Below are 71,805 nucleotides of genomic sequence, written 5' to 3'. Positions count from 1 at the left end.
TTTTAAAAAAAGAATTTTTTGAGGAGGTATCAAGGAAGTTAGGCAAAGGAGAACCAGTGGACGTGATCTATTCGGATTTCCAGAAGGCCTTTGACAAGGTGCCATACAGGAGGCTGTTAAATAAGTTAAGAGCCCATGGTGTCAAGGGTAAGATACCGGCATAGGTAGAGGATTGGTTGACTAACAGAAGGTAGAGAGTGGGAATAAAGATGTCTTTTTCAGGATGGCAGCCGGTGACTGGTGGTGTGCCTCAGGGGTTAGTGTTGGGACCACAACTTTTCAGAATATAATAATAATAATAGCTTATTGTCACAAGCAGGCTTCAATGAAGTTACTGTGAAAAGCCCCTAGTCTCCACATTCTTCCACCTGTTCAGAGAGGATGGTATGGGAATTGAACCCGAGCTGCTGCCTTGTTCTGCATTACAAGCCAGCTATTTAGCCCATTGTGCTAAACCAGCCCCTAACATTAATAATCTGGAAGAAGGAATTGAGGGCACTTTTGCTAAGTTTGAAGATGATACAAGGATCAGTAGAGGGACAGGTAGTATTGAGGAAGCATGGGGCTGCAGAAGACTTGGACAGGTTACGAGAGTGGACAAAGAAGTGGCAGATGGAATACAATGTGGAAAAGTTTGAGGTTATGCACTTTGGTATGAAGAATGGAGGCATAGACTATTTTCTAAATGGAGAAATGCTTATGAAATCAGAAGCCAAAGGGACTTGGGAGTCCTTGCTCATGATTCTCTTAAGGTTAACGTGCAAGTTCAGTCAGCAGTTAGGAAAGCAAATGTAATATTAGCATTCAAGTCAGGAGAACTAGAATACAAGACCAGGGATGTACTTCTGAGGCTGTATAAGGCTCTGGTCAGACCCCATTTGGAGTATTGTGAGCAGTTTTAGGCCCCGTATCTAAGGAAGGATGTGCTGGCCTTGGAAAGGGAACAGAGGAGGTTCAAGAATGATCCCTGGTTGAAGAGCTTGTCATATGAAGAACGGTTGAGGATTCTGGGTCTGTATTATTGGACTTTAGAAGGATGAGGGGGGATCTTATTGAAACTTACAGGATACTGCGAGGCCTGGATTGAGTGGACGTGGAGAGGATATTTCCATTAGTAAGAAAAACTAGAACACTAGTGCACAGCCTCAGACTGAAGGGATGATCCTTTAAAACAGAGATGAGGAGGAATTTCTTCAGCCAGAGAGTGGTGAATCTGTGGAACTCTTTGCTGCAGAGCGCTGGAGGCCAAATCACTGAGTGTCTTTAAGACAGAGGTAGGCAGGTTCTTGATTAATAAGGGGATCAGGGGTTACGGGGAGAAGGCAGGAGAATGGGGATGAGAAAAATATCAGCCATGATTGAATGGCGGAGCAGACTCGATGGGCCAAGCAGCCTAATTCTGCTCCAATGTCTTATGGTCTTATGATGTGGAGATGCTGGCGTTGGACTGGGGTGAGCACAGTAAGATGTCTTACAACACCAGGTTAAAGTCCAACAGGTTTGTTTCAAATCACTAGCTTTCGGAGTACTGCTCCTTCCTCAAGTGAATGCCTGAGGTAGGAGCAGTGCTCCGAAAGCTAGTGATTTGAAACAAACCTATTGGACTTTAACCTGGTGTTGTAAGACTACTTATTATGGTCTTATGGTTATAAATGTGGGTTATTGTAGTTATGCATAATATCTCTTTAAGAACCAAGTCACGTGACATGCGTGACGTCTTCAGCTAATTTGCGGGCTTTTGCTCTTAGCCTTTGTATAGTGAAGACCTATTTAATAAACCTCTGTTTAATGTTGCCTTCAACCCACGTGCACAGCAATCGATACAACAGCTCAAGACACATGTTGTGCTGGGCAGCATGGTGGTGCAGTGGTTAGCACTGCTGCCTCACAGCGCTGAGGACTTGGATTCGATCGTGGCCCCGAGTCACTGTCTGTGTGGAGTTTGCACATTCTCCGCATGTCTGCGTGGGTCTCACCCCCCACAACCCAAAGATGTGTAGGGTAGGTGGATTGGCGACGCTAAATTGTCCCTTAATTGGAAAAAAAGACACCATGTTGTGTCCTGAGATTTCTGCATGAACCGGAAATTGCAAACAACAGGTTTGTGTTGCAGAGTGCAGCAAAGGACAGAAGTATTTTATTTTAATCAGAGAATTACTTAAGAGGCATTTATTTGTTCGAGGGATTACTGAAAAGCTAATTTGTCACAGAGGCACCTTAATTTATACTTAATAAAGAAGGAAGTTAGTGCCCAACATAATATACTAGTCATTTCTGATAATAAGTAGATTTGCTGGGCAGACATTTCCAATTATCTTTTGAATGAGGTATTGAAACAGATCAGAATGATTCTACATGGAAAACAATTCCAGTTATGATTATGTGTTTATACTTGTTGCCATTTACAGATCTGCGTGATAAGTTGCACTGCACTATCTCAAAAGGAGAATCTACTCCAATGCTGGGCACTGAGGACTTGAACAATTTCAGTGAGCTTTAGAACCATAAAGGAAATCATGCGATAAATTAAACTTATCAATGCTTAAATCACAGATCTGTGGTTGTGATAGGTTGTCCTTTGCCTTTACTCATGCTTAATTCACAGATGCGTGTTTGAGGTAAGTTACCGTTTGCATCTTCTGCACCTCAAACCCAAGTAAAATGTTCATCTGTCAGACAACATTTCTAACCGACCTTCAGTGCAGCTTTACTTTTATATTGTATATGTAAAGTCCTGGAGTTTGCACATTCTCCCCGTGTCTGCATGGGACACCTCCCAACAAACTAAAGATGTGCAGGATAGGTAGATCGGCCACTCTAAAATGCCCCTTAATTGCAAAAAAGAATTGGGTGCTTGAAATTTATTTTTAAAAAAGTATATGTAAAGTCTCAGGCAAGCGACCACACGGAAGCGATGACCAATTTATTATACCTAGTATATTACATCTCCTCGTCCCCAAAGGGTCTCCCGTACCCGGCTCACACTTGGGCTGGGGTTTTTATGTCCCAGAGGGCCCTGGCTTAACAGGGTGGCTCCGCCCCCTTCATCTGGACTCTGAGGTTGCAGATCCCTGGGTCTCCTGTCGGGTTGTAACAGTGTAGTAGCAGAAATCACAAAACGCACACTCACAAAATATTTTTAACTCTTTAATCCTTTTCTAAAAATGTATTCATTCTCAGGGTATCCCAGGATGATGACTGTCGGACACCTTGATTTGTGTGTCCTGAGGGTTAATCCTAGAGCCACGGGTCCTTGAGCAGGGAGGTCAAGAGCTGCCTTGAGGGATGGAGGTTCTTGAGACAGGGTTCTGCTCTCGCTCCTTCAGCAACACAATCGAAGATTAACTGCATAAACTCTGCCCTTGAAAAGCAAAGAAAGCTCACCATGCATAAACAATATGACATAGAATTTGCACATCAGCCTGCAAATGGAAGTTTATCTTCCATTAAACATAGCTGTGGTGGCTCGTGACAATGCACTGGAGACTTCCAGTAACAGCAAAGGGGTTTTATTATCGTTAGCCAAACGTAAGTATATACAGGCTCAGAATATTACATTTTAGGTCCTGACTCTCCGGCTCCTACTCTGCTCAGGCCGCTGCTCCCAGTGCCCCGCGTTTACTTGCTATTGGTCGGGGTCCATGTGCTCCCATGTGATTACCCCCAAGCTGGTCACATGGGCTGCCAGGGCCACCCCTTAAAGGGGCCATGCTACCATAACAGCCTCACATATATATTCAATGCAAAATGATTGTAAATGCGTTGAAATGAAATATAGTCTTAGGTAGTTAGGAGGGGACCTGAATGTAATTGATTGGAAGATACAGGATACACCTATCTTAATGATTAATTCCTGTTATTAGATGTGAGTGGCATAGTGGCACAATGGTTAGCACAGCTGCCTCACAGCGCTAGGGACCCGGGTTTGATTCCAACCTCAGGTGACTGAGTGGAGTTTGAACATTCTTCCCGTGTCTGCGTTGGTTTCCTTCAGGTGCTCCAGTTTCTTCTCACAGTCCAAAGATGTGCAGGTTAGGTGGTTTGGCCACTCCAAAAATCCCCCTAAGTGGGGTTACGGACATAGGGTGCGGGAATGGCCTAGTTAGGGTGCTCTTTCAGAGGGTCGGTGCAGACCTGATGGGGTGAATGGCCTCCTTCTGCACTGTAGGGATTCTATGAATACAGTACCAGTTAGCAGTAGAATTTCATGTATCCACACATCTACCTATTCCCTTCACTGTATTGTTCTATAGGAACAATATTTGCCACACTATCACACCTTCTTAAACCACAAATCTTTCATTCTGCACTCATTTGCATGTTATTAATACTCACATTTTTTGTCTTACATTAACCATCGAATGATACAGCACTGAAGGGGACCATTCAATCCATCGTACACATGCTGGCCCTTGGGTTGAACTGCCCAATTCATTCATGAGGACTTTGCAAAAAATTTTAAACTCAACTTAATTTTTCTAGTTTCTTATCTCGGATTGTGATCCTTACCTGAAGATGTTTGCTCTATTGATCTTAGATCCCTCAAATCCTGCCACTTAATTTTGATGTGGGTGAGGGTCTCTCCAGCTGTCAGATTGACTGGCCTGCAGTTGGCTGAGTTATTTCTCACTCTTTGTAAAATAAGGGGGCAAGGTTTGCAACCCTCCAGTCCTCTGGCATCACTGTCATATCCAAGGAAGATTGAAAGATTGTGGCCAAAGTCTCCCGTATTTCCACCCGCATTTCGAAGGATGCAAAGCTACTACTGGACAAAATGTTAGTCAGCCTTGCCCATGTGCAGTTTTGGACAGGGTGTAGCAGAGGTACTAATATAAGGGGATTGAAAAAAATGAGGGTAGGCTCAAAGGTCGAAGATTTCTCAATGGAAAGGAGAAGACGGAAGGACATATACTTTATATCAATTAAGTTAGGGCTACTTGAGTTGGGATGATGCAGTAGAATGTAAAGCATGAAATTTGATCAGAGACGTGTTAGATTCAGCCAGGATAGAAGGAAACAAAAATACCTTGTGGTTTCCATAGCTCTTTTAATTTTTTATAAATTTAATTGTTCATGAGTTGTGAGCATCACTGGCTGGACCAGCGTTTATTATTTTTAAATTTAAAAAAAAAATACCCAATTATTTTTTACCAATTAAGGGGCAATTTAGCATGGCCAATCCACTTACCCTGCTATCCTTTTTGGGTTGTGCAGGTGGGACCCACGAAGACACGGGGAGGATATGCAAACTCCACACGGACAGTGTGGAATTGGGATTGGTTCTGGGAGAGGTGGGACCTGTACAAACTGGACGGGTTAGACCTGGGCAGGACTGGAACTGATGTCCTAGGGGGGCTATTTGCTAGAGTGGTTGGGGAGGGTTTAAACTAATATGCCAGGGGGATGGGAACCTACACAAGGAGTCAGAGAAAGAGGGAGCAAGGACAAAAGCAAAAGGTCGAAAAGTGAATTAGAAAAGTGAAGAGAAATAAAGGACAAAATTCAAACAGGGCAGTGGAGAAAAATATTGGGAGCAAGACAAGCTTTCTGAAAAAGACAAACTTAAAGTCTCTGTGCCTTAATGCATTTGCAATAAAGTGGATGATAGATATAAATGGGTATGACATAAATGGGATTACGGAGATATGGTTGCAGGGTGAACAGGGATGGGAACTGAATGTCCCAGGGTTTTCAGTATTTAGAAAGGACAGGCATAAAAGAAAAAGTGGTGGTGTGGCACTGCTGGTTAAAGAGGAAATTAACACAATAGCGAGAAAGGATATTAGCTCTGACAATGTGGAATCTGTATAGATAGAGTTGAGAAATACCAAGGGACAAAAAACATTACTGGGTGTCATATACAGACCTCCAAACTGCACTGGTGTGATTGGGAATGGCATTAAACATGAAATTAGAGATGCATGTAACAAGGGGATATAGGTGATCATGGGTGATTTTAATCTTCACATAGATTGGGCAATCAAATTAGCCACAATGCTGTAGAGGACAAATTCCTGGAGTGTATACGGGATGGTTTTCTTGACCAATATGTGGAGGAACCAACCAGAGAGAAGGCCATCTTAGACTGGGTACTGTGTAATGAGAAGGGAATTATTGCCAATCTGGGTGTACGAGACCCGTTGGGGATGAGCGACCATAACATGAGTTTTTTTCAAGTGGAAAGTGAAGTAGTTAATTCGGAGACTAGGGTGTTGAATCTTAATAAAGGGAACTATGAGACATGAATTGGCCTTCATAGATTGGGGAGAGTTACTTAAAGGGATGACAGTGGATAGACAATGGCAAACATTCAAGGAATGCTGGAGGAACTACAAAAGCAAAGGGGGTAAGAGGGCCAATCCATGGCTTACGAAGGAAATTAGAAATAGTATCCGATACAAGGAAGAAACATACAGATTGACCAAGAAAAATAATAGGTCTGAGGATTGGGAGAAGTTTAGAATGCAGCAAAGAAGAACAAAGGGATTGGTTAAGAAGGGGAAAGTACAGTACGAAAGGAAGCTTGCAGGGAACATAAAGACCGATACTAAGAGTTTCTACAGAAATATGAAGAGAGAGATTGGTAAAGAGAAATGTCGGCCCACTGCAAACAGAAACAGGGGAATGCATAATAAGGGGCAAAGAAATGGCTGAGCAATTGAATACATACTTTGGTTCTGTCTTCACAAATGAGGACACAAATCAGATCCCAGAAATGTTAGAGAATGAAAGGTTTAGTGAGAGGGAAGAACTGAGGGAGATCAACATTAGTAGAGAAATGGTTCTGGGAAAACTGATGGGATTGAAGGCGGATAAATCCCCAGGCCTGAGAATCTGCATCCCAGAGTGCTTAAGGAGGTGGCTCTGGAAATAGTGGATGCATTGGTGTTCATCTTCCGGGATTCTATAGACTCTGGAACCGTCTCTGCAGATTGGAGGGTAGCTCACGTCACTCCGATATTCAAAAAGGGAGGTAGAGAGAAAGCAGAGAATTATAAATCAGTAAACCTAACATTGGTAGTGGGCAAGATGCTTGAATCCATTATCAAGGACTTTATAGCGGAACATTTAGAAAGCAGTGGCAGGATCAGTCGGAGTCAGCATGGATTTATGAAGGGAAAATCATGCTTGACAAATCTGTTGGAATTCTTTGAAGATGTAACTAGCACAGTTGACAAGGGGCAGCCAGTCGCTGTGGTATATTTGGACTTTCAGAAGGCGTTTGACAAAGTCCCGCATAAGAGATTATTATGCAAAATTAAAGCGCATGGGATTGGGGGAAATGTATTGAGGTGGATAGAAAACTGGTTGGTGGAGAGGAAACAGGGAGTAGGGATTAATGGGTCCTTGTCAAATTGGCAGGCAGTAACCAGTGGGGTACCACAGGGATTGGTGGTGGGACCCCAGCTATTCATGATATATATTAATGATTTGGATGAGGGAATAAAATGTAACATCTCAAAGTTTGCAGATGATACCAAATTAGGTGGGAGGATGAATTGTGACGAGGGTGCAGGGATCCTACAGCGTGATCCGGACAGGTTGGGCGAGTGGGCAAATCAATGGCAGGTGCAGTATAATTTGGATAAGGGTAAGGTTATTTATTTTGGAAGCAAAAATAGGAAGGCAGATTACTAGCTGAATGGGTGTAAATTGGGAGAGGAGAGTGTGCAGTGGGACCTGGGTGTCCTTGTGCACCAGTCGCTGAAAGTAAGCATGCAGGTGCAGCAGGCGGGAAAAGAGGCTAATGGTATGTTGGCCTTCATTGCGCGAGGTTCTGAGTATAGAAGCAGGGATGTGTTGCTGCAATTGTACAGGGCCTTGGTGAGGCCACACTTCGAGTATTGTGCGCAATTATGGTCTCCTTCTCTGAGGAAGGATATTTTTGCTCTCGAGGGAGTGCAGCGAAGGTTTACCAGTGTGGTGAAGTATTACGGCACTGCCCGTATATTAGAGGTACGTTGGTAAATCCCTGTCTTGAGGGGATTTAATTGACGGTAATTGATGGTGATTGATGGTGCATCAATTTATTGAACGGGATTTTTAAAACGATGGATCTCCGCATCAACCCTGATCGCCTGCAGCTGAGCCCTCAAGCAGCCACCGCTACATCCACCTTCGACCACTGGCTAGCCTGCTTTTAAGGCTACCTCAGAGCAGTCATTGAAGAACCCTCGGACTCGCAGAAGCTCCAAGTCCTCTATTCACGGGTGAGCCCTGACATATTTCCCCTCATCCGGGATAGGCCCACCTACTCCGAAGCAATGGCGTTCCTGAAGGGACATTACGTTCGACCGGTGAATCAAGTCTACGCTAGGCACCTCCTAGCCACGAGACAGCAACACCCCGGGGAGACACTGGACGATTTCTGGCCTGCCCTGCACATCGTATGTAGGAACTGTGACTGCCAGGCAGTTTGGGCAGTCCAGCACACCAAACTTTTAAATAGAGATGCTTACGTCACGGGCATGAAGTCTGCGTATGTCCGCCAGCGGCTACTGGAAGGGGATACGCTCGATCTTGTGGGAACTAGGCAGCTCGCTAATTCATTAGAAGTGGCCTCCCGTAATGTTCAGTCCTACGCCCCATCAGCTGACGACTTCAGCCAGCCAACTCTGGGGGGTCCAAGTGTTATTTGTGCGGACAAAACAAATACCCAAGGCAGCGGCACGGAGCGCAACCTGCAACGGGTGTGGGAAGAAAGGACACTTTGTTTCTGTTTGCCAGGCCCGGTTGGTCGCTGCTGTTTCTAGATCCGGCATTTCTACACCCCCCATTACCCAGGGGCGCGCCATCTTCCTCACCGTGAACCATGTGCGGTCCGTGGGTGCCGCCATCTTTGATGTCATCCGCCATGTGTGCCCCGTGGGCGCCGCCATGTTCGGCTCCATTTTGGACCTCGCCTCAGGACCCCTGCTCGTCTGGCCGTTCATTGCCTGCCGCTACCTCCGCCACCGCTGACCAGCCTGGGACCCCCCAACATCTTCCTCAGCTCGATTCTATCACCCTGGATCAGTCCCTGCCCTGCAACCTCGCAACCGCGACGATGAAGATCAATGGGCACGAGACGACTTACCTCTTTGACTCCGGGGGCACAGGGAGCTTCATCCACCCCACTATGGAAGTCCACCTCCGGGGTCTCGCTCCCAACATGGCTGACAGTTCCTGGACCCGTCCTCCTCCAGAAGCATGTGCGGACCCATAAGTTGGACCACTTGGTCGAAAAAGTGCACCTCTTACATGCCAACTCGCAGTACGCCTATATGGCACACCCCGAGGGGTGCCAGGACACATTCTCCCTCCGGGACCTGCCACCCGCTGGATCCCCACCCACAACCCCCGATCTGACCCCCCCCCTCCCGGGTTGCCTCATTCACCCCTGCGCCATCCCCCTCCCTCCAGCAAACCTCACCGAAGCCCCCACCCCAGCAGGATCTGTCCCCCCACTGGCTCCACTCAGGGTGACGAAGACGAGGACAACGCGCTCCCAGAGTCGCAGGTGACCAAGTCGGCGCCCATATCACCACCAGGACTGAGGCGATCGTGGAGGAGGGTCAAGGCGATCGCGGAGGAGGGTCAAGGTGATCGCGGAGGAGGGTCAAGGCCCCCAACAGACTTATTTTGTAATGTTTCCACCACCCCGCCGGACTCTTTTTAACAGGGGGTAAATGTGGTGAACACCACTAGTGGTACATTATATGTATTACGGCACTGCTCGTATATTAGAGGTACGTTGGTAAATCCCCACCTGCTGGCTCCGCCCAGTAGGCGGCGTATAAATGTGTGTGCTCTCATGCTGCAGCCATTCTGGTTCCAGCTACAGGAGGCACAACATCTTGCTCAATAAAGCCTCGATTATTCCACTATTCTCGTCTTTGTGGTAATTAATGGTGCATCAACCAGACTGATTCCAGGGATGGCGGGACTGTCATATGAGGAGAGATTGACAAGGTTGGGATTGTTCTCGCTGGAGTTCAGAAGAATGAGGGTGGATCTCATAGAGACTTATAAAATTCTAACAGGACTAGACAGGGTAGATGCAGGGAAGATATTACTAATGATAGGTGTGTCCAGAACCAGGGGTCACAGCCTGAGGGTTCAGGGTAAACCATGTCGGACAGAGATAAGGAATCATTTCTTCACACAAAAAGTGGTGAGCCAGTGGAATTCATTACCACAGGAAGTAGCCATGATGTAAGGAGCAGTGCTCCGAAAGCTCGTGTTTGAAACAAACCTGTTGGACTTTAATCTGGTGTTGTAAGACTTCTTACTGTGGAAGTAGTTGATGTGAAAACTTTGAATATATTCAAGAGGCGGTTCGATAGAGCTCTTGGGGAGAATGGGATCAAAGGCTATGGGGAGAAAGTAGGATTAGGCTATTGAGTTGGATGATCAGCGATGATCGTGGTGAATGGCGGAGCAGGCTCGAAGGGCCAAAAGGCCTCCTCCTGCTCCTATCTTCTAAATATCTATGTGACCGTGGGCCGGGGTCGAACCTGGGTTCTCGGCGCTGTGAGACAGCAGTGCTAACCACTGCGCCACCATGCCCCCTTGGCCAGCATTTATTACCAGTCCCTGAGGGCCTTTAAACATCAATCACATTACTGCGGATCTGGAATCACATAGGGGGGGGGGGAGTAAACCAATGCAGTAAACACGGCGCCAAGATTTGGGTGGAAGAGCATGGTTGACCTAATTTTGACCGAAGAGGAAGTGAACTGCAAAAAATTAGATCAACCAAGGTTAAGGAAGTGAACCCCCACCGTTATATCATACTCTAGAAATACAAAGAAAACTCAACACGGATTGTTGAATCACGTTCATTATCAAGGAAATCTATTGAGCCTCGATATAATTTTTTACTGATGGAGCTTTCAGCTCACCATTAGATTCTGGTTGATATATTATGGATATCTGCTTCAGAATCTGCAAAATGAGGTTTAGTCACTGTTATATTCAATCATTGATAATTGTGACAGGGAGAATAAAGTGCCAGAAAGATTGAGTGGGATTCTCCGTCGTCCAATGGCAAAATCAGTAAAGGCGACTGGGCGGAGAAATGGTTCTGCTGCCAATATCGTGGTGGGTGCCAGGTTCGCGCCAGATTGCAATTCTCCGATGCGAAGTATTCTCCGGGGCCTCCGCGGTTCTCCGTCTCCACTTGGGGGAATTCCTGACGACGTGTTTCACTTGTGCTTTTAAAAATTGGGAAACCCGTGGCTGATGAAGGAGAGAGAGGAGGTAGGACACGTAAAGCCCCAATTGTGGGGCCCCAGCAGCCCCCAGGGTGCCGTGCACCGAAGGGCCAGGGGTACGGGGATGGGGAGGGGAAGGTGCGGGGACGGAGCCCACAGTGCCAACCGGGGCCACCATGTAGCCCGGTGGACCTGGTTGGGCATGGGGGTACTCACCATGCTAACATGTTGGCCTTTCACTCCCTGCAGTTAATGGATATTGGAATTCAACCAGCAATGGTGGCCTTCTTCCTCGCCACCGCAACCCTGGGGGATGCCCTGCGGCTGTATGAGCTGGAGCTGCTCGAGGAGGTAGAAGGTGCAGCAGCAGAGCCTGGCCCAGGAGGCAGCCATTGAGGATGGAGGACCAGACATCCAACAGGCCGAGGGGGAGTTGCAAATGAGGAGCCACATGGGGCCTCACGTGTACCGGCTGGTTTCTCATTCGAGGGCCTGCTGGATTGGGCATGCTGTCGAAGACTTCGGCTGAGCAGGGAGACAGTGCGACATATCTGTCAGATCATGGCACTGCAGGGGTATGGGGGAGGATACCAGCTCCCAGTAGCCGTCATGGTGATGGTTGTCCTGAACCTTTACACCACAGAGTCCTTCCAGGTGCCGAGTGGGGACCTGTCCGGGATCTCACAGATCTCGGTGCACAGGTGCATCCACACCGTTACGGAGGCCCTACATGCCCAGGCGGATCAGTGCATCCATTTCAACTTGGACCAAGCCCACCAGGCTGCCCGGGCAGCGGGGTTCGCCACCATCGCCAGAATGCCCCAGGTCCAAGGAGTGATCGATGGGTTGCATGTTGCCCTACGAGCACCTGCAGATGACAGGCCGCTCTACACAAATCGCAAGGGGTTCCACTCGATGAACGTGCAGCTGATATGTGACCATCAGTTGCGCATCATGCATGTATGTGCCCAATACCTGGGTAGTGTGCATGATGCCTTCATCCTGGCACATTTGATGGTTCCTCGCCTCTTCATGGTGTACACCTGGTTGTTGGTTGGCTCCTGAGTGAGAGGGGCTATCCGCTGTGGTCATGGCTGAAGACACCGCTCTGGAGGCCACAGACCTACACGGAGACCCGCTATAATGACGCCCATGCAGCAACCAGGAGAGAGATCGAGCGGTGCTTCGGCCTCCTGAAGATGCGGTTCAGGTGCCTGGTCAGATGTTATGATGTTGAGAGAGTCGCCCGCATTGTGAACACTGCTGCATCATCCACAACATCGCACAGCAGAGGAGTGACGTGCTGGAGGAGGAGGATGAACGCCAGGCCTAGTCCAACGAACAGGATCGGGGCAGGGCAAGGATGGGCAGGACATGGGGCACAGGAGGCCGCACAATGGGTGTGCCAGAGCTAACGAGCACGGGATGCTCTGGCCGCCTCCAGGTTCACCGACTAGGATGGAGGGAGGAATATCCCAGCCAACCCTCACCTGCAACTCCCTCCGTGAAGCCTATCTGCTGCACCATGGGTTGGACGCCCTAGGTTGGCAGTCACAGCGGGTATAGTCAATGGGATGGAGAATGATGACAGCCTGCTCCAAGATGAGCTCTTGTGCTCTGCATTGTTTGACAAGGTCTGAATCATGCCCACGGTAGCACTTCCCACTGTTCACCAGGGTGATCCCTGCTTGCGAGTTTGCTATTCCATCACACAGTCCCAGCAAATCCCTGGGGTGGCGGAGGTGTGGCCAATGGGGGTGGGGGGGGGGGGGGGGGGTGCATGAGTGGGATACCGGAGTGGTGAGCCCTGGCTTTATTGCAGTCCCTGGGCCAAGCCCATCCCCAACACCCGCCCATTCCCCCCCCCCCCTGCACCCCCACTGCAGCCAGTCCAGACCAGCCCACCCCGCACACCCATCTGACAGAGCACCTAGGCAGGTTGTAACATTGTGTATCAATGTTTTTTTTAATAAATGTTTTTATTGGGTTTTTTTTGAGCAAGGTATAATTACCGTTATGTACACAGAATAAGAAACACACATATATATACACACATTTAGAGGAGAAGGGCACACCCCAACATTAAAAAAAATACAATAACATATGCAATGGAATAACTGGTGGGGTATTGTGCACCAGCTCGACAGCGGCATCTCTGTACGTCTGGCAAAATTACCCACCCCACAGAAGTAGGCGACTGCCTGCGGGGGGGGGGGGACTGGGACTGGGGGGCAAGCACACCTTTGGGTGCCGGGGAGAAAATCACAGCGTGCGATATTTGGCTGTGCTGTGTGTTGCTGTCACCCGCCCTTCCCGGACGGGTCACGCTGCCGTCCCACGCTCGCCCCCGCTTCTGCCGCTCCTCCCGTCCTCCATCTCCAGTTTCCTCGTTCCCCGCTCCTGGAGATGTCATGCACGTTTTGGCATCCCGTGTCCTCCCTCCGGCTCCCGCTTCCCTGCCCCGCCCCCCCCTCCACGGTTCGCCTCCCTCACCCCAGGTTTAGCTGTCTTCCCCCCCCCCCCCCCCCCCCCCGTGGTTCGCCCCTCTCTCCTCAGGTTTTGCCGTTCCTCCCTCTCCCAGTCCATCTCTCCCCTCCATGCCCCGGCTACCTTCTCCCGACTCCCGACCATTTTCCCCTGATTCTTGTCCACCCGGCTATTCTTCCTCTTGTTCGTTGGCCACAAACAGGTCCCGGAACAATTGCATGAATGGCTCCCACGTTCTGTGGAAGCCGTCGTCTGACCCTCGGATGGCGAATTTGATTTTCTCCATTTGGAGAGATTCCGAGAGGCCGGACAGCCAGTCTGCAGCTCTGGGCGGTGCTGCTGACCGCCAGCCGAATAGGATTCTACGGCGGGCGATCAGGGAGGCAAAGGCAAGGGCGTCCGCCCTCCTCCCCAGGAATAGATCTGGCTGGTCTGAAACCCCAAAGACCGCCACTATCGGGCATGGCTCCACCCTCACCCCCACCACTTTGGACATAGCCTCGAAGAAGGCTGTCCAGTACTCCACAAGTCTGGGGCAAGACCAGGACATGTGGGCGTGGTTGGCCGGGCCTCTTTGGCACCGTTCACATCTGTCCTCCACCTCCGGGAAGAACCTACTCATACGGTTTCTCGTTAAGTGGGCTCTATGTACCACTTTTAGTTGCGTCAGGCTGAGCCTTGCGCACGTGGAGGTGGAGTTGACCCTATGTAGTGCCTCGCTCCAGAGTCCCCACCCTATCTCAATCCCCAGGTCCTCCTCCCATTTCTTTCTTTTTTTTTTTTTAAATAATTTTTATTGAAAGATTTTTTCCATACAAACATTTACCCCTACTAATTTTTAAATTATTTACAACACGATCCCTCTAGGCGAATATCCCTCCCTCGCCCGCCCTCTCGCGCGCACCAGTCCTCCCCCCCCCCCCAAGCAACAACTTAACAAACAAGGCAGCCTACAGTTTCAGACATGAGCAGCGAGCAGACTTGCCCGCGTTACAGTCGTGCATGTCCCCTCACGACCATTGCTGCCCCCCCCCCCCCCCCCCCCCCCCCCCCCCCCCCCGGGTTGCTGCTGCCACGACCCCGAACGTCTATCTCTGATCTAAAAAGTCAAGGAAAGGTTGCCACCGCCTGGAGAATCCCTGTACCGACCCTCTCAGGGCAAATTTGATCCTTTCCAGCTGAATATAGCTAGCCATATCGTTAATCCAAGTTTCAACGCTTGGATCCCATTTCTTTCTTGTTGCGTCCAGTACGGTGTCGTCCCTTTCTACCAGTCGGTCATACATGTCGCTACAGTTACCTTTATCTAGGATGCTTGCGTCCAGTAGGTCTTCCAGTAGTGTCTGTCGTGGCGGTTGTGGGTATGTCCTTGTCTCCTTTCTTAAGAAGTTTTTGAGCTGCAGATACTGTAGCTCGTTCCCCCTGGCTAGCCGAAATTTCTCTGTCAGTTCGTCCAGTGTTGCGATCCTGCCATACGTTTATAGGTCCCTGACTGTCAGTGTCCCCCCGTCCTGCCTCCACCTTTTGAAGGTGGCGTCAGTCAGTGCTGGTTTGAACCTATGGTTGTTGCAGATGGGAGCCTTGTCCGACATTTTGGTCAGGCCAAATTGCTGCCGCAGTTGGTTCCAGGATTGGAGGGTGGCTGTCACCACTGGGCTGCTGGAGTGTTTTTTGGGTGGGGATGGGAGTGCTGCCGTGGCGAGGGCCCGGAGGGAGGTCCCCATGCAGGAGGCCTCCTCCGCACGCACCCACTCGGCCTCTGGCTCCTGGATCCATCCCCTTACTCGCTCGGCTGTTGCCGCCCAGTGGTAGAATTGTAGATTCGGGAGGGCTAGCCCCCCCCTGGATTTTGTTTTTTGTAGGACCTTCTTTGGGATCCTATCATTTTTACCCCCCCCCATATGAACGCCTAGATTAGTTTGTCCAGCGCTTTGAAAAAGGCCTTGGAGATGTAGATCGGAATGGATCTAAACAGGAAGAGGAACCTGGACAGTACGTTCATTTTGATCATCTGGACTCTCCCCGCGAGGGAGAGTGGGAGTGTGTTCCATCTTTGCAGGTCCTTTTTTACTTCCTCCGTCAGACTGGTGAGGTTCCATTTGTGGATCCCTTTCCAGTCATGGGCTATTTGGATCCCCAGGTAGCGGAATTTGTGTTGGGCTTGTTTGAATGGCAGCCCCTTTAGTGCTGCCCCAACCCCCCCCCCCCCCCCCCCCCCCCCCACCCCCCCACCTTGCGCGTGTACTGGGAAGATCTCGCTTTTGCTCATGTTGAATTTGTAGCCCGAGAAGGCTCCAAACTCTTTCAGGAGTGCAATGATTCCGTCCATGCTGCTCTGTGGGTCCGAGATGTAGAGGAGCAGGTCATCTGCATAGAGTGAGACTCTGTGCTCTTTGCCTCCCCTTCAGATCCCCCTCCAATTTTTTGCTGCCCTGAGCGCGATTTCTAGCGGTTAGATTGCTAGTGCGAACAGCAGCGGGGACAGTGGGCATCCTTGTCTGGTGCCCCTGTGCAGCTGGAAGTATTGGGAGTTGGTATTGTTGGTCCGTACACTCGCCATGGGAGCGTTGTATAGGAGTTTTACCCACGCGGTGAACCCTGTTCCAAGCCCGAACCGCTCCAGTACCTCTATGAGGTATTTCCATTCGACTCTGTCGAAGGCCTTTTCTGTGTCCAGGGAGACGATCACCTCTTGTGTTCTCTCCCCGGAGGGGGTCATTATCACGTTCAGCAGGCGCCTGATGTTGGAGGTAAGCTGTCCACCTTTGACGAAGCCCGTCTGGTCCTGTGCATCAATGTTCATTGTGAAAACATATATACAGATCTGTGCCCTGGTCTGTATGGCTAAACTGTGCCCTGCACCTGTTCAACTTAGCTGGTGTCTACATTTCTGGCCTTAAGGACCCTGACACTACACCGAGGTGAATCCCCAGCTGGTATATCAGGAGTAGAGGCGACCTGCTGTGATTCCCATCCTGTGACCTGGGTCCGCTATGGTGGCCTTTTTCTGGAGCGACTGGGCCAGGATGGGCCTGACTCCTGCCGGATGTCCCAGGTGGTATGGTGCCACCTTGTTCAGCCCTCTGTACACCAGATGCGTCAGGGACAGGCGGGGGAGGTGTCCGGGGTGCTGTGGTGTTCCGTCACCTCCTCTGTGCGAGTCACCGGCAAGGGCCGTATCACGTCCTCCTCCCTCAGGGTGCCCAATGGCCCACAGGCTACTCCATGGGATGGGGGTGTGAGCAGAGCTAACCCCTGAGGCTCCCCCAGCACCTGGCACTGCCAAGCCTGGAGGCCCGCTGCTGTCTTGAACAGGATCTGCATGCTTACGGCCATGGAGCACAGGGAGTGGACCATCTCCATCTGCATCACATCACACTGCGACTGTGTCACCACCTTCTGAATATGTGCCACATCAGCCTGTGACTGCACCATTGCCCTGTGGGACTGGGCCACCTCGCTCTGTGCAATGCTGCCATCACCCTGAGCCACGGCGCGCTGTGATTGGGCCCCGCATAGGAGCACCGATGCTCTGACTGATGACTGCCTGTGACAGGGCAGCCCCTGCTTTCCCAGAGTGCCCCAGGCCTTGAACATGGGATCCATGGCTGAAACCTTCGCCCCAAGGCCTCCACCGTGGATGCCACCCGTGTGGTGTTGGCCTGGGTGGCACGCATGGTAGGCACCGCCTCCTGCTCCTGTACGGGGTTAGATTCCTCCAACTGCACGTGCAGGTACTGGATGCTCAACGACAACCCCTCATGTGGTCCCTGGCTCTGTGACTGCATCTCCACAATCGATGGGATATTCCCTAAACCCAAAATCTGTCCTGATGGCAGCTAGTTCATGGGATCGGCCCGCCCTCTGACTGTCTGCTCCCTCGGGTGTTCCTACCTTCACCTGCTGTACCGGAGCATGAGTGTGGTGTGCACCAGATAGTGTTCCGGTAGCCTCTTTACTAACATGCCCAACCAAGGTGATAGTCCCTGTGATGGTGGAAGGTGTTGGGACAGCTGTGACGGGAAATCAGTATCATCTCCGGACTAGAGTTCCGGGGTCTCCTGCGATGCAGGTCGAGGGCTCCTGTCCGCTTGGTATCATCCTGGTCGCTGCCCGGCACCTGGGCTTTTGGCTGTGGGATACCAGAAGGACCCGCCCCATCACCAGCAGTTCCTGCAAGACACAACACACATGATTGCATCACGGGCGGGGGCAGGGGGGGGGGGGGGGGGGGGAGTGGTGTGTTGGGGAGGGGATGTATTGGCGAGGGGAGAGTGAGGTGTGTTGAGGAGGGTGGAAGGGTGTGTTTTGGGGAAGGGGGACGGGGGGTGTAGGGTTGTGGAACGAGGGTAGTGTGGGACTAGAGGTGGTATGGGTGTGGGTGGTGTGAGGGTAGTGTGAGGGTGGTGGTGGGCAGGGGTTGACAGGTGTGCCATGGAGAACCCCAACCCAGTGGAGTTTCACTTCCTCGCCCGATGCCAACCTTCACTCCGGCGACTGCCCTTTCTTCTGGCCCGACAACCACACCCAATGCCCTCTGCTCTGCTGAGGTGAAGTGGCGCAGGCCCAGCGAAAACCCACAGTGTTGGACAGTCATTTGCATGCAGCCCAGGGGGTAGATAGCTGGTGGCCGTGGCGGCTGGTATGCGTGCCGGCATATGGTACAGGGTGAGGGTTCGACCACTTAGTCTCAGAAGGGCGGCACAGTGGCACAGTGGTTAGCACTGCTGCCTCATTCTGCTGAGGACCCGGGTTCGATCCAGGCCTTGGGTCACTGTCCGTCTGGAGTTTGCACATTCACCCCGTCTCTGTGAAAGTGTCACCCCCCCCCCCCCCCCCCCCCCCACCCAAAGGTGTGCAGGTTAAGTGAATTGGCCACGCTAAATTGCCCCTTAATTGGGGGAAAAAAAGAATTGGGTACTCTAAATTTATAAAAATAAACACACAGGTCTCAGGAACGGATAATCCAGCCGATTGGTTATCAGAGGTCACAGGTAAGAGTTCTTTTATGTTCACAGGCTATCTAGCCCCTCAAGACTGCCCGCCATTTCATAAGACCATGGCTGATGTGATAATATCAAATTTGGATTCTGCCTACCACAATAACCTATCACCCCCTTGCTTAACAAGAATCTTTCCACCCCTGCATTAAAAACATTCCGAGGCTCAGCTTCCACCACCTTTTCTGGAAGAGAGTTCCAAAGACTCATGATCCTCTGGGAGAGAACATTTTGCCTCAGCGCTATCTTCTTTGGGCGCCCACTTATTTTTAAACAGTGACGCCTTAGCTCTAGATCCTCCCACAGGAGGAAACATCCTCTCCACATCCAACTTGTTAAGACCCCTGAGGATCTTAAAGGTTTCAATCAAATCACCTTTCTTCTAAACTCCAGAAGATACAAGCCTAGACTGCCCAACCTTTCCTAAGATAACCCACCCATTTCAGGTTTTAGTCAAGTAAACCTTCACTGAACTGCTTCCAACGCACATTCTAGGGATGCAATGTATCAGGCTGACCACGAGAGCATTGGAATAGCCAAATCGAGAGCTTGAAATGCAATGACTAAAGGGTGATGAAAGCAGATTTAATACTTTCCATAGGGAATTGGGTATATCCTTCAAATCGTAAGAAATAGGAGCAGGAGTAGGTCATTCATCCGTTGAAACCTGTCCTTATCTGATTGTGGCCTTTATCTCTACTTTTCTGCCTGTCCCCAAATCCCTTGATGATCAAAACCTGTCTTAACTCACCAGTGTGTGGCCCAGAAGCCTGTCTACTGGTTATGCCCACCGAGGTGTGAGTATCTGGGCTGGTGGAGGGTGTGGGTGACAGCTGTGACACCTCCTCGATGCTTGTTTCTGAGATGTCTCCCTTGGAGCTGCTCAGGTCCTTCGTCCAAGGGCCATGAGGATAATCCTGGCTGGTCGACTGATTGACCTGCAAGCGAAGGGACATGGCATTAGTGCATCATGGGAGATAAATGATGGGACAAAGTTTACTCAGGTGAGGCTTGAGGAATGCATGTGTGTCCTCAGGATTCTCACCTCTGTCTGCAGCCGCACTTTGCCCTCTATGCAGGCATGGTCTTGCTCCTCTCCAGTCAACTCAAGGGCTCTTTCCTCAAAGGGCATGAAGCATTGGCGATCGGGCATTACTCCGGGTGGCTGGGCCCGCTCATGCCTGTTCTGCTCGGGTTTGTCCTGCAATGGGACAGATGGGGAGTCCTGCCTGAACAGATGGTTATGAGGAGTGGCATGCATAGGACTTGAGTGAGAGTGGGGATGTGAGGGTCAGGTGAACTCCATGATACACTTTGGGGTTCTCTAAACCCTGGCCCATAACACTATAAATTGTAAACAGTTGAGGTTCCAGCACTGATCCCTGAGGTGCTCCACTAATTACCATTTACCAACCTAAAAATGATCCATTTATCCCAACTCTGCTGTTAGTTAGCCAAACATCTACCCGCACTAACATCTCATCCCCAACACCATGAGCTCTTATTTTATGTGGCACCTTATTGAATGCCTTTTGGAAAAATGCAATACATCTACAGATTTCCCTTTATCCAGCCTGCATTTTACAATTTCACAGTAACTTAATTGCAGTAAGCAATGATAATTTTATTATCCTCAAATAATTCCAATAAATTTGTCATGATTTCCTTTTTAAAAATCATTTGACTCTGCCTGATTATGTTACGATGTTCTACATGTCCTATCATTTCCTTAAAAATGGATTCTAGCATTAGGGCTAACTGGCCTATAGCTTTCTGTCTCCCTCCTTTCTTGAATAGAGGTGTTGCCTTTGTGATTTTCTAACCTGTTGGGACCTTTCTAGAATCGAGGGAACTTTGGAAAATGACACCCAATGCAGCCACTATTTCTGCAGCCACTTCTTTTAAGATTCCAGGGGGCAGGACCAGGACTGGTCAGTATTTATTCAATATCAGTTTACCTAGTACTTTTTCCTAATTTTTGCCTCTGGATTTTCTACTATTCTTGGCACGCTGTGTGCTTCCACTGATGGGTGGATACAAAATACTTGTTTGAAACTTTTGCCATTTCCTTGTTCCCCATTATTAGTTCCCCAGCCTCGCCCACTGAGGAACTTGTGCTCACTTTAGCTGCTCTTTTTTTCTGTACTGGTAGAAGCTTTTGCTGTGTTCTTTTCACAGTAACTTTATTGCAGTGTAAGCCTACCTGTGACAATAAAGATTATTATCATTGCTTGTTTTCTCTCGTACTCTATGTTCTTCCTTTTGTTTTGAAGTCATCCTTTGCGAGTTTCCAATGTCCTAATCTTCTACCGACCAGTAATTGTCACTGCATTGTATAAGTTTTATTTCAATTTGAAATAATTTCCTCAGTTGACCACGGAAGTTGGCTTGGAGTCTTTCTCAATGGAAAGATTATCTCTGTTGAGAATTGCGAAATCTGGTCTGAAATGCCTGTCACTTGCTTCCCCACCATTTTACCTTTTAATTTCGTGTCCTCAGTCCTTGAATGGAAAAAGAAAAATGCAGGGATCTGTGGAAAGGGCAAGGGGAATGGTATTAACTGGGCAACCTTAACTGGAAACCGTACAGGTGCGATTTAGCTTTTTAAAACTGTATCATGCAAATGTGAGAACGATACTTTCCAAAATGTATTGAAACTGTTGCATTCTTTACCAGTTCTCAACTATCGCCCTTAATGTGCCACCTTTACAAAGAAACTCCTATGGCACGAGGGTTTGTGCTAACTGGTCGGTGTGAAGAAATATTGACCCCACCCTCCATCCCCGCCCCCACACCTCTCAAGTATAAGTTAGCATTCTCCCACTGCATGCAACACAGACCGGAAAAAAAAACGCGGAAGTTTAACCGATAAGGAACTGGACAACATTTTACTCTTTCCCTCCCCTAGCAGGTTCACAGGTACCGTTAGTCAGACCGCGAGAATGGAAATTGGCATCCTGGACAATGTGATCTTTCTGGGCACTGTCACTGTGCTCAGTGCTCTGCAGAATGGTAAGAAAATTGCCTTTACTTGTGACCTGTCTGCACATCCGCATTGCAATGGATGCATTTGGTTCTCCGAGAGAAAGAAATGTTGTTGATTTTATTACGAGAGCACTTCTCTTCCCCTTTCTTGCAGTATTCTTCGCGTACACCGTGCAGAATGAATCCGTTCACAAGCGTTCGGGACACACAGCTTTCGACCGGGTCAATGTTGCAAAGTAAGTCACCACATCGGCCGCTTTATTTATATTTGGTGGGGGGTCGGTCAAGGACTTTATGCACTTTATTTACAATAATAGGGCTGTTTTAAAATCAGCAGCGACGTATCAGTGAATAAAGTCGATTCTCCAGACACTGTACAAAGGTTGACTCACTCCCAAGACCAATTATTGCTGACAATTGCATTGAAATCAACGAATCCCCCCAAATTATCGTTTAATAAAATGCCGTTTACAAAGCCAAACCACATCTTCCGATGGGAATGTAGTCAATAGATTCTGATGGCGATTAATTGCTTTCAGGAAACCACTCCGCGGTTTCTTACATTCCAGTAGCCAGGGATCCTTAAATATTTATCCCGCAAAATTTTAATTTTAGCGGGCACGGCACCCGTCTCATTTTCCTGCTCCATTGAATAATTGCAGAACATCTGGTGGTTGCAACCCCCCCCGTTCAGTCTTGAGGTTGAACACAGGGAAGGGGGTTGAACATTGACTGGAGGCTTAAATAATGGCATGGTACAGATAAAACAAACCTTCAAACTAGCTAAGGACAAATTGTAAATTGAGTTTTAAAGCATCTGAGATTTTTTTTAAATTTCGAGGCAACTCATTTTTAGAATCCAATTTATTGAAACCACCTGATTATGAAGGTAACTGACGTTTCAGCAGGTTGACAAGAAATATTCTTTAAAATTGTATCCTACTGTGAGCCCGACAGTAATAATAACAACTTGTATTTCTTTAGCACCTTTAATGTAATGAAACACCCCAAGGTGTTTCACGGATACAATTGTAGCCATCTCAGATGGCCACCTGCAAAGGACCATGGGAATTATGGCCAATCCAGGACTCAGACACATTCAGAGCTTGTGTGTGTATTTGCAACCCAGATAGCTAGACACAATCGAAACCCCCGCTTGTTTGCATTCTAATGGTCCGTTTCCCCAGAACAAAAGAACTGTACTCAGGTAACTGATACAGATGCCACTCCCTTTGCTAAGAAAGCCCAAACAGCCAAGGTCAATGACCGCTCAGGACATGCCCGGCCATCAAGGCACCCGCCCCTTTATTGCCAAAATCGAAGGCAGTAATCGAAGCCTGTCGAATTATTGGGTCCAAAGCTAAGGACCGGCCCAAAGAGCGAGAAATCCCAGAGGGGTAAAAAGAGACACAGCCACGTGTTCGGTCTCTCTTGGCCCCGGCCTATGCCTAAAACCGAGTGTAGCATTACGACCAGAAGACAAGTTCTAGACCAACGATCGCTATCAGACAGATGAGCCCAGCAGAAACGAAGTCACTTCTTCTACCCAGCCACGCAAGATCCGAACAAAGGCCTTGTTCATCTGCAAAGAGCCGGTTGCTCTGAAGTTAAGTATAGGTTATTGTAGTTGTTAGGTGTAGTTTAACTTGGAGTGTTTTGTGTTGCATGTGGAAGTAATCCTTGTGTGTAAACAAACTATCTTTGAACTTGAACTGACTAACTGGTTGTGTGGGCCTTTGATCGCTATCCAGGAAAGCCTTGTGGTGGTATCATTTGATACCTGGCGACTCTGAAAAGCAATATTATCATTAATAACTGCCATATCTAGTTAATTTAGCAACACAATGTAAAACAAAATATGGCACCAAGTAACGCAGAGAAATATTAGGGCAAATGACCAAAAGCATGATCAAAGAGGTAGGTTTTAATGTGCGTCTAAAATGAGGATTTAAAAGTTAGCCAGGCGGAGAGGTGTAGCCGAGGGTTTCTCGATCTTGTGGCCTAGTCAGAGCCCCAGATGTTGGGATTAAAATTGGGGAGCTCAAGAGGCTAAAACTCCGGGGGGGGGGGGGGGGGGGGGGACCTCAGATCGCTGCACAGCCGGGTGTGATTCAGGGATGGTGGGGTTGGGAGTGAAGACCACAGAGGATTTTGAAAAGGATTCAAATTTCAAAATGGAGGTGTTGTTTAATCCGGTACAAGCTTAATAAAAGAACAAGAAACTATGCAGAACCATTTGTTAGTTATATTGGTATATGTGATGAATGTAGGTATTATAGATATTTGATGCGGTAAGGGTGATAAGCCTGACTTAGTTTGTGTGTGATTGCTGAAGTAGTGTTATTAAAAATCCTGGCTTGAAAGACAGCTGGACTTTTAAGAGCCAGAGGTGCAATTAAAGCACCGTAAAAGTTTGGGCTAATAGATTTTTACTTATATTAAGAGGGTTCGCTGCAGAGTATTAATTATAGGCATTGTGTTCAGTTTAGTGAGATTATGTAGTTAATGGGAGGAACCAGAGGTTGAAGCAGTCAGGTGCTGAGGTTCGGTTTTAGTTTATGGCTGGGAGGTGTGCTGAGAGGTTTCTGAAGGAATACAGCCAGAGATTTTACATTATTCTGACAGGGTGTCAGGTCTCTTACTTTCAAGCAGTCGCAAAATACTTCATTCCCAAAGTGGAGTATCCAGACATCTCTGTGCAGCAAGTATTCCTGAGCCTGCTAACTGTATTTAAAAGTGGATTGGGATCTGAGATGGTTTTATTGTTTGAGTGGAAATAAAGATAGCAGTTAAAGGTTATTGTGTCACCATATTGATTAGCATTGTTTAAAGGAGGCAGCACGATGGCGCAGTGGGTTAGCCCTGCTGCCTCACGGCGCCGAGGTCCCAGGTTCGATCCCGGCTCTGGGTCACGGTCCGTGTGGAGTTTGCACATTCTCCCCGTGTCCGCGTGGGTTTCACCCCCACAACCCAAAGATGTGCAGGGTAGGTGAATTGGCCACGCTAAATTGCCCCTTAATTGGAAAAAATGAATTGGGTAATCTAAATTAACAAAAAAAAGCATTGTTTAAAGGGTAATTTAAAGCTATTTTCTTGCGTGATGTAAAGACATTTTAATACTGTATAAAAGGAATAAAGTTTGTTTTAATATAACATATCCCTATTTTTTGTGAAATCAATCCTGGAGCAAGGTATCCTTTTGCCTCAGTCTTACAAAATCGAAATAAAATATTCATAGTATCATAGAATTTGCAGTGCAGAAGGAGGGCATTCAGCCCATCGAGTCTGCACTGGCCCTTGGAAAGAACACCCTACTTATACCATGCCTCCACCCTATCCCCGAAACCCCCACCTCACCTTTTGGATAGTAAGGGGCAATTTAGTGTGGCGAGTCCACCTAACCTGTACATCTTTGGACTGTGGGAGGAAACCGGAGCATCCGGAGGAAACCGACGCATACAAGGGGAGAACGTGCAACTCCACACAGACAGTCACCTGAGGCCGGAACTGAACCCATGACCCTGGAGCTGTGAGGCACCAGAGCTAACTACTGTGCCACCGTGCAGTCCTAATATTAGGGTTTCTGATCAGTTTCCTCGCCCCTGTTGGAGTCTGGAATTGTAATATATAGAGCAGTCAGTTTCTTAGTAAATGAAACAAAATTATATTCAAAATGTCTGCGTAATTGCCTCTGACCTATCTTTACATCGAAAGGAACTAGTTTAATTCCAACAGGCACTGAAGATCTGCTGGTAGATACCATCAATAGAAACCCACAATGCCATTTAATTACGTTCGGGGACACGGTCAGTCTTGTGGGTGAAACCTTTGCAAAGGTTTGGCCAATTTTGGGTGAATTATGCTGTAACTAGCAGTGCAACTTAATAGAAACTCTACCCCCTTCAAATTCAACGGTGCGAGAGGCTTCACTTTTTAACCTACTCTTTATTTATGCATTAACCTTTCCTGTACAATGCAATCATTTATTATAAGCCCTTTATCTTTCAAGAAAATAGCTTTAAAACACTTGCCTGCTTCCTTTTCCTACATCTATTGACTAACTTCCAAAAACTAATTTTTGAGAACCACTCCCAAAGGCTGTTTATTCAGCCGAAGAGAAGAAATGTAAGGATTGTCCCCTTTTTGTGACAAGCTCAATGTCTGGTGTATATGAATATGTCAAAGCAGGAAGATCTACTGTTAGCATGAGTAAAACTAATCTGGGCACGGCAGGTGTTAAATTGCTTCCAATTAAATCAAAATGTGTCAAAGGTGGTTTATTCTTTGTGCAATTGCCTCTGAAAGTTTGAATATGCTTGCGGCTGTATGACTGTTATTTAGAGGAAGTGAGCAATGGGGGAGAGAGCATTTAGGTACAGTACTTTGGGGGCCTCACGGTAGCATGGTGGTTAGCATCAATGCTTCACAGCTCCAGGGTCCCAGGTTCGATTCCTGGCTGGGTCACTGTCTGTGTGGAGTCTGCACGTCCTCCCCGTGTGTGCGTGGGTTTCCTCTGGGTGCTCCGGTTTCCTCCCACAGTCCAAAGATGTGCGGATTAGGTGGATTGGCCATGCTAAATTGCCCGTAGTGTAAGGTTAATGGGGGGGATTGTTGGGTTACGGGTATACGGGTTACGTGGGTTTAAGTAGGGTGATCATTGCTCGGCACAACATCGAGGGCCGAAGGGCCTGTTCTGTTCTATGTTCTTTACTTCAATCAAACAGAACTTTAGGGTGCAACTCTGCTGGGTTATAAAGTAACCCTCACAATTTGAAGAGTAAGGAACATTTTGACAGTGAGTTGAAAGAGGTCCTTTTTTACACTTCTCTGGTATCTGAAGCTTTGTGTGTTGATAACATGTAAAAGATGTTGGGATTGAGAAAATAAATTAGAGATCAGGGGTCAAACGATTCCGCACAGCCGATGACATGATGACTCAGCTAAATTGTTAATGCCGAGTTGCTGGTGATGAACTTTCACTGTTGCCCTAATTGGGAGTCCAAATTATTATCACTTTCATTATCACTATAATTTCCAATTTGAGAATGAAATTATAGCGTTCTTGTCTCTTATTAGCATATTGCACACTTTGTCCTTTTTATGTTTGGACATCTACCATCGCCAGTTCAACCTGACCAAGGAATGTAAGGGTACGACATAGCCGTACTTTTTTAGGTTTGATCTTTTTTAGCTTCATCTCTCTAAGGCATCATTTCCTAGCCAGTCAGCTGTACACAGTAACTGTTTTTCTAGTCTCAGGATACTGCTCTTCACTCTTCGGCACCGTGGCCTGACTCAAAGGCCGATTGACTCAGTATTTCTGAAGAACGAGCCTGACCTCACTTGTTACATTCCGTTCATATTCTGAGAAAGATTTGGGAGGCAGTGAACTCTCAGTCTGACACATTGTGATACAGATTAGCCTCTAACTTCACTATTTAAAGTGAAGCTAACCCCTTCCTCACTTGTAAATTCGTATCAATTCAGTCAGCTCAAAAAGATTAGATTCTGAGGGCTTTTGACAGGGTGGATGTGGAGAGGGTGTTCCCTCTTGTGGGAGAGTCTGAATCGTGGTCACTGTTTAAAAATATATATATTTTTTAAAGTTAGAGTTACCAATTCATTTTTTCCAATTAAGGGGCAATTTAGCGTGGCCAGTCCACCTACTCTGCACATCTTTGGGTTGTGGGGGCGAAACCTGCGCAAACATGGGGAGAATGTGCAAACTCCACACGGACAGGCAGCACGGTGGCGCAGTGGTAGCACTGCAGTCTCACGGTGCTGAGGTCCCAGGTTCGATCCCGGTTCTGGATTACTGTCCGTGTGGAGTTTGCACATTCTCCCCGTGTTTGCGTGGGTTTCGCCCCCACAACCCAAAGATGTGCAAAGTAGGTGGATTGAACACGCTAAATTGCCCCTTAATCGGAAAAAAATGAATTGGGTGCTCTAAATGTATTAAAAAAAACTCCACATGGACAGTGACCCAGAGCTGGGATCGAACCTGGGAACCCGGTGCCATGAGGAAGCAGGGCTGACCCACTGTGCCACCGTGCTGCCCTGTCACTGTTTAAAAATAAGGGGTTGCCCATTTAAAATGGAGATGAGGTTAAATTTGTTCTCTCCGAAGGTGGTGAGTCTTTGGAACTCTCTTCCTGAAAAGGTGGTGGAAGCAGAGGCTCTGAATAATTTTAAGGCGGAGGTGGATAGATTCTTGATAAACAAGGTGGTGATAGGTTATCAGGAGTAGACAGGATGCAGAGTTGAGGTGACTATCGGGTCAGCCATGATCTTATTAAATGGCGGAGCAGGTTAGAGGAGCTGAATAGCCAGGCCCTGCTCCTTGATCGTATGTTCAAAAACCCGTCCAATTTTCCCAATCACTATTTTTACTATTCAGTACTTTAATTAACCTCTTGGCATTTAAATGCCACGGTATGGGTTTGGACAATGTGATGGAACTTAACCATTGTTTACATGATGTCAGTGTTCTGCCACAGATTGGCCGTACCAAGTCTACTTTTACATCCTGAATTTGCGCAAGCTGAGATCTATCTCATAAATCCTGGAAACAGCTGTTTGACATTTGTCAGATCTAGGACATGAGCAGGAAATGTCAAAAAAAGGATTTCCTCTTTTGCAATAAAAGTTGGGCTCATTTTTAAAGTCATATTATTAGTTGAGACTTTAAAAATGAGCCCAACTTTATTGCAAAAGAGGAAATCCTGTTTTATCCATTGTTGCATCAGACCACCATGTTCTTTCAGTGGTTGCTTGAGATATGAAATCTGTTTCTTATTCTTTACAATTATCGTAGCATCATAGAATTTACAGTGTAGAAGGAGGCCATTTGGCCCATCGAGACTGCACCGGCCCTTGGAAAGAGAAGCCAAGCTAACCTCCACCCTATCCCCACAGTGTCTCCACCCTATCCCTGTAACCCCACCACACCTTTTTTTTATTTCTCCAGAATATTAATGCTTAAAATTCATTCAATTAATTATCAAGATAATAAAAAGGTAAAATTATTGTTGATAAAGTCAGATTAGTTTTCAGAATATTTTTCTTTGTATGGCTGATTTTGTCTTCAATGTATGCATGGGTGGCATGGTGGCACAGTGGTTAGCACTGCGGCCTCACAGCTCTGAGGACCCGGGTCCGATCCTGCGGTTGGTTAGCTCAGTTGGCTGGGCGGCTGGTTTATGATGTGGAACGACTCCAACAATGTGTTCAATTCCTGTACCAGCTAAAGTTATTCATGAAGGCCCCACCTTCTCAACCTGAGTGTGGTGATCCTTCGGTTCAATTACCACCAGTCAGCTCTCAAAGGAGAGAGCAGCTGATGGGACTGTGGTGACATTTACATTTTTACCATTTTTGGTTGAGCAATGTACATTTTAAATGAATGCTACCAATGTTGTACAGCATATATTTTTTATTATTCATTCTTATCCCATGACTGTGGATGGCAAGACCATCGTTTGTTATGCACTTTTGACAGGAGACGGGTGGCCTTCTTGAACTGCTGCAGCTCATGTGTTGAATCTTCGTTGTGGTGCCCTATAACTGAGTGGCTGGCTAGCTCACTTCAGAAAGGAGTCAACCACATTGATATGGGACTGGAGTCACGCACAAACCAGATTGAGTGTGGGTGGCAGGTTTCATAGAATCACTACAGTGCAGAAGGAGGTCTTTCGGCCCATTGAGTCTGCACCGACCCTTTGAAAGAGCACTCCATCCATGCCAACTCCCTCATCCACGCACCCTATCTCCATAATCCACATACCAGGGCACTAAGGGGCAATTTAGCATGGCCAATCCACCTAACCCACACATCTTTGGACTGTGGGAGGAAACCGGCGCACCCGGAGGCAATCCACGCAGACACTGGGAGAACATACAAGCTCCACTCAGACTTTCGCCCAAGTCTGCAATTCAACCCAGATGCCTGGTGCTGGGAGGCAGCAGTGCTAAACACTGTGCCACCATCACTGGCACAGAAGCACAGTGGTTAGCACTGTTGCTTCACAGTGCCAGGGTCCCAGGTTCGATTCCCGGCTTGGGTCACTGCATGTGCAGAGTAGAGTCTGCACATTCTCCCTGTGCGTCGATTTCCTCCGGATGCTCCGGTTTCCTCCCACAAGTCGCGAAAGACGTGCTGTTAGGTAATTTGGACATTCTGAATTCTCCCTCCGTGTACCTTATCAGGCGCCGGAATGTGGCGACTAGGGGCTTTTCACAGTAACTTCATTGCAGTGTTAATGTAAGCCGACTTGTGACAATAAAGATTATTATTATATCTTTCTGAAATCTGTTGGGATTTGAACAAGTGTTTCATTTTGTCTTCAGTCAATTGTCATTGCAGTTATTATTTTACTTTACATTTCTATATGCCATGATTAATGTATATAACTTTTCAATTCAAATATTGCTTTCCATTCAATTTATCTCCTACTTATTCAATACCATAGGTGCAAATTTCATTTCACCCATAATTGGACATGCTAAATTGCCCCTTAATTGAAAAAAATGAATTGAGTACTCTAAATTTATAAAGAAAATTCATGTTGCTTTGACTATATTTTCTTTTTTGTTTTTAGCCATAACTGCGCTGAGGTTTATCCCACGTTTCTTGCATTACTGTGGACTGCTGGACTTTTTTGCAGTCAGGGTAAGGTATTATTTATATCATTTACATATGAAGAATCTGCCTGTAGTTTGTGAAATGAAAACCGTGTATTTCTGTTATTGTATTATTTAATTTGTCTCTATTAATATGCTGTGACGTTTCTTGTAGATAATTCAAATCATTTGGGATTCCGGTAGCATTTTGTAACAAAATTAAAGTAATATTATTGATACTTTCACAACACATAAGGGGAATCAATGGGCAAGAAACCGAGGACATTTCAGCAATAGGCCACTCATCAACACCTTGAACAACATTCAATTATTATCCTAAACCCATAACATTAAGGGCTGGATTTCCCCTTTTTATACCTCCACAATTACTTCCAAAATGAGAGAAATGGAAGAATTCAGATGTTACAATGGAAGAAATCAAGTGAAATTGTATATATCCCTGTATCCCTGTCCCACTTAATGTCTCTGGTTGCTCGTTCACGGACTGGCTGCATGTTAACTATGGTTGGGAAGGTGCGGCCTGGCAACCTGCTTGATTTGAAGACCTTCTTCTTAATTTTATTGCTGATCCCAGAGGCCACCAGCACAGGGATGATAGTCATCAAAGGTGTAACAGGGTAGCACACGGCCTTGGGTCACTGTCCGTGTGACGTTTGCACATTCTCCCAATGTCTGCGTGGGTTTCACCCCCACAACCCAAAGGTGTGCAGGTTAGATGGATTGGCCACGCTAAATTGCCCCTTAACTGGAAAAAAAATAATTGGGTCCTCTAAATTTATTTTAAAAACTCAAAGGTGTAACAGCAGTGAATAGCTTTTAGGAGGGAGTAAGCCTAGTAGTGATACCTCACCCACCCTTTGTCCCCCCCGACTTACTTACTTTAGGGTGCTGCTCAGCCTGAGGCCTAAAAACATTTAAATCTTCCGATATTTGAGCTTTGCTGCCCCTTAAATGGGTATCACATTGTAGTAGCACCACCTGCATCTTCCTCTTTCTCCGTGGTAAGCTCCCTGTGGTAGTATGACTCGAGGTACTACGGTACCTCGGAGTGTGAGCTACCATTGGTGCAGAAGACTCGCTGCTCATTGGCCCAAGTGTTTGCATTTCATTGGTCGGAATGTAAGGTAGCTCCGCCCAGTGAGGCAGGGTATAAGAACCCGTGTTTCCCAGCAGCCAGCCTCTTTCTGTACTTGAGTTGCTGGGGAAACATCTTGTTGATTAAAGCCTTCAATTCGGACTACTCCTTCGTTTCAGTAGTTATTGATCGCGCATCACTCCCCCTTGGTGGCAGAGGTCCCACTGGGAACCCAACCATTATACTTGATGATGCCCAGCCAAGGAACTGAGCTGGCACCACTGAGTGGCTGGAGTAGCAGTTAGAATACTCACCCCAATCCTCCATCCTTCTATCTGTTATAATGTAAGTCTGATAAGTTAACACCTTTAAAAACAAGTCGAACAGCTTTGAATAATAAGTGTAGCTTATCATTTACTGTTAATCTTGCAGTTTCCACATATGATGGCCTGATCTTGTACACAATTTTGCCCCAAATTATATTTTATTCATAACATTCCTTAAAGTACATTACACAACACTACTAATGTGTCATACAGATCAGTTTATTTCATTGTAGAACATGAGGTAATTCACTAGACCTGACATTACAGATTATATATGCAACATATATTATTCATGAAGGCCTCACCTTCTCAACCATGTCCCTTGTCTGAGGTGTGGTGATTCTCAGGTTAAATCACCACCAGTCAAACTTATCCCAGATGCTCATCAGTCTGAGAACCAACAGAGGACATGAGCTGAAGGTGACGTTGAACTGAGTGCCTCAGCTGTCCAGGATAGCCACCCCTCTTATGTCCGCATCTTTCCTGGTGGACTCAGCCAAAGGTTTGAACCAGCACACCAACGATACAGGGATGAGAGGACAGCATCACCAGACTCCAGGTTCAATCTCCTACAAATTCATTCATCTCGCTATAATTATTTTACCTTGCTCTAATTATCTGTGCTTAGTTCTGGAGATGCCAGCACGATGAATCTCCCATCATGGATATTGCAGTGATATGCATCACTGTACATACACAAGGGGTTAATATAAATACATTACAACTAAGTAACCACTAGAGGGAGCATCATGAGATGTCATGATATGCAGACACGCAACCAATGGGTCATTAGAACAGGACACAACCAATAGGTAATCAGGACACCCAGAGGTGGCATTACCACAAGGGGGCACTACACGGCCCACATAAAAAGGACAAGGCACACAGGCTCTGCCTCTTCCACCGGCTGAAACCAAGAGAGCAGGACAGGGTTGATTAACAGCAACATCACACCCCAGCACATGGTCAAGAGCAAGCTTGTACAGTCAGTGGAAAAGATTGAGTTACTAGAGATTAGCAGTGTCAAACTTATTTAAGAGCATTGTTAATCGTTCAATAAATACGTTAAACTTATCTCCGAGTCTCGAGCATCTTTCAGCAGAGCCTACATCAAGTGGTAGCTTATGTTACCAGCAATAACATAACACAACATGGTACAGGAGTGACTGCTCAATCTCCCTAGCTCAACTCAGCAAGGTTAGAGACAACCGGCAACTAAATCCAGGCACGATGGACAAGATTCAGGCTCCTCATCAACTCAGGACCATAGGCAATCTTAGTGCTAGCTGGCGTTCGTTCAAACAGAAATTCCAGCTGCACATGGAAGCATCCGACCTAAATGGCGCGGCCAATGCTCAGAAGGTACCTCTTCTACTCACCATCGGGGGTGAACATGCGATAGAGATCTTCAATCGTTTCAGTACTCTGAAGGGCAGGACAAAACGAGATTCCAGACCATCCTGGACAAATTCGACAGCCACTGCGAGGTGGACATGAACGAAATAGGTAAGAATGGCACGAATACTCACCACGAGGCAGGGTTGAAGAAGAAGAAGGCGGCAGTTTTGAATGGCAGCCATCTTGTCCAGTCTGATCAGTTCGCACATGTGCACTTCCCTAAAAGAAGCAAACCGGCAAAACGGTATTTTGCGCATGCGCGAGGAGCCGCACATGCGTAGTAGCGAAAAGAGCGCACAGCAAAGGAACCTCAGCGTGCGCATGCGCAATTGAGTCCTATGCATGACGTCACGAGCGTCATGACGACAGAGGCCCCGGACCACGCCTACTTAAAGGGGAAATGTCGGAAAATCAAAAAGAGTTTTAAAGCCACAAAACACAATTCTTTCAGCTCGAAAGACAGAACAATGCTTGAACCTCTACCAGCAGTTGAAAATAACCTCTGCAGCACCCTTGAACAAGGCAATGCTACAGATGCAGACGATGACTACCTGAATAACGCATATCGAGTGAAGTGCGACTATGCCACACTGGGCACATCGCAGGTCCCGTCAATCCTTGCCGTGGATTTTGAGGACGAATGGAATGCAGTGATGGATGTCAACCAATGCCCCACACAGTTCAAACTGGACACAGGTGCCTCTGCCAACCTGATCTCGCAGTCGGACTTCACGAGAATCAGGAAGGCTCCCAAGCTCCTTCTAGCTGCCTGCAAACTCCAGGACTACACTGGCAACGCAATTACGGCACTGGGGTCCTGCCACCTGACAGTGTCCAACTGACACATACAGACAAGCCTACGCTTCGAGATTGTTCAGCCAGATAGGACGTCCTTGCTAGGTGCGCACGCCATCAAGCAACTGAACCTCCTCCGACGGGTCTACACCACAACGCCGTCTCATCCGAATCCTCAGCCCAGCATCGACCACATTCTGACCCAGTACCCAGATGTCTTCTGCAGGATGGGCACACTTCCGTATGAGTACAGGATTCTGCTGCGGCCTGACGCCAAACCACTGGTCCACGCACCACGAAGAGTCCCCGACTCCACACAGAGAGCGATGAAAGATTCCACAGCGAGACCACTGCACGACTCCACACAGGGAACGATGCAAGACTCCACAGAGAGAGCGATACGAGCCTCCACAGCGAGCTCGTTGGCAGACTCCACAATGGAAGCAACTCAAGACTCCATAGTGAAGTCCATGCAAGAAAAAGACTATGAAAGTCTACCCAGCTTATTTGAGCCACCAGAAGAAGGCTATGAAAGTCTACCCAGCTCATTTAACCACCAAGAAGACACTAAATGTCTACCCACTGTATGTGAGACAAGTGACAAAGAAATCACAATTCCCATACAAGATGTGCAAGATCACAGCGAGACTGACAGATCTCAGCTCGTATGTACAGAGGCACTCCACAATCAAAGTGAAACTACTCTTGAGTCCAGTGAGACCGCATCAATTAAAACCTCATCCACTCGAGCCTATCCACAAGAAAATTAAATCTTGAAGATTTTGACTCCAGACGAGGGGCATCAAGAAAGCAATGATGATTCAAGTTACCCAGAAATGACTCCAGAAGAGGAGCACCAAGGAATCAAAGAGGAATCACATCAACCATAAAGGAGTGATGTCAGCAAGATCAATGCAACATCCGGTCATTCTTACAATCCTCAAGAAGAAACGCTCAATGAAGCATTAGATACCACAAAGGGCACTGACACAAGTAACTTTGAGACTGACTCGAATTACCCACACGAAACAGTCATTGAGCGTGACAAAAACAACAACAATGAAACAACAACTTGTACAACATTGTACAACTCTGCACATGAAGGACAATGTAACAGCACAGCTCAAAACAACGGCAAGAGTACAAAAATACCATGGCATGACAACGGATCTCACAGATTCACATTTGCTCCACTACAAACAAGCAAACCAGCTTTCAAGTCAGATGACATACAGAATCAGTACCGCAAACACAGAAAAAGGTCCAGGTCAGAGAACAAAGATGACATACAGAATCAGTACCGCAAACACAGAAAAAGGTCCAGGTCAGAGAACAAAGATGACATACAGAATCGCTACCACAAGCATAGAAAAAAAAGTCTAAATCAAACAGCAAAGTCATTCGACCATTCGAACACCTCATGATGACTTTGTGGTTACTTAAACACAAGAACACTGATGACGTTCACAAGGGAATGACAACATCAACATCACTACTTCAACAACAGAAGAAGAAAGCCACTCGACCAAACAACTTCATAAGATTGGACTCCATGAATATTAATTGGTATTGTATAATCATCAATATCATCACAACTTGTACATGTCATCATTTATCTACCTGTTTTGTACAATTTTCTTCAAAGTACAGAAAATATGTCACAAGGAAAAAGGGGGAGTGTAGTGATGTGCATCACTGTACATACATACAGGGTTAATGTAAATACACTACAACTAAGTAACCACTGGAGGGAGCACCTGAGATGTCATGATTTGCAGACACGCAACCAATGGGTCATTAGAACAGGACACAAACAATGGGCAATCAGGACACCCAGAGGTGGTATTACCACAAGGGGGCACTACACGACCCATATAAAAAGGACAAGGCACACAGGCTCTGCCTCTTCCACCGGCAGAGACCTAGAGAGTAGGACAGGGTTGATTAACAGCAACATCACACCCTAGCACGTGCTCAGGAGCAAGCTTGTATAGTTAGCAGAATAGACTGCAGTTACTAGAGAGGCAGATTAGTAGTGTGTCAAACTCATTTAGGAACATTGTTAATCGTTCAATAAATATTTAATCGTTCAATTAAACTTATCTCCGAGTCTCGAGCATCTTTCAGCAAAGCGGACATCAAGTGGCAGCTTATGTTAACATAACACAACAGATATGGCATCCATTTTGTCCTGGGCTTTTTGTCTCTCTGCTGGGTTGAAAAATCTGCGTTGACGTCATTTTTCCAGGGTTTCTGCACCTCTTCTGCCAAAATGATAGTGAACGATTAGAAAACCAACAGCCATAATTCACCCTCGCAACCTTTTATACATTTAATTCCACAAGTTACAATGCCTATTCAGATACTGACCAAACTGAGTGGGACTTAGCGGGTCAGCCACCATAAAGAGACACATGAAAGCAATCAAAATGAGCCAGTTTCAATTATAAGACACAAACCAGACGTCATTGTAGCTCCTTTACTTTCCAACCTAGCACAGCAGACTTGATGGGCCAAATGGCCAGGGTCTGGTCCTACGTTTTGTGGTCGAATAGTTAGATCCCATCTGTCTTGCTCATCTTGCCTAACCACAATGTAATATCTCTGGGGTTGGAACTTTGACAGCTTCAGGCTCTTAGCACAGGTTGTGAAAAGTAGTTTGTACTCATTCCTGAAGTACCCATAATTCTTAGATTCGGTGCCTTCTGTTTTCAGAACGTTCCGCGGGATTGTTGCAAGCACCATTTGTCGTGGGCACCATTTGTCGTTGTCAATGTTTACTCGTGTTTTTAGATTAGCACGGTTTGGGGCAACTAACTCTGCTCTGTGATTTCTCTTCCGTCAGCTCCTGCAGCCTTCGCTGGCTTCTTGTATTTGGTGGTGAGACACAAATACTTTGTGGGTTATTTAGGAGAAACCAGTCAAAGGTAAACATTCTTTGTTCCACGGCCACCTCGTTAAATGCAAGTCTGTAATGTTGGACATCTTTGATATCAGTCACCATTTTGTGTTTAATATTTCAATGACTGTTTAAAAAAGTGATTAATTTTTGTGCTTATTGGGTGGCACGGTCGCACAGCAGTTAGCACTGCTGCCTCACAGTGCCAGGTTCCATCCCAGGGTGACTCTGTGTGGTTTCGCACATTCTCCCCATGTCTGCGTGGGTTTCCTCTGGGTGCTCCGATTTCCTCCCACAGTCTAAAAATGTGCAGGTTACGTGGAGTGGCAATGCTAAATTTCCCCTTAATGTCCAAAGATGTGTAGGTTAGATTATGGGATTGAGCGATAGGGTGGGTGAGTCGGGGCCTCTTTTGGAGTTCTCTTTCGGAGGGGTGGTGCAGACTCAATGGGCCAAATGGCCTCCTTCTGCACTGGAGATATTCGATGACCCTATGAAAGATGAGTTGTTAATGCTATGGAAGGGAAAATATTCTTCAGTTTTGTTACTCATCGTTAGTATCAGGTCAGATTTATTGAGTAGTCAGTTCTCAAAAAAAATGTTTATTTTGACCTACTTGCGACCTTATAAAAAGGCCATCTAACATCAGGAAACTACTGGAGGCCACGATTCAGGATGGAACCTTTCCATCTAGTCTGATTGGCAAGTGGCCTGTGAATGCTGGTTCAGCACTTGTATCTCGCCAATAAGATTATAAATGACGCCTGGCTCATAATAACGAGGCCTCATACCGAGAACTCCGGCTGTATAATTGTGCTGCCCATTTTTCTTCCGAGATTACAATAAACTCTGGGTGGCACGGTAGCACAGTGGGTAGCACTGTTGCTTCACATTGGCAGGGACCTGGGTTCGATTCCCGGTTTTGGTCACTGTCTGTGCAGAGTCTGCACGTTCTCCCTGTGTCTGCGTGAGTTTCCTCCGGATGCTCCGGTTTCCTCCCGCAGTCCAAAGATGTGCAGGTTAGGTGGATTGACCATTCCAAATTGCCCTTAGTGTCCAAAAAAGCTTGGGTGGGGTTACTGGGTCACGGAGATAGGGTGGAGGTGTGGTCTTTTGTAGGGTGCTCTTTCCAAGGGGCGATGCAGACACAATGGGCCAAATGGCCTCCTTCTGCACTGTAAATTCTATGATCTATTGTCTCAATATTGTCTTGTAAGTCTTCTCTTATTTTGAAACCATTTCCTCTTACATTTAGCTGCCTAAATGTTTGGTGCTATTTCAACATTAGTAGGGTGAACATTGTGGTTTCCACATCCTTTACTAAATACAAATCTTCAATCAAGATGCTTTGCTCAAGTGCCGGAATTTTATAGTTAGTCCTATTTTGCAGTTACATTTTGAAAATGTCCTTATTATACAGTCTCATTCGAGTCACTGTATAGTGATAAAGGTGCCATGGTTAAATCAAAGGCAAGTAAACTTGGGGCAAGATGTAAAATAGGTTCCAACGCCCTATTGGGGGCCAGCGGCGGTATGACGCCGATCAGCCATGCTCCGCCCCCACGGAAATGGCGTAATCGTGTCGCCGCCGTTGCATCCCAAATGGAGAATCCCAGCCGTGATCTCACTGGGATACCTGACTGATTCCGGTGAAGGTGAGGACCAGCAGGGCCGGGTGTTGGCGTGTCATCGAAGGCCCTCCCGCGATGCTCTGCCCCCAATGAGCCTAGCCTCATTCATCTTCCTTCATGGATGAATAACTCTAAATGTTGTAGGGCGGTGCGGTGGCACAGTGGTTAGCACTACTGCTTGATGGCTCTGAGGGCCCACGTTCAATCCTGGCCCCGGGTCACTGTCCGCGTGGACCCAGTAAATTGCCCCTGAATTGGAAAAAAATAATTGGGTACTCTAAATTTATTTAAAAAAAACTCTAAATGCTGTAACCACAATGTTTACAAACATCAACCACTTCAAAGAGAGGTAAATGCTGTCAATTTCCAACTCAGCACTCTCTCAAGTGTGAATGGGGTGACCAGGGTGCACTTGGGGCGGAGAATCCAGTCCCAGATATATTTGAGACAATAATATGTTAGGTCTGATTGAATGACCAGGAGTAGGACAAGCACATTTGGGAATGTCTGACTTGGCCCATCCTTCTTATTTTGAAGCCTCGTAGGTCAGGCAGAGGCTCTGCCCACAAAAAAACTATACAAGAAGCTTTGTCTTTGGGTTAGGATCCAACGTAACTGGGTCCTGGGAGCAAAGAGCTGAGAGGGGATCAGAACTTGCTGTGAGTTAAGATATGGGCAAAAGAGTTTGGGATGACCTCAGGTTTACCGAGACAAGAATGTGGGAAACCAGTTAGGTGTGCATGGAATAGTTGAGTCTAAAGGTAACAAAGGCATGGGTGAAGGTTCCCTCAGCAGATGAGCTGAGATGGGCAAAATTGAGCAATGTTTCCGAGGTCTGAGTGATGACACGAATATGAGATTAGAAACTTATGTCAGGGTCAAATGTGACATCAAGATTGCAAACAGATTGGCTTAATCTCAGACTGTTGCTAACGAGAGGAATGGAGTTGGTAACTAGGGAATGGAATTTGGCATGGGGGCGGAAAACAATGGCTGCAGTCCTCCCAATATTTAATTGGAAGAAACTTTTCCTATTCTTGTACTGGATGTCGGATGTGCAGTCTGATAATTTAGGAGCAGTGGAGGAGCTGAGAGAGGTGGTGGTGAGGCAGAGCTGAGTGCCGTCAGCATACATATACAAACTGACACCGCGTGTTCAGATGATGTTGCCAAGAGGCAGCATCGAGATTAGAAATGGGAGGAGGGCAGGGATAGATTCTTGGAGGATACCATTGGTAACAGTGCATGAGCAGGAAGAGAAGCCATTGCAAGTGATCCTCTGGCTATGATTAGATAGATAAGAATCGAAACAGGTGAGAAGCAGTCCCACCCAGCTGGACAGTGATGTCACCATTTGACGGTCAACTGTATCAAAGGCTGTAGACTGGTCAAGAAGGTCACTGGGAGAAAACTTATCTTTGACGCAGTCACATGGGCTGTCATCCCCATTGAATTTATGATGTGACTTTGACAGAACAGCACCACCATTTCAGGACCAGTACCTTTGCAGATCAGCCTTCGATCTGACATCCTGTGAGGAACATGTGCACTATCATCCAATTTATTGGGGTTCTTAATACCAGCATTCTTTGATCAGCTGGTGATGTGTCTTTTGCGTGGACAAAGCATGTGTATTACTGTTCTTCCAAAGATGGGGCATTGAGTGAAGTGACTGAGGACTAATAAAACTCAACAGGGATGATGTTGTGAGTAAGCATCTTGTGACAACAAATTTTATTTCTTGAGCAAGTGTATGGGGTAATTGTGGGAGCATGCCTACCGTGCTGCAGACAAGGCCAACCTCATAAAGTGGGCATTTGTAAGAAATATCTCTTCTTCAAATGTGTCAGATTAATCATTTTTTCTTAAAAAATATTTTTATTAGGGCATTTATAAATATATACATAAAACACAATCCAAAACCAAGAAAACGAGAACAAGCAGGAAGTCACATAACCAATAAATAACACCCCACCTTCCCTGCCATTCTCCTCCCCCCCCCCCCCCCGCCCCCGGCGCATTTTCCTTTCCAACTCCTTGATGCTCTCAGCACCATTGCCAATGGTTCTATCGCCAGAGCAAAAAGCAATGGCGAAAGTGGGCATCCCTACCTTGTTCCAAGATGTAATTCAAAATACCCGAAACTCACCAATTCATCCTTTTTTAAAAATAATATTTTTATTGAGGTATTTGAAAATTTTTATAACATTAACAAAAACAATAACAGCCACATGGCAAAATGAACATTCCCCCCCAGCCCAATCTTCACGCACCTCAACCAAACGACAACACTCCGCAGCAGCCGAAAGGCCGGCACCTGCTTTCTCAGGAAGTCTCATGGCAATTTAAATTTATCCTTCAAAGCTTTCAAGCTGGGAAAGCTCCCATTTATAAATAGATCCCCCATCCTTTTGATTCCTGCCCCCTGTCATCTCCGGAACCCGCCATCTAGCCTACCCAGTGCAAACCTGTGGTTGTTATAAATCGGGGTCCAAATCGATGCTCCCTCCACTCTCTTATATCTCCTCCATTGCCCCCAGATCCTACCACCACTACCACCGGATTTGTGGAGTATCGGGCTGGCGAGAACGGAAGATGTGCTGACATCAGTGCTCCCAAACTTGTAAACTTGTGTCTTTACATGACGCCGCCTCCATCCGCTCCCACACCGACCCCTCCCCCACTACCCACTTCCTAATCATGGCTATATTAACAGTCCAGTAGTAATTGCAGAAGTTCGGAAGTGCCAACCCACTCTCCCCCCGACTGCGCTCCAGCAATACTTTCATCACTCGCGGGGTTTTACTTGCCCACACAAAGCCCAAAATAATCTTATTCACCCGCTTGAAAAAGGCCTTAGGGATGAAGATGGGGAGGCACTGAAAGACAAACAGAAATCTGGGGAGGACCATCATCTTCATGGTCTGTACCCTCCTTGCCAGTGAAAGCGGGAGCAGATCCCATCTCTTAAAGTCCCCTTCCATTTGATCTACCAACCGGGCTTGTTTAACTTGCGTAGTACCTCCCATTTCCGGGCCACCTGGATTCCCAGATATCGAAAGCTCTTCCCTACCATTCTAAACGGCAGCTCTCCCAGTCTCTTCTCCTGTCGTCTTGCCTGGATAACAAACAACTCGCTCTTGCCCATGTTCAATTTATACCCCACCCATGTTCAATTTATACCCCGAAAAGCTGCCAAATTCCCCCAAGATTCGCATTACTTCCCCCATCCCCTCCAATGAGTCTGAAATGTACAAGAGCAGGTCATCTGCGTAGAGCGAGACCCGGTGCTCCACCGCCCCAACCCCCCCAAACCAGCCCTTTCCTGTTCCTAGAGGCTCTTAACGCCATGGCCAAAGGCTTTATGGCCAGAGCAAACAGTAATGGGGAGAGGGGGCACCCTTGCCTCGTCCCTCGGTGTAGTTTAAAATACCCCAACCTCAGCCGGTTCGTACACACACTCAGTACTGGTACCTGATAGAACAACTGCACACAGTCAATAAAACCCTCACCAAACCCAAACCTTCTCAGTGCCTCCCACAGGTAATTCCACTCCACCCGATCAAAAGCCTTCTCCGCATCCATCGCTACCACCACCTCCATCTCCCTTCTGAGGGCATCATAATAACATTTAACAGCCTTCGAACATTGGCCTTAAGTTGCCTGCCCTTAACAAATCCCGTCTGGTCTTCCCCTATCACCCCCGGGACACAATCCTCTATCCTTGTGGCCAGTACCTTAGCCAGCGGTTTGGCGTCCACATTCAGTAGAGAAATCGGCTTGTATGACCCGCATTGCTCCGGATCTTTCTCCCATTTTAGGATCAATGAAATCAAGGCCTGCGACATTGTTGGGGGGAGGACTCCCTTCTCTCTTGCTTCATTAAATGTCCTCACCAGCAGTGGGCTCAATATCTCTGAAAACTTCTTATAGAATTCCACCGGGTAGCCGTCGGGCCCCGGGGCCTTGCCCGACTGCATGCCCTCCAGCCCCTTCATTATTTCCTCAATCTCAATTGGGGCTCCCAGCCGCTCCACCAGTTCCTCCTCCACCCTCGGGAACCTCAGCTGATCCTGAAATGGCCTCATCCCCTCCATTCCAGCCAGGGGTTCTGACTCATATAATTTACTATAAAAATCCTTAAACACCTCGTTCACCCCCGCTGGGTCCAGGACTGTATTACCGTCTCTACTCTTTACTCTGCCTGTCTCCCTCTCACCTCTCTCTTTCTAGGCTGGTATGCTAACATCCTGCTTGCCTTTTCCCTGTACTCATAGATCGCCCCCCCTTGCCTTCCTCAACTGGTCCACTGTTTTCCCTGTGGTCAACAGCCCAAACTCCACCTGTAACCTCCGCCGCTCCCTCAGTAGTCCCGAGTCCGGGGCCTCCGAGTATCTCCTGCCCACCTGGAGTATCTTCTCCACTAATCTATCCCTCTCAGCCCGTTCCGCCTTTTCTCTGTGGGCCCGTATCGAGATTAATTCCCCTCTGACTACTGCCTTCAAAGCTTCCCAGACCATCGTTGCAGAGACCTCCTCCGTATCGTTTGTTTCCAGGTAGTTCTGGATGGACTTGTTAACCCGCCCACAGACAGCCTTGTCCCCCAGCAACCCCACATCCAGTCTCCACAGCGGGCGTTGCCCTCTCTCCACACTAACCCGTAGATCCACCCAGTGCGGGGCATGATCCGACACTGCCATAGCCGAGTACTCAGTATCCACCACCTTCGGTATTAGCGCCCTGCTCAGAACAAAAAAGTCAATGCGAGAGTATACCTTGTGGACATGAGAAAAAAAGGGAAACTCCTTTGTCCTCGGCCGTGCACACCTTCATGAGTCTACACAGCCCATCTCTTCCATAAAACTCTTCAATTCCTTTACCGCAGCCGGCCTCCTCCCTGTCCTGGATATTGACCGGTCCAATTCCGGATCAACGACTGTGTTGAAGTCCTCTCCCATGATCAGGTTATGTGATTCTAAGTCTGGGATCTTACCTAACACCTGCCTCATAAATTCCACGTTGTCCCAATTTGGAGCATATATGTTCACAAGTACCACTCGCACCCCCTCCAGCTTCCCACTTACCATTATGTATCTAGCCCCCTTGCCTGACACGATTCTCCCAGCCTTGAATGCCACTCGTTTGCTGATCAAGATCACCAATTCATCCTTACACGTGCTACCGGCCCCTATATAACAACCGGACCCAATCCACAAACCCCTGCCCAAACCCAAACTGCCTCAGTACTTCCCACAATTATTCCCATTTTACCCGATCAAAGTCTTTCTCTGCATCCATTGCGACTGCCACCTCCACTTCCTGTCCCACTGGGGGTATCATAATTACATTCAATAAGCGCCTAACGTTCGCCGACTAATGCCTTCTCTTTATAAACCGCGTCCGGTCCTCCCCTATCACCCTGGCACACAGTCCTCGATCCTTGAGGCCAAGGTGTTTGCCGGCAGTTTGCCATTTAACAGCGATATCGGGCGATAGAACCCACACTGCTCCGGGTCCTTATCCTTCTTCAGAATTCAGGATTGCGAAGCCTGCAATAATGTAGGGGGAAGCTCCCTCGCCTCATTATATGCCCTTACCAACAGAGGCCCCGGGTCTCCCGAAAACGTCTTGTAAAATTCCACCAGGAACCCATCCAGACCCAGGCCCTACCCTGCCAGCATCTCCCCCATACCCTCCATCACCTCCACCAGTCCAATGGGTGCCCCTAGCCCCTCCACCAAATCGCTTTCCCCCCACCGGAGGCTCCGATTCATAGAGCCTCTTATAAAATTCCTCAAACGCCTCATTCACCCCCACCGGGTCCAGGACCGCCCGTCCCCTCCCATCCTTCACCTTTCCAATCTCCCTCGCCGCCTCCTGCTTCCTAAGTTGGTGGGCCAGAATCCTGATCGCCTTTTCTCCATATTCATACACATGCCCCCACATCCCTCCGCAGCTGCCCCACTGCCTTCCCCATGCACCAACCCGAGCTCTATCTGAAACTTTTGTCGCTCCTTCAACAAGCCTGCTTCTGGCGCCTCCGTTTATCTCCTATTTACCCGCAGGATCTCCTCCACCAGCCGAAGCATCTCTGCCCTCTCCTGTCCCTGTCCACCCAAATCGATATTAACTCCCTCCTGAACACTGCCTTGAGTGTCTCCCATAGCGTGACAGCCGATTCCTCACCCATGTCATTCAGTTCCATATACCCCCAAATGTTGGCCCTCACCCGCTCGCACAACTAATCTGCTAACAATCCCGTGTCTAATTTCCAATGCGGTGCTGGCCTCCCTTCTTCGGTCCACTCGCAAGTCCACCCAATGCGGCGCTTGGTCAGAAACCACCATCGCCAAAAACTCTGAGTCGACCACCGCCGCCAACAAATTCTTAACTGCCACAAAGTAATCGATCCGCAAGTACACGTGGGAGAAGTACAAAAATTCCTTTGCCTTCGGCCTCCCAAACCTCCACGGGTCTACCCCCCACCCCCCGCATGTGCTCCGTGAATCCCTTTATCACTTTCCTCACTGCCGACAACCTCCCCGACTGCGGACTCGACTGGTTCAATCTCGGCTCGATGACCGTATTAAAGTCCTTTCCAATAATCAACCGGTGCGAGTCCAGGTCCGGGATCTTCCCCAACACCCGACTCATGAATTCAACATCATCCCAATTTGGGGCATAAACATTCACCAAGACCACTGGCACCCCTACAATTTCCCACTCACCATCACAAACCTTCCCCCCCGGATCTGCCACTATGTTCCCCACCTCAAATGCTACCCATTTGTTTATTAGCACCGTCACTCTCCGCATCTTCAAATCCAACCCCGAATGAAAACCCTGTCCAACCCACCCCTTCCTCTGGTCCCCAATCTTCAAATGCATTTCCTGTAAAAATGCCACATCTGCCTTTAAACTCTTCAGGTGTGCGAACACGCCCAACCATTTGACTGTCCCATTCAACCCCTCACATTCCAACAACTCCTCATCTGCTAACAATCCCGCATCTAATCCCCCTGGTTGGGGGGCATCGCATCCCCTCCCATGCCCATCAACCATAATCCTTCTTGGACCAGCCCCCGGCTCGCGTCCTGTAGCCCGCTAGGCCTGCCCGAATGTACACCGTCACCAACTCCCTCCTTATTGCACTTCAAATGCCCCACCCCGTCAGTTGGAAAAAACTGGCCTTCCCCTGCACAAAACAACAATCCCACCCCCCTCTAAAACTTTTACCACTTGATCACCCCCCCCCCCACTGGGCTCCCGTGAACTAGCTTGGCCAGCTCGCCTGGCAGCCCCTGCCCATGGTGCCAAACATTCTGCCTCCCACTGATTCCTCCCCCCCACCCCACTCGCATGCCACCATGGTGCAAACAACAATAACACTGTAAAAAAGAAAAAAAATGGTGAACTCAACCTCCACTATCATCCCACCAAATAAGCCCATGAAAATGCTAAGCAGTCCTTAAGAGAAGAAAAGGTCTCCCCTGGCCATCACCCAAACCAAAATAACCCAGCACAATACAACAAAGGAGGGGCAGGGAGAATCAGCAGCACCTCACATTCCCTCCAAAGTTCAATATCCTCCCTCTCCTGCCAGTTCATTGTCTCTGAAGAACTCCATTGCCTTTTATGGTGTTTCAAAGTAGAATTCACGGCCGGTGTGGGTCACACAAAGGTGGGCGAGGTACTGCATCCCAAACTTCACCCACTTCTCAAGGCAGCCTTGACCCGGTTGAATCCAGTTCTCCTCTTTGCCAGTTCCATGCTCAAGTCCTGATATACCTGAAGCTCATTGCCTTCCCAGGTACATCTCCTCGTCTGCCTAGCCCACCGCAAGATCTTCTCTTTGCCCAGAAATCGGTGTCGCCTCACCAGCATCGCCCTTGCCGGCTTATTTGCCTGCGGTTTCCTCATAAGTTCCCTATACATCTGATAGACCTCCAGGGGCTGTTCAAAAGCAGCCATGTAAGCATTTTTATTTGTGGATTTTGCCTTGAACAAACATATTCAGTGATTTTCTAAAGCGGCATTTTAATTCTTCTGCATTTCACTTATTTTTACAGCCTTCCTGGTTTCTTTTTTGGAAAACGTTTAATGGCATTCTTGTTCATCATGTCGACCGCTGGAATCATTAACTATGCAACAAACTACTTCTTTGAAATCAACTTCCTGTATTACATTCAAACAGTCACGAAAGCCTCTGCTGCTCTGCTCCTTATCCCTTAATCAAGCAGAACCCATTGTTGGTGTTCACACTCAAACATGAATAACTCCAATCAATTGCTAACATCTTTCAGCAAATCTATTTGGGTTTTTTTGGTGAAAAAGTGAAGTACAAGTTTTCATGTCCATACTGTTTCCTTTATGACATACCAATAAAATTCAACTGGAAATGAGTTATTATTCAGAACACCTTTTATGTTTCATTTATATTACAGTTAAAGGGTATCGTATGCACAATACCTCACTAATGCCTTCAATATATGGATAGCCACTACATGAGATGGCATCTCATTGTATGGCAACAGGTAAAACACTTCTGGAGGCAGAAGTGAATGGCACACATATAAATCGCTCAGCAAAATTGCATCTTGCGATTGGAGGCAAAAATGGATAGCGCCAAGGAACTGGGGCTATGGATCTGAATGTGGAAAGATTCTGGCACCTCCCCTCAAGGCAAGACCCCTTTCCTTCCTCACACCCCACCTCAACTGTCACCGACCCCAGTTCAGTTCCCAGCCCTCCATCCCAATGGTGGCACTGAGCTTTTCCATTCATTTCCCAATTGGGCCTCCTGTCACTAGCTTTGATCCCATCCAGCCAGGACATTGTTCTAGCCAGGCTGTCGGGGGCGGGAGTCTTGAGATTGGCAGAGCCTTCTTGTTCCTGGTTTTCCTGCGATGTTAGCCAACCACAGTCTTCTCCACACCATCCCACTAATATGGAGGATATTGGTATCTTTGGAGCCACTTCTTGACCTTCCTAAAATAAAACAGCTTTTTTCCCTCAATGATCATATACCAATTTGGAGGCAGCACGGTGGCCTAGTGGTTAGCACAACCGCCTCACGGCGCTGAGGTCCCAGGTTCGATCCCGGCTCTGGGTCACTGTCCGTGAGGAGTTTGCACATTCTCCCCGTTTCTGCGTGGGTTTCGCCCCCACAACCCAAAAATGTGCAGAGTAGGTGGATTGGCCACGCTAAATTGCCCCTTAATTGGAAAAAATAATTGGGTAATCTAAATAAAATAAAAAAATAAAAAATATACCAATTTGGAGAACTTTAATCGGAAAATGCTTTCCGATTCAGCGAGTGACAACCGAAATGTGCAAGATGATTTAAATGTTCCTGGAACGAACTGGGACAAAAAACCTTTAAGAGGACTTCCGGTGGTGGCCATGGTGAGTGGTCACACATTTGGCAGCTCCTGCTCGAGGCTGTTTTTTTTGGAGCTTTTCCCTGTTTGTGGGATGGACGTATGGGGAAAAAAGGTGATTGGAGAAAAGTTTGACTCCATTGGTGGGGCTGGCGGATGGATTCACGGATCAGAAATGGGATGAGAAGAAGGGAGCTGTTGGGGCAAGAGAATCTTTGTGCGCCACAGGCCAAGATGGCGGAGGGTAAAGGATCTGCCTTGCCTGCCCAATGGTTGACGGAGGAACTGGTGGACTTCTTAAATTAAAAGCTTTTCTTTTTAACAAACAATTTTATTGAGGTATTTTTCGGCATTGTAAACAGTTACAGATAACAAACAGAAAAAAAAGACAGAAATATGCAAACACCAACGTAAAACCAATGCCTCAATCGAACCATACTGCACAAGCCCGCTCCTCTCCCATAGACACTACCCGCCTATTTATCCCTCCTACTCTAATCTCCCCTCACCCCCCCCCCCCCCCCCCCCCCCCCCCCCCCCCTGCTGACGTTGACTCTCCTGCGAAGAAGTTGACGAATGGTTGCTACCTTCGGGCGAACCCCAGTACAGATCCCCTCAAGGCGAACTTAATTTTTTCCATACCCAGAAAACTAGACAGGTCTGAAAGCCATAGTTCGGTCTTCAGGGGCTCTGAGTCCCTCCATGCCAGCAGTATTCGCCTGCTGGGCTACTAGGGAAGCAAAGGCCAAAACATCGGTCTCTTTCTCCCCCTGTACTCCCGGGTCTTCCGAAACCCCCAAAATTGCCATCCCTGGATTCATCACCACCCCTGTTTTAAGCACCCGGGACATGAGCCCCGCAAACCCCTCCCAGTACCCCCTAAGCTTAGGACATGCCCAAAACATGTGAACATGGTTCGCTGGTCCTCCCGCGCATCTAGCGCACTTGTCCTCTACCCCCAAAGAATTTAAAGGAAAAGCTTAACCGGCAGAGGAGGGAGGCCCAGGAAGACCTAGCCAAAGCGGTGGAACCGTTAAAGCGGGAATTGATGGCGTGGACCAGAGGCCAGGGCCAGGGCCAGGCTATTCGGAAAGTGGAGGAGGAGGGGCAGCTTGCCTCGTTGGTGGCTGAGGTGGGTCTGATGCGAGAGACCCAGAAGTGGTTAAAGGAAAAGGTGGAGGACCTGGAGAATCGATCCCAGAGACAGAATCGTTAAGAATCGTTGGGTTGCCCGTAGGCTTCGAGGGAGCTCATATGTAGCCATGATTCTGGAGAAGTTAATGGGGGAGGGAATCTTTGACCGGTGCCTGGAGGTTGACCGAGCGCACAGGGTACTGATGAGGAAGCTACAGGCGAATGAGCCGGCGAGGGCGATGGTGGTGCGTCTTCACAGGTTCCTGGACAAGGAGAAGGTACTGAGATGGGCGAAGTAGACGAGGAGGTGCACCTGGGAGGGGAGAAAGCTTTGGGTGTACCAGGACCTGGGAGCGGACCCGGCGAAGAGGCGAGCCGGGTTTAATCGGGTGAAGGCTGCCCTCTTTAAAAAGGGGGTGACGTTTAGGATGTTGTACCCAGCCCGCCTCTGAGTGACTTTTAACAGCCGGGAACATTATTTTGGAACACCAGAGAAGGCGATGGAGTTTTTAAGAGACAGTGGACTGACAGGAGAAGGAGGACATTGAACTGTGGAGGAGATGGGTGCTTTTTCTGTCCATTTTTTCTTGTATCTTTTTTCTCATTGTTGGAGAACTTTTCTCCTTCGATATGTTTTGTTGCGTTGAGGGTGAGTGGACCTTTTGTTTCTTGTTTCATTGTTGTTTGGGAGGTGTGCCAGCAGGGGAGCGGGGAATCAGTGGGGGAGTAGGAGGCTCAGGAGCGTTGGGTGGAGGCTGCCAGGCTTGCTGGACGGGCTAGTTAACAGGAGCGCGGGGGGGGGGGGGGGGGGGGGGGGTGGCCAGGTGGTTAGCTTAGCAGAGGGGGATGGGATTGTTGTATTGTTCAGGTGAAGGGGTGGGGAGGGGAGGGCGTTGCTGACAAAGGTATTGTTGCTGTGGCATAACATGGGAGGGAGTGGTGACGGTGGACAACTGAGGGTGGGCCTGGAGGGTTGCGTGGCATGGGCCGGGGGCTGGCCTAAGAAGGGGTATGGTTGATCGGCAGGGGATGGGGGAGCGGGGTGCCCTCCGGCCAGGTTGGTCACATCTGGGGGGGGGGGCTGAATGGGCCAGTTAAACAGCCGCATGTTTTCACGCACCTGAGGAGTTTGAAGGCAAACGTGACATTTTCACAAGGAACACACTTGAAGATCGTGCATCAGACAAGGCTAAGGAAAGGGTGGGTCGGACAAGTCTTCCATTCGGGATTAGATATGAAGACGCAGGGGGTGGCGGTGCTGGTAAATAAACAGGTGGTGTTTGATGTGGGGATATAGTACAGTAGCAGGTTCGGGGGGGACGGTTTGTGATGGTGAGTGGGAAGCTGAAGGGGATGCCAGCGGTCCTGGTAAACGTTTATGCCCCAAATTGGGACAATGTGGAGTTCATGAAGCGAGTGCTGGGGAAGATCGCAGACCTGGACCCGGACCGGTTGATTATAGGGGGGGACTTTAACACGGTCATTGATCCAGGGTTAGACCGGTCGAGGTCGGGGAGGGTGTCGGCGGTGGTGAAGGAGCTGAAGGGGTTCATGGAGCGCATGGGGGGGGGGAGGGGGGTGGACTCATGGAAGCCGAGGGCGAAGTTTTCGTACTTCTTCCATGTGCACAGGGTGTACTCACAGATTGATTTTTTTTGTGGTGGGCAAGATGCTGGCAGGGGTTTGTCAACTCGGGTACTCGCCGATCGTAGTTTCAGATGAGCGTTGGACTGGGTGGACTTGCAAGTCGATCGGGGGGGGGGGGGGGGGGCGGCAGTGGACGCTGGACGTAGGGTTGTTAGTGGATGAGGAGGTGAGTGAGTGGGTGAGGGCTGCCATCCGGGGGTATGTGGAACTAAATGATACAGATGAGGTCTCGACCGCCACCTTGTGGGAGTTGCTCAAGGCAGTGGTTAATGGGGAGGTCATATCGATCCGGGCGCAGAGAGAGAAGGAGGAGCGAGCAGAGGTCGCAAGGTTGGTGGAAGAGATTCTCCGGGTGGACGTGAGGTATTCGGTGGCCCCAGAGGCAGGATTGTTGAAGGAGAGGCAGAAGTTCCAGATGGAGTTTGGACTGGTGTCTACGGGAAAGGCAGTAGGGCAGTTGCAGAGGACCAGTATATGAGTACGGGGAAAGACAATAAGATGCTGGCCCACCAACTCAGGAAGCAGGAGGCGGCGAGGCAGATTGGAAGAGTGAAGGATGGTAGGGATAGAGTGGTATTGGACCCGGTGGGGGTGAATGGGGTATTCGAGGAGTTTTACAGAAGGTTTTATGAATCAGAGCCCTGACCAGGGGGGAGTGAATGCAGATTCCTGGACAGGTTGGAGTTCCCCAAGGTGTGGAGGAGGACCTGGTAGAGGGGTTGGGCACCCATTGGACTGGTGGAGGTGATGGAGGATATGGGGGCGATGCAGGCAGGGAAGGCCCCAGGCCCAGCTGGCTTCCTGGTAGAATTTTATAAAACGTTTTTGGGAGACATAGAACATACAGTGCAGAAGGAGGCCATTCGGCCCATTGAGTCTGCACTGACCCACTTAATCCCTCACTTCTACCCTATCCCCATAACCCAATAACCCCTTCTAATCTTTTTGGACACTAAGGGGAATTTAGCATGGCCAATCCACCTAACCTGCATGTCGTTGGACTGTGGGAGGAAACCGGAGCACCCGGAGAAAATCGAAGAAGACACGGGGAGAACGTGCAGACTCCGCACATACAGTGACCCAATTGGGAATTGAACCTCGGACCCTGGAGCTGAGAAGCCACAGTGCTAGCCACTGTGCTACCATGCTGCCCCTGCTGGTAAGGACATTTAATGGTGAGGGAGAAGGGGGAGCTCCCCCCGAAAGATATCTTTCACTTTGAAGAAGGATAAGGACTCGGAGCAGTTGGGTCCTACAGCCCGATATCACTGCTGAATGTAGACGGCAAGCTGCTGGCAAAGGTCCTGGCCTTGCGGATTGAGGACTGTGTGCCAGAGGTGATAGGGGAAGGCCAGATGGGGTTTGTAAAGGGGAGGCATCTGACGGCTAATGTTAGACAGTCTTTTGAACGTTATAATGATGCCCTCGGAGGGACAGAATGTGGAGGTGGCGGTCGCTATGAATGTGGAAAAGGCCTCTGATTGGGTAGAATGGCAATATTTGTGGGAGGTACTGGGGCGGTTTGGGTTCGGGCAGGGGTTTGTGGATTGGGTCCGGTTGTTGTATCGGGCTCCGGCAGCGAGTGTAAGGACAAACCGGGTGAGTTTGGGGTATTTTAGGCTGCATCGCGGGACGAGGCCAGGATGCCCACTCTCTCTATTGCACTTTGCCCTGGTGACAGAGCCATTGGCAATGACGCTTAGCGCGTCAAGGGGTTGGCAAGGGATAGTCCGGGTGGCGGCGGGGGGGAGGAGGTTAGAGCACAGGGTCTCACTTTATGCGGACGACCTGTTGCTTTACATATCGGACCCATTGGAAAGTATTGGAGGTATCATGGACATTTTGGTGGAATTCGGCCGGTTCTCTGGGTATAAGTTAAACATGGGGAAGAGTGAGGTCTTTCCAATCCAGGAGAGGAGGTTGGTCGAAATGCCATTTAAGGTAGTGGAGGCGGCTTTCAGGTATCTGGGCATCCAGGTGGCGCGGGGATGGGAGCAGTTACATAAACTGAATTTGGCACGGCTGGTGGAGCAGGTGAAGGAGGATTTTAAAAGGTGAGACGTGCTCCCACTGTCGTTGGCGGGGCTGGTGCAGTCCGTGGAGATGACGGTACGCCCGTGGTTTCTATTCGTGTTCCAGAACCTTCTGATTTTTATTCCAAAGGCATAGCTCCACATCTGTAAGTACCGGAACGCATTCCCACTGGGCAGCTCATACTCTCTACCAGTATCTCCAAGCTCCGGAAGCTGCCCCCCACGAATAGGTCTTCAAACCACTCAATCCCCACCTGCCGCCACCCCTGGAACCCCGCACCCAGCCCCCGTGGGCAAAGATCCTTTGCTCCCACTGTCGTTGGCCGGGCTGGTGCAGTCCGTGAAGATGACGGTACTCCCGTGGTTTCTATTCGTGTTCCAGAACCTTCTGATTTTTATTCCAAAGGCCTTCTTTTGGAAGATTAATGCCTGGATCTCAGGGTTTGTGTGGGCGGAGAAAGCCCTATTGGTGATGAAGGTGCTGCTGGAGCAGAGTCATGGGGGGGGGGGGGGGGGGGGGGGGGGGGGGGGGGGGGGCGGGGTGGTGGCTGGCCTTCCAAATTTGATGAAGTACTACTGGGAAGCAAATATAGCCATGGTCAGGAAGTAGGTAGTAGGGGAAGGGTCAGTGTGAGCAGATGGAGGCAGCCTCTTGTAAGGACACTAGTTTAGGGGTATTATTGATGGCGCCTCTGCCGTTCTCGCCAGCCAGGTACTCCACAAGACCAGTGGTGGTGGTGGTTCTGAGGGTGTGGAGACAGTGGCGGCAGCACCTGAGGCTGGAAGGTTCCTCAGTTTGGGCTCCGATTTGCGGGAATCACAAGTTTGTTCCGCGGGGGCTGGGTGCGGGGTTCCAGGGGTGGCGGCAGGCGGGGATTGAGTGGTTTGAAGACCTATTCGTGGAGGGGCAGCTTCCAGAGCTTGGAGCGACTGGTAGAGGAGTATGAACTGCCCAGCGGGAATGTGTTCCGGTACTTACAGATGTGGAGCTATGTGAGGAAACAGGTGCCCTCCTCTCCTGACCTGCCGCCCCCGGGGTTGCAGGACAAGGTGGTGTCATAAACAGGAGTTGGTGAGGGCAGGGTGTTCGAGATTTATAAGGAATTAATGGACAGGGAGGACGCCCCGATAGGAGATCGCCTGGAGATGAAAACTGTTCATTGACATCTTCCAGGACAGTTAAGAAGTCAGCAGAGGAAAGAAGGGGGCGGGGACTTTGGGGTTAAAAAGCAAAAGTGGGAGGAAGAGCTGGGGAGGGGGCTCTGAGAAAGGTGAATGCATCCTCTTTGTGCGCCAGGCTTGGTGGCCAGAATCAGCAGGATTTTTGAGAGAGTGGTGCACGGGGTGGGGGGGGGGGGGGAGGCGGCGAAGCATGTCCACATATTTTGGGCCTGTCCGAAGCTGGAGGGATTTGCTGAAGTGATGTCTGAGGTGCTGAGGGTGATGGCGGTCCCGAGTCCAGAAGTGGCAATCCGGGCGGTGAGAGGGGCCGACGTTTTGGCCTTTGCTCCCTGGTAGCCCGGAGACGGATCCTGTTGGAATGGAGAGACTCGGGGCTGCTAAATCCCGGGGTGTGGGTGAACAACCTCACGGAATTCCTTAGGCTGGAAAAAATCAAGTTCGCCTTGAGAGGGATTGTGAAGGGGTTTGCCTGGAGATGGAAACAGTTCATTGACTTCTTCCAGGACAGTTAAGAAGACAGCGGGGGAAAGGAGGGGGTGGAGACTTTGGGGTTAAAAATGGAGACAGAGTGGGTGGAGGGTAACAGCAGGGCGGGTGGGGCACGAGGGGGTTGGTTATTTATTTGTTTTGTGATTTCCTGTTTGTTCTCTTTTTTTGTTTTGGTTGTGTTTGAAGTAATTCTTGAAGAATGAAAGCACAGGCCAACTCCAGTCGTTGGCAGTTAACCATCACGACATGTGCACCTTCCTATGGCAGGATATCAAATGTGTCAATGATCTGAATCAAATTTGCAGATCTGTGTGATATCATTCTCAAAGTGATGCAAATAGTGTCAAAAGAGATACGAGCTATTGCAGCCCAAATACCTGATATGGAGTTAAAAATAAGACTTCTTGAGAAAAATACTTTCCATTAGAACTCTTAGCTTTGCAGACAGCAGAGGGATTATTCGGGACGATAGTCCATTCACAACGAAGGGAGTAAAGGCACTATGTAAAGACCATGTCAGTTACATGGAGATCTTTTTTTTAACAGACAATTTTATTGAGGTATGTTTGGCATTGTAAACAGTAACAATATACTTTAGTGCGCAGATACCAATTACAAAAAACATAGTGCAAATAACAGTACCACTCTCGCAAATAGACCCGCCTATTCTTCCCCCCTACTCTACACTATACTACACCCCCCCCCCCCCCCCACCCCCGCCCTGCTGACGATTAGTTCCCCGCGAAGAAGCCGATGAATGGTTGCCACCTCCGGCGAACCCTGATAGTGATCCTCGTAAGGCGAACTTGATTTTTTCCAAGCCGAGAAAGCTTGCCATGTCCGACAGCCATACTTCGGTCTTTGGGGGATTTGAGTCCCCCTGGAAATTACCCTGTCCTGGATCCCCCTTGGTGGAAGGCGTGGAAAGGATGGGACCTGTCTACGTACGAAATTCCGCACCTGTAAGTATCGAAAGTAATTCCCCCTCACCAGCCCGAACTTCTCCTCCAGCGCCCTCATTTTTGCGAAGCTCCCTTCCAGGAACAGGTCGCCCATCCTTCCCACCTCCGCCACGCTCGAAACCCGCCATCCATCTTTCCCGGGACAAATCGGTGGTTGTCACATATTGGGGACCAGACCGACGCTCCCACTTCCCATGCTTGCTTCCTCCATTGGCCCCAAATCCACAGAGCCGCCACCACTATAGGGCTGGTGCAGTACCTGGCCGGCGGGAGTGGCAGGGGAGCCGTGACCAGGGCTGCCAAGCTGGTGCCCCTGCACAAAGCAGCCTCCACCCGCTCCCAAACCGACCCCGTACCCACCATCCATTTCCTTATCATGGCTATGTTAGCCGCCCAGTAGTAGTTGCTGAGGTTCGGCAACGCCAGCCCCCCCCTCGCTATGGTTCTGTTCCAGCATCCCCCTCTTTACCCACGGTGACTTCCCCGCCCAAATAAATCCCAGGATGATTTTATTGATTCTTTTAAAGAAGGACCGCGGAATGAAAATAGGGAGACACTGAAAAATAAACAGGAATCTCGGGAGGATCGTCATCTTCACCGTCTGTACTCTCCTCGCTAGTGACAGCGGGAGCGCATCCCACCTCCGAAACTCGCTCCTCATTTGCTCCACCAGTCTGGAGAAGTTCAACTTATGCAGCTTGCCCCAGTCACGCGCCACTTGTATCCCTAAATACCTAAAACTTTCCCCAACCAGCCTGAACGGTAGCTTCCTCAGCCTATTCTCCTGACCCCTCGCCTGCACCACAAACATCTCGCTTTTTGCCATGTTCAACTTGTAGCCCAAAAACCGGTCAAACTCCCCTCGGATTTCCATAATCCCGTCCATCCCTGCCACTGGATCTGACACATACAAAAGCAGGTCATCCGCGTAGAGCGAGACCCTGTGTTCTATCCCCCCCGACCATTCCCTTCCATCCCCTTCCGCTCTCAGAGCAATTGCCAGCGATTCTATGGCCAACGCAAACAGCAGTGGAGAGAGGGGACATCCCTGTCTTGTCCCGCGGTGTAGTCTAAAATACTCAGATGTCGTCCTGTTCGTCCTTACACTAGCCTCCGGGGCCTGATATAGCAGTTTAACCCAGTCCATAAAGCCGTCTCCAAACCCAAACCGTCCCAGCACCTCCCATAAATAGTCCCACTCCACCCGGTCAAAAGCCTTTTCGGCATCCATTGCCACCACTACCTCCACCTCTCTGCCTTCCGGGGGCATCATAATCACATTGACCAATCACATTGATTGTGGAGGACCATACCCCGTTTGATCCTCCACAATCACGTCCGGTACGCAGTCTTCGATTCTGGACGCCAGGGGCGAAATTCTCCGCTACCACGATAAATTGGGAAGGCCGTCGTGAACTCGGCCGAGTTTCACGATGGCCTCGGAGGCCGCCCCTCGCACCCTATTCACACCCCCCCTACCCCTCAGGGGGCTAGGAGCGGCGTTCCGTAAATCTCGGCCGCCGGGCCTTGGCGCTTGTGGCGGCGTGCCAAGAATGATGCGACGGCGGCGCCTATGTGACGTCAGCCGCGCATGCACAGGTTGGCCGGCTCCAACCCACGCATGCGTGGCTGACTACACGACGGCTGACGGCTCCAACCCACGCATGCGCGGTTGCTGTCTTCCCCTCCGCTGCCCCGCAAGACGTGGCGGCCTGATCTTGCGGGGCGGCCGAGGGGAAAGAGTGCGTCGCTTTGAGACGCCGGCCCGACGATCGGTGGGCACCGATCGCGGGCCAGTCCCCTCCCGACCGTGAGTGCTGACTCCCATCTCTGCCCCCCACAAGCTTCAAACCAACATTTGGCGCCCATGTTCACGACGGCAGCGAACAGGTGTGGTTGCTGCCGTCGTGAACCGGTCAGGAACGGCAGGCCGCTCGGCCCATGCAGGCCGGAGAATCGCCGGTCGCCGTGAAAAACGGCGAGCGCCGATTCTTCCGAGCGGGGGGGTAGGAGAATCGCGGGGGGCGCCAAGGGGGCATGTCGTGAGTCGCCCGGCCCTCCCGTGATTCTGCCACCTGGTGTGGGGAGCGGAGAATTCCGCCCCAGGATCTTGGCCAGCAGTTTAGCGTCCACATTAATCAGGGAGATTGGCCTATAGGACCCACAAGCTTCCGGATCTTTATCCTGTTTTAATATCAGCGAGATGGTGGCTTGCAACATCGTTGGGGGTAGCACCCCATTGTCCCTCGCCTCGTTAAACACCCTAACCAGCACCGGCCCCACTATCCCCGAGAACATTTTGTAGAACTGCAGTGGAAACCCGTCCGGCCCCGGGGCTTTACCCGACTGCATGGCTTTCAGGCCCCCCATTACTTCTTCAGCTCTAATCGGGGCCCCCAGCCCCTCTACCATCCCCCTGCCCACCTTTGGGAAGGTCAGCTCATCTAAGAAGCGCCTCATCCCCTCTGGCCCCGTGGGGGGGTTCCGAGGTATACAGCTTGCTGTAAAAGTCCCTGAACACCCTGTTCAGTCCTGCCTGGTCTCCAAACCGGTTCCCTGCCCCGTCCACTACCGTCCCTATTTCCCTGGCCGCCTCCCTCTTCCTAAGTTGCTGTGCAAGCATTCTGCTGGCTTTCTCCCCATACTCATACACCGCGCCCCTGGCCTTTCTGAGCTGCTCTACGGCCTTCCCAGTGGATAGCGCCCCCAGCTCCGCCTGCAGTCTCCGTCGTTCCCTAAGTAGCTCTGCCCTCGGGGACTCCGCATATTCCCTATTCATCCGTGTCATCTCCTGCATCAGTCTGTCCATCTCTGCCCTGTCCGTTGTGTCCCTATGGGCTCGGATTGAGATCAGTTCCCCTCTCACCACCGCCTTCAGCGCCTCCCAGAGCACCGCTGCTGAGGCTTCCCCTGTATCGTTGACCTGCAGGTAGTCCTGCATGCATTTCCCCACACACTCACACACCCTCTCCTCTGCCAACAATCTCACCTCTAACCTCCATTGTGGGCGCTGGTAACTTTCTTTGCAGACCAGCAGGTCGACCCAATGTGGAGCATGGTCCGAAATAGTGATCGCCGAGTATTCTGTGTCCCTCACCCCTCCAAAATGTCCCTATTCATAATAAAGAAGTCAATACGAGAATAAACCTTGTGAACATGTGAATAGAACGAGAACTCCTTCCCCGTCGGCCGACTGACTCTCCAGGGGTCTACCCCCCCCATTTGTTCCATGGACCCTCTTAGTTCCCTTGCCATTGCCGGGACCCTGCCCGTTCTGCAGCACGACCGGTCCAGGTCGCGGTCAAGGACTGTATTAAAGTCCCTGTGGTGATATGAGTGGGAGCACTGCTATTGGTACAGAGCATTGGTTTCCCATTGGCTCTGGCTGGTCATGTGCCTCTCGTCTGATTGGCTGGGACTAGTCATGTGACTGCTCGCCAATTGGTCGAGAGGCAAGTAGACCCCACCTCCGAGGCGGGGTATAAGTACCCAGGTTTCCCGGCGGTCGGCCTTTCTCTGTAGTCGACCACCAGGCTAACAGCTAGCTGATTAAAGGCACAGTTTGGATCTTCATCGTGTCTCGCGTCCAACTGATGGTACACCAATTTAATGAGCTAGAATTTTGGAATGGAGCTACGCATCAAGCCTGGCTGCCTTCACACCAGCCCGCATGCCTCAGATGCGCCTGCAATCTTTAAACATTGGCAGGCGTGTTTCAACAGTTACCTGACAACTGCAGCCAGCAAACCCACCAAGGAGCAGAAACTCCACATCCTCCACTCGTGCGTGGGCACGGCGGCATATTCAATGATTGAGGACGAAAGCGATTATGATGCGGCCATGGATATCCTGACACTTTCTCCGGCCGGTCAACGAAGTATACGCACGGCATCTTCTGACGACTAGACAGCAGTTCCCTGGTGAGTCACTCGATGAATTCTACCAGGTCCTCACAGCTCTAGGGAGAATGTGCGCCTGTCTGCAAGTTTCGGCAACCGAGCACATGGAACTTTTAATTAGAGGCGCTTATGTTGCCGGCATGCAATCCTCCTCTATCCGCCAACGATTGCTGGAGAAGAACGCCCTCAGCCTAGCTGAGGCACGGACCCTTGCAACCTCCCTGGAGGTTACTGACCTGAACACCCGCGCATACACCCCGGCCGCGCAGCAACCCCCTGGACTTCATGGCACGCACCACCCCCGTCCTCCGCCGACCCCCCCCCCCCCCCCCCCCCCCACCCCCAGGCCTGCGCTGCGGGTCGCTCTGACGAGCTATCGGGGCCCCGTTGCTATTTTTGTGGCCTCTCCAAGCACCCCCGCCTGCGCTGCCCGGCCCTCTCCGCTCTGTGTAAGAGCTGCGGGAAGAAGGGCCAATACGCGGTGGTCTGCCAGACCAAGTCGGTCGCTGCTGTTCCGCGCAGCGACCGCGGATCGCCCCCCGGCACCCCCCAGGGCCCCGCGCCACGCACCGACCTCTCCGGCCCGCCTCCCGGCCCCCGCAACAGGCCCACGGTCCTCCCGACCCCCGCTCCCGGCTGCCCCGACCGGCCCGCAGACGCCACTGACACTGCCCCCAGCTGCCACGAGGTCCCCACGGGTGCCGCCATCTTGGGCCCCGGACGCCAGGTGCAGGTCATGGGCACTGCCATCTTGGGGCCCCAGCTCCATGTGCGGGTGCTGGGCGCCGCCATCTTGGGACCCCGATTCCATGTGCGGAATCTGCCACCTTGGGCCAACACGGAAGGCCCTGCCAGTGATTACTCTGCCACCGAGGATGACCTGGAACTCTCGCCATGACTTGCTTCCATCACTCTCGACCACGCTCGCTCGCCAAGACTACGACAACGATCCAGCTCAACGAACACAAGACGAAATGCCTACTGGACTCCGGGAGCACGGAAAGTTTTGTCCACCCCGACACAGTAAGACGCTGCGCACGCCCCATCCACCCAGTTAAGCATAAAATCGAATTGGCCTCGGGTTCGCACTCTGTCCAAATCACCGGGTGCTGCATAGCGGACCTCACGGTCCAGGGGAGGGTTTTCAAAAACTTCAAACTCCTCATTCTCCCCCGTCTATGCGCTCCGGCACTCTTGGGCCTGGATTTCCAGTGTAACCTGCAGAGCTTAACCTTCCAATTCGGCGGTCCTATTCCCCCCCTTACTGTCTGCAGCCTTGCGTCCCTCAAAGTGGACCCACCTTCCTTGTTTGCTAATCTCACCCCAGATTGTAAACCTGTCGCCACTCGGAGCAGACGATACAGTGCCCAGGACCGGACCTTCATCGGGTCCGAGGTCCAGAGGCTCCTTAAGGAAGGAGTTATCGAGGCCAGCAACAGTTCCTGGCTAGCCCAAGTGCTGGTAGTTCGGACTGGGGAGAAAAACCGGATGGTCATTGATTACAGTCAGACCATCAACAGGTTTACGCAGCTGGACGCGTACCCTCTCCCCCGTATTTCCGACCTGGTTAACAGGATCGCGAAATACAAAGTCTTTTCCACGGTGGACCTTAAGTCCGCCTACCACCAGCTCCCCATCCGCGCGAGTGACCGCAAGTACACCGCGTTTGAGGCAGATGGGCGCCTCTACCACTTCCTCAGGGTTCCATTTGGTGTCACAAATGGAGTCTCGGTCTTCCAACAGGAGATGGACCGAATGGTCGACAAGCATGGGTTACGGGCTACCTTCCCGTACCTCGATAACGTCACCATCTGCGGCCACAATCAGCAGGACCATGACATCAACCTTCAAAAATTCCTCCGAACCACGAAACTCCTTAATTTAACCTACAATAAGGATAAGTGCGTGTTCAGCACCGACCGTCTAGCCATCCTCGGCTACGTAGTGCGTAATGGAGTGATAGGCCCCGATCCCGAACGCATGCGCCCCCTGATGGAGCTCCCTCGCCCCCAACTCCCTCAAATCCCTCAAACGCTGCCTGGGCGTCTTCTCCTATTATGCCCAGTGGGTCCCCAATTACGCCGACAAAGCCCATCCCATCATCCAGTCCACCTCCTTTCCCCTGTCGATGGAGGCCCGCCAGGCCTTTAGCCTCATCAAAGCGGATATTGCAAAGGCCACGATGCGAGCTATCGACGAGTCCCTCCCATTCCAGGTCGAGAACGACGTGTCTGACGTAGCTCTGGCAGCCACCCTGAACCAAGCGGGCAGACCCGTGGCCTTCTTCTCACGAACCCTCCACGCTTCCGAAATCCGCCATTCCTCGGTGGAAAATGAGGCACAGGCCATAGTTGAAGCTGTGCGATATTGGAGGCACTATCTGGCCGGCAGGAGGCTTACCCTCCTCACAGACCAACGGTCAGTAGCTTTCATGTTCGATAATGCACAGAGGGGCAAGATCAAGAACGACAAGATCTTGCGGTGGCGGATCGAGTTGTCCACGTACAGCTACGATATCTTGTAACCTCCTGGGAAGCTCAACGAGCCTTCTGATGCCCTATCCCGCAGTACCTGCGCCAGCGCGCAGATTGACCGCCTCCGCTCCCTCCACATGGACCTCTGCCATCCAGGGGTCACTCATTTTTACCATTTTATTAAGGCCCGCAACCTGCCCTACTCCGTTGAGGAAGTCGGGACCGTCACCAGGGACTGCCACGTCTGCGCCGAGTGCAAACCGCACTTCTACCACCCCGAACGAGCGCATCTGATCAAGGCATCCCGCCCCTTTGAACATCTCAGTATAGACTTCAAGGGTCCCCTCCCCTCCAACAACCGTAACACATATTTCCTGAGTGTTATCAACGAGTACTCCCGCTTCCCTTTCGCCATTCCCTGTCCCGACATGACCACAACAACCGTCATAAAGGCCCTCCTATCCATCTTCTCCCTGTTCGGTTACCCCGCGTACACCCACAGCGACCGGGGGTCCTCCTTTATGAGTGATGAACTGCGTCAATTCCTGCTCAGCAGGGGCATTGCCTCTAGCAGGATGACCAGTTATAACCCCCGGGGTAACGGTCAGGTCGAGCGGGAGAATGGCACCATTTGGAAGGCCATCCTGCTGGCCCTACGGTCCAGAGATCTCCCTATCCCCCGTTGGAAAGAGGTCATCCCCGACATCCTTCACTCAATCCGGTCTCTCCTCTGTACTACCACTAATCAAACACCTCATGAACGTCTTCTTGTTTTCCCTAGGAAGTCGTCCTCAGGATCCCCTCTCCCGACCTGGCTGGCCACTCCCGGGCCCATCTTGCTCCGGAAGCATGTGCGGGTGCACAAGTCCGACCCGTTGGTTGAGCGAGTCCAGTTATTCCACGCCAACCCGCAATATGCGTACGTGGAGTATCCCGACGGTCGGCAGGATGCGGTCTCGCTCCGGGACCTGGCACCGGCCGGCGTGCGGCCCTCTCCTCTTCCATCAACACCCCCCCAACCCCTATTCCCCCCAGCGCATATACCCCCCCCCCTTCCCCGATTACAGCGTCTCCACCTCCGGCCCGGGGTACGGAGACACATCTACGACCGGCGCTCCCGGAGGCAAGGGCAACCACCGGCCCGACGTCACTGGCTCCACTGCGACGGTCCCCCAGAACATCACGGGCACCCGACAGGCTGATCGTGACCATCTGATGCAACCATGGGACTTTATTGGACTCTATTGTAATTTTTTTTTGTAGTATGTAGTATTGTTTATTTTTGCCACGAGCCAGTGGGCAGCCCATATCTTCGATTATATCTACTCATACCACCAGTTCTTGGACCCCTCACCAGTCCTCGGACCCTCCCCCCCTCTCTTCTCTTCACACCCCCCCCCCCCCGCCTTCTTTCTCCACAAAGGGTGAATGTGGTGATATGAGTGGGAGCACTGCCATTGGTACAGAGCATTGGTTTCCCATTGGCTCTGGTGGGGTCTACTTGCCTCTCGTCTGATTGGCTGGGACTAGTCATGTGCCTGCTCACCAATTGGTCGAGAGGCAAGTAGACCCCGCCTCCGAGGTGGGGTATAAGTACCCTGGTTTTCCCGGTGGTCGGCCTTTCTCTGTAGTCGACCACCAGGCTAACCAGCTGATTAAATCCGCAGTTTGGATCTTCATCGTGTCTCGCGTCCAATTGATGGTACATCAGCCCCCCCTATAATCAACTTGTGCGAATCCAAGTCGGGGATTTTCCCCAGCAGCCTTTTGATGAATTCTACATCATCCCAGTTTGAAGCGAAAACATTCACTAGGACCTCCTCAACCTTGCCCCGGACCATGAGAAATCTGCCACCCCCATCTGCAACTGTGTTGTCCGCCTCAAATTTAACCCGTTTGTTAATCATGATCGCGGCCCCTCTGGTCTTAGCATTAAGCCCTGAATGGAAGTCCTGGCTAACCCAGCCCTTCCGTAATCTAATCAGGTCCGCCACTTTCAAATGTCTCTCCTGCAGCAACATTACATCCGCCTTCAGAGCCTGTAAGTGCGCGAACACACGTGCCCTCTTCACCGGCCCGTTTAATCCTCTAACATGATTAGCCTGGTTGGAGGGCACCCTGCCCCCCCCCTACGCCGATCAGCCATCCTCCTTCTTGGGCCCATCCCCAGCCCATGTGCCGCGCCTCCCCTGGTCCGCCTCTTGGCAGCTCCCACCTCCGACCTCTTCCCTGTTATCTGGTTCAGTTCCCTCCCTCGTCAGCAGATCATCCCCCCCCCCAGCAACCACCCCTTATAACCTAACCTCTGCCATACACTGACTGTATACACCCCCCCCCCCCCCACCTCGCTCCCGTTGACTAGTTCAAAGCACCCCCGACCTCTTCCCTGTTACCTGGTTCAGTTCCCTCCCTCGTCAGCAGATCATCTTTCCCCCCCCCGCCCCTCCCCCAGCAACAACCCCTTGTAACCTAACCCCTGCCATATACTGGCACCCCCACCTCGCTCCCGTTGACTAGCTCAAAGCAGCTAGCGTGGTAGCTGTCAACTCCGGCGCCACCATGTCTCCCACCTATTGTCCCCCACTCCCCTCCCCCCCGCCCATCAACACCACTTCCCCAGAACAGCCCTGTTCGAGCAATCACTCTGGGACCAAAACAGAGAGAAAACAAACAAAGAACAAAGCTCGCCCCCACAATAGTGCAATTCAAACTGTGTAATGAGGTGGGTGCTACCACCCACCCCCCTCCCAACATTCCCAGAAAAATAGCAAAACGATCCCGAACAGCCCCCAGCACTCAACAACCTAACCTTTAACTATAACTTTGGCTTTAACTTTCAAACTTTCAAACAGGCAAACACAAACACAAGAACACCCCAATTTTAAATAAAAGAGCATGCCGAACGAAAATGAAATGAAAATGAAAATCGCTTATTGTCACGAGTAGGCTTCAATGAAGTTACTGTGAAAAGCCCCTAGTCGCCACATTCCGGCGCCTGTCCGGGGAGGCTGGTACGGGAATCGAACTGTGCTGCTGGCCTGCTTGGTCTGCTTTAAAAGCCAGCGATTTAGTCCAGTGAGCGAAACCAGCCCCGACATCGCTAACACGAAGGGCAATCTGCGAACAAATGCAAACATCCCTTAATACACTCTAACTTGAGTCCATGGGTCCTCAGTTCGGCACCAGTCCATGCCCCTTAGTGAAGTCCATCGCTTCCACCGGGTCGTCAAAATAATGTTGCTGTTCCCGGTATGTGACCCAAAGTCGCGCCGGGAAAAGTAGCCCGAACTTCACCTTTTTAAACAGGATCTCTTAAAATTTGTCTGTCGGTTGCCCTCCTTCTGGCCACCTCCTGGCTCAGATCCTGGTAGATGCGCAGGACACTGTTGTTCAATGAGCAGCTCTTCGTGTTCTTGGCCCACTGTAGAACCCGCTCCTTGTCCACGAACCTATGGAACTTGACCACCATCGCCCACGCCTCCCCCCCCCCCCCCCCCCCCCCCCCCCCCCCCCCCTTGTGGCTGCCTCGCCTGCACTCTGTGTGCCCTGTCCAGCTCCAACGGAAGCGGGAAGAAATCATCCCCCTCCAGCTTCTGCAGCATGTCTGCTACATATGCCGTGGCATCCACTCCCTCGGCCCCCTCCGGGAGCCCAATGGTTCTCAGATTCTGTCGGCGAGACCTGTTTTCCAGGTCCTTAGGTTGTCCATCAGCCTTGATTGTTGCTCCTTCAACTTTCTAATTTCCACGTCCGCTACCGTTTGGAAATCCTCCTGCTCTTCCATTGTCTTCTCCAGTGCCTGGACCTTCTTATCCTGAGCATCCAGCCTCTGGTCAAGTCGCTCCACCGCTTTCTGGAGCGGTTCCAAATTATCCCACTTCAGTGCTGCGAAGCTCTCTTTCATGACCTGCAGCAAGTTGTCCAGTGCTGCCTGGGCCATCCTTTCCGTGGTCCGTTCATCGGCCATCTTTCCTCCCACTTGAGCTTCCACACCACTTTTGTTCAGCCCCTTCTTCGCCTGTTTTCACTCCCTTCTGCTCCTTAAGTCCACACAACTCTGTATGGATTCAGATCTAGAGTGCTATTGTTTTTCACTCCAGCGCTCAAAAGCTCGAAAAAATAGGGGGAAAAGGTCTTAAAGTCTGACCGGAGCGAGAGCCACCAAATGCGCGACTTACTCCCTCATAGCCGCCACCGGAAGTGAGTTACCTGGAACTCTTACAGACTTCATTAAATAGATAACTGAAAATAGTGGCAGGATGTGACACATTGGTTGCAAGCAATGTTAAACCAGGAATGGAATTGTGTGGTTAATTGCTGAGAGAACTAATTCCTGGATGGGTTTCTCAGTTTTCAGTTCCCACACTCTGGTCTTGAAACATATGTGTATTATTGTAATAAAGCTCCTCAAATGTCAAGGCATTTGGAATGCCAGCTGCTGATGGGACCAGGTATGAGAGCATGTACTCATATGTTGAGTTTTCATGCTTACTGGCATTTTCTTACAGAGATGCAAACACTGATGCTGAAGCTTCTGGAGCTGCAACTTTTTTTTTCCAATTAAGGGGCAATTTAGCCTGACCAATCCACCTAACTTGCACATCTTTGGGTTGTGGGGGTGAGACTCATGCAGACACAGAGAGAATGTGCAGGCACCACACGGACAGTGACCTGGGGCCAGGATCGAACCCGGGTCTTCAGCACTGTAGGCAGCAGTGCTAACCACTGCGCTGCCCGCTTCTAGAGCTACAGCTAATGTGGAGCCTAGGTATAAAGGGTCATACAGTATCCATGAAAAATGGTGGTAATGAAAATCGCTTATTGTCACGAGTAGGCTTCAATTAAGTTACTGTGAAAAGCCCCTAGTCGCCACATTCCGGCGCCTGTCCAGGGAGGCTGGTACGGGAATCGAACCGTGCTGCTGGCCTGCTTTAAAAGCCAGCGATTTAGCTCAGTGTGCTAAATCAACCCCTGGCTGGAAATAATCCAATATTTTTATTGGGAAGCTGTTCTGCTCATGGCGTATGTCTTACTCTGCCTAGTGAGGGTTCAAATTTGTGCTTGTTCATTTTCTAATGACCAAATAATAACAATACACATTGTGAGGGTAGTCACTGGGTGGTCAGCTGAAGTTCTGGGCTTCAGTATGGAGAAACAGGCCTCAACCTCAACCTTGGACAGATTGATGCGGCCAAATAGTGACCTTGAAAGAGTCTTCTCTCTCTCCCCCACCCCCCCTCCCCCCTCCCCCCCCAGTGCAGTGAAAATGCAGTGGCCCAGCCCCACGGGACTGGTGGTGGCTCTATGTGAACAGCATGTACCCTCTTCCAGGATTTCAGCACCCTCTCAGCCAAGATATGTCATGGTGCCAGCAAATTAGATGAGCCATACTGCCTGGGCAGCAGCTGAGGTACAGCATTTTGCAGCCAGGTCCTCGTAGGATAGAAGTCATCAACCACAACTATCCCACATGTCCCAGAAAGAGTAATAGCAGCTTCCCATCATATGTACTCAGTCAGGAACCCAGTGGTCTTGTGGTTTTGATAATACCCGTGAAACTAAGAAATGGTAAGATTGTGACTGAGTGTCAAAAGTTATGTGTAATGGTAGGAATTTGGGAAATTACCAAGGTTAACAGCGAACTTCAGATGAAAACAAAATAACAGACAAGTGACAAGACTGGCAGGCGTCTAGAGGAATAATGAGATTCGATTTGTCTAGGAACAAGATTAGCAGGAGCCTAGAGAGATTGCGGTGCGAATGGACATATCACAAACCTTGGGCTGGATTCTCCAATTCTGGGGCTATGTCCCCATGCCAGCGTGGAAATGATGGTGTTTTACACCAGGAAAACAGGAAATGTAGCCTCCTGATCCACTGCACTCCTGATAAACTTAACCTGCACTGTAGATTCGATGATTCCCCTTCCCCCTTCTGCTGGCTCGCGCGCCCAACCACAGTGCCCCCAGCCCTGAATATGTCACCCCCTGCCCGTGGATCATCCCCCTCCCCGACAGTGGCGGCGCTGGACTGACTCCGCAGCCGCCATGTTGAGTTCCCGACGCATGAGACCACACGTGTCCCGCACCACCGGGAACTCGGCCAGTCGGGGGCGGAGCACTGGGGGTGGGCCTCAGACAATGGCCTGAGGCCGTTGATACGCGGCTACGCCGCTTTGGAGGGGGCGGCGCATCGCGGAAACGGCTCCCTCCCCCGATTTCATTGGGAATTTGGATTCTCCGGCCATTTGCCGAACGCCATTTCACCGTCGGCGACCGGAGAATCTATCCCCTTGTTTACCAAAGATCAGTGGGGCTTTACAAATGGTAACTTCAAAAGGCAAGGAATTTGAGCGAGGTAGACAGCAGAATCCAGAGAGTGGGATATCAAAGAGACTGAACAGTATAACTGCTAGCACCCTCATTGGAGAGAGAGAGGCTAATTCTCCATACTACAGTCAGACAGGCCAGTTCAAACTGTGATCTGAGCCACAGAGACATATTCAGCTAACATTTAGAGCCACGGCAGGTTGCTCCTCTAAAAGATGCAGTTTTGTGCCTTCACTGAACCAGGAAGAGATATTTCCCAGACATGGTCACCTGAGCGGTATTGTGTGGTAACCATTAACTGGATTTGACCTGTAGATCCTAAAGTTGGATGTTGGTTGGGAAAAGGGATGCCTCACTGAGTTCATGGAACATGGGTATATTTTGGGAACAAGAGGTAACCTCAGACAACACGGTGTGTTTAGATATTAATATACTTAATTGTCATAGTGTATATTAGTCTTTTGTGTTTTTTCTTCTACTTTATTCAATATTCTTTATAAATTTGTTTACACACAAAAGGGCAGGTTTCTTATTGGGTTGTACATTGTTCCTCACATTATTCCAAACAAATAAACACTATTAAGAACCATTGTTTCAAGTTATCTTTCAGTGTTTGGAGACATTCTCGCAGATAACATCAGCAGGATTCTTAACAGTAATGAAAGCAAAATACTGTGGATGCTGGCGATCTGAAATAAACATGGAAAGTGCTGGAAAAACCCAGAAGCTCGGGCAGCATCTGTGGAGAGAGAAACAACGTTAACGTTTCAAGTCCAGATGGACTCTTCTACTCCTCTTCCAAAGAAACAACATATTGGACTCAAAATATTTACTCCTGTTTCTCTCTCCACAGATACTGTCAGGTCTGCTGAGATTTTCCAGCACTTTCTGTTTTTATTTTGTGAGTTAGGTACGTTGGAGATTCCCTCCAATTGCTGGAAGGGTTGAGTGTTGAGAGGATTTTTTAGTTACCGATGAAGGCACTGTGACAGCTGCCTGAAAACACTGCATAAACTTCCACCTGTGATCAGAGACTAGCTTCACCCTGGTGCTCTTCTCATCATGTAGGCTACTGGCTGGTGTTCGAGCATCATGTCAGTAATACACATCTACAGTGCCCTTCAAACAAGGAAAGCCTAGCACTCCCGCAAACCACCAAACTCTCTCCTGTTGATTTCTACGTCAACTAGAAGAGTGATGTTCTGGGACTTCCGGTGGCGGCAATGAGGAGCTAAGCCGCACATTCGGCAGCTCCCGCCGAAAACGGACTTTGGGGCTCTTCAGGGCTCCCAACGGAGCTGTGTCGGCAAATCCCGACGTGGGAAGAGGACAGAAGTCGACCCCAACGGTCCTATGGTCCGGACCAGGAATGGGGTAAGGAGAAAACCGGAGAAAGCACCCCTGAAGAAGCGGGGGAAGGAAGACAAAATGGCGGCCGGCAGAGGCCTTGTGGTGCTGAGGCAGTGGGCTCAGGAGCAGCAGCCGACTCTGCTGTGCTGCTTCCAGGAGCTTAAGTTGGAGCTGCTGGAGTCGCTGAAGGTAACCAACAGGGAACTGATGGAGACCCAGACAGCCCAGGGGGCTGCGATCCGGGAGCTGTAGCAGCAGGCCTCCGAAAGGGAGGATGAGGTCGTGGCCGTCGCGGGGAAGGTGGAGATGTATGAGGCGCTCCATAAAAGATGGCAGGAGCGGTTCGAGGAGCTGGACAACCGGTCAAGGAGGAAGAATTTGCGGATCCTGGGCCTCATGGAGGGGCTGGAGGGGTCGGACCTAGCGGCCTATGTGGCGGTTATGTTAAACTCACTGATGGGGGCTGGGTCCTTCCAGGGGCCCCTGGAGTTAGAGGGGGCCCACAGAATTCTGGCTAGGAGGCCCAAGCCGAACGAGCCACCGCGGGCGGTGTTGGTGCGGTTTCATCGGTTCGTGGATCGTGAGTGTGTGCTCCGGTGGGCCAAGAAGGAGCGGAGCAGCAAGTGGGAGAACACGGAGGTGCGGATCTTCCAGGACCGGAGTGCGGAGTTGGCGAGGCGGAGGGCCGGGTTTAACCGGACGAAGGCGGTGCTCCATAGATGGAGTGTGAAGTTCGGCATGTTGCAGCCGGCGCATCTGTGGGTCACCTATAAGGATCGGCACCATTATTTTGAGTCCCCGGAGGAGGCGTGAGCCTTTGTACAGACCGAGAAATTGGACTCAAACTGAAGGTCTAAGATGGGGGATGCTGTATAATACTGTATTTGTATTTGCTTGGTTTATTGTAAGATGTGGGTTGGCCTTAGGGTGGGTGGGGTGATGTCGATTTGTCTTTTCTATATGGGTTTTTCTGTAGGGGTCTGGTGGACGGGTTCGAGCAGGGGGGTAAACGGGGAGTTCGGGGAGCTGGTGGGGGGGGACTGACAATGGGAGTGGCCCTGGAGGAGGCGGGGCCGGGCAGGGCGAAAGCGCGGGCTTTCTGCGGGTTTCCCGCGCTGGGAGATGGTGGGGGCGGGGTCGGGGCTGAGAAGCGCGGGTCGTTGCTGGCTGTTTTCTTTTCCCGTGCAAGAGCGGGGGGGGGGGGGGAGGACCCGTTGACGGGCACGATGGAGGAGGGGTAGTCCCACGTGGGGAGGAGTCGGAGGTAGGGTGGGAGTCGCTGGGGTCAGCAGAAGTTAGCTGGCTAACGGGAGTGCTATGGAGGGAGGGGCGTGGCTAGGAGGGGTCCTAGCCTGGGGGGGGGGTGGGTACCGGGTTGCTGCTGAAACGGTCAGGAAGGAGCTGGAGGACGCAGGGGGTGCTGGAGGGGGGGAGTTGCCGCCGTGGGAAACTGGCAGAGCGGGGGACGCTGGCGGGTGGTGGGCAAGGGACGGGGTATGGCTAATCGGCAGGGGAGGGGGGCAGGGTGACCTCTGATCCAGCTGATGACCTGGAATGTGAGGGGGCTGAATGGGCCGGTCAAACGGGCCCGGGTATTTGACACCTGAAGGGGCTGAAGGCGGATGTGGCCATGCTCCAGGAGACACACCTGAAAGTGGCGGACCAGGTTCGGCTGAGGAAGGGATGGGTGGGCCAAGTATTTCTCTCAGGGCTGGATGAGAAGAGTCGGGGGATGGCGATCCTGGTGGGGAAGGTGGTGACGTTTGAGGCGTTAAATGTGGTGGCTGACAGTGGCGGGAAGTATGTGATGGTGAGTGGTAAGCTGCAGGGGGAGCGGGTGGTGTTGGTGAATGTTTACGCCCCAAATTTGGACGATGCGGGGTTTATGTGGCGTATGTTGGGCCGCATTCCGGATCTGGAGGTGGGGGGCCTGATCATGGGGGGAGACTTTAACACAGTACTGGATCCCCCATTGGATCGATCCAAGTCCCGGACGGGTAGGAGGCCGGCGGCAGCCAAGGTGTTGAGGGGATTTATGGACCAGATTTGGGGGGGGGGGTGGATCCCTGGAGGTTTGCGAGGCCAAGGGCCAGGGAATACTCGTTTTTCTCCCACGTACATAAGGCCTATTCGAGGATTGATTTTTTTTGTCCTGAGCAGGGGGCTGGTTTCGATGGTGGAGGATGCTGAATACTCCGCCATTGCCATTTCAGATCATGCCTCGCACTGGGTGGACCTCGGGCTGGGGGAAGAGAGGGACCAACGTCCGCTCTGGCGCTTGGAGGTGGGGCTGCTGGCAGATGAGGAGGTGGCCGAGAGGGTTCGGGGGTGTATCGAGAGGTACCTTGAGGCCAATGACAACGGGGAGGTCCGAGTGGGGACGGTCTGGGAGGCATTGAAGGCGGTGATTAGGGGGGAAATGATCTCCATCTGAACCCATAGGGAGAGGGGGGAGCAGAGGGAGAGGGAGAGACTGATAGGGGAGATGGTGAGGG

General features: G+C 50.0%; 1 protein-coding gene and 1 long non-coding RNA gene across 2 annotated transcripts; one reads left to right on the top strand and one right to left on the bottom strand.

The window, feature by feature from the left end:
• Positions 1-3,153: 3,153 nt before the first annotated feature.
• Positions 3,154-3,641, bottom strand: LOC119977064. Its single transcript, XR_005463108.1, has 2 exons — positions 3,557-3,641; positions 3,154-3,361 (listed from the first exon to the last, which is right to left on the bottom strand). It is a non-coding gene; the product is annotated as an uncharacterized LOC119977064 (long non-coding RNA).
• Positions 3,642-21,488: 17,847 nt separating this feature from the next.
• LOC119977718 (arachidonate 5-lipoxygenase-activating protein) lies at positions 21,489-46,847 on the top strand. The gene is made up of 5 exons (XM_038818901.1): positions 21,489-21,694; positions 21,822-21,903; positions 30,265-30,335; positions 36,747-36,828; positions 46,501-46,847. The coding sequence occupies exons 1-5, from the start codon at positions 21,625-21,627 to the stop codon at positions 46,661-46,663; spliced, it is 468 nt and encodes a 155-aa protein (XP_038674829.1). The 5' UTR covers positions 21,489-21,624; the 3' UTR covers positions 46,664-46,847.
• Positions 46,848-71,805: the final 24,958 nt, after the last annotated feature.

Source organism: Scyliorhinus canicula, chromosome 14 (assembly GCF_902713615.1).
Source record: "Scyliorhinus canicula chromosome 14, sScyCan1.1, whole genome shotgun sequence".
Taxonomy (NCBI): Eukaryota; Metazoa; Chordata; class Chondrichthyes; order Carcharhiniformes; family Scyliorhinidae; genus Scyliorhinus; species Scyliorhinus canicula.
This window is presented reverse-complemented; position numbering and strand designations above follow the sequence as displayed.

Excerpts from the sequence above, each read along its gene's own strand:
- LOC119977718 (XM_038818901.1), top strand. The coding sequence starts at position 21,625 with ATGGAAATTGGCATCCTGGACAATGTGATCTTTCTGGGCACTGTCACT. Across the intron at positions 21,904-30,264 it reads GACCGGGTCAATGTTGCAAA|CCATAACTGCGCTGAGGTTT; the intron begins GTAAGTCACCAC and ends TTTTGTTTTTAG. Across the intron at positions 30,336-36,746 it reads TGGACTTTTTTGCAGTCAGG|CTCCTGCAGCCTTCGCTGGC; the intron begins GTAAGGTATTAT and ends CTCTTCCGTCAG.